Here is a 72089-nt window from a genome sequence, read left to right on the forward strand (position 1 = left end):
TACTTAGAAATACCATATGGTTGAAAAAGGCTATATCTTATAGCTTAAAAAAAGCACTCTAAAATAAAAAATAAAAAAGATCCAATATCTTTTATTAAAATAAATAAAAATGATGAAATAGCCCGATGTTAGACACATTATGTCATTTTGAAATTCATCATTTTTTTTTTCAAAGACAGTAGTGCCATTTAGGTAATATCCTGCAAAGAGGCTTTAATATGAAGTCATGAACAGAAAAGGAGGCAGTGGATAAAAGACATAAAATAAATCATAAAAATCATTAAAAGAAATCAAGATTCAATGAAACCAACAAGGTTGAATTTCATTTGTTTGAACGGAACCCTTAAAGAAAAAGCTTAAAAAACAGCTTTTGATTCAAGAGAGTGATTACAAGAGTTGTAATACATGCAGACACCCAGTTAAAGGAGTGTCACACATGATGTTATTGTGGCAATTAATAACAGTTGATTTTCAATAGAGGATGTGATCAATATGGGAGGGAAAAGGGAAAGGTTAGTTAGTTATCAGTGTAAAAAGAATGTTCTAAGTCACAATTTAATTAGTTTGATATTAATTTCTGTACCAAATTAATGAAGAAAAAGAAAGTCACTCCATTTATTAGCATTAAACTTAATTTATTACAAGGGAATGAAATCAGCAAATGAAACCGAAACTATTTCCACCACTTTTCCCACCAGGCATACATATATATACGAATCTTTTCACCCCATCTAATTACCTCCATCAAAAAGATATATTTTCCGACAACTCTAGACATATTTACTATTCACAAACATAGATCATGGCCAGTTTCTGCAAGGTCTCTATCATGGCATTCTTTCTATTAGCTAGTGGGGCTTTCCTGTCATCACCAGCACTGGCATTCGAAGCCAATGAACAAGACTTTAGCCTCGCATCAGAACCTTCTTCCAGCAGTGACCAAGACATTATTCCACCAGCATTACGCCATTATTTGTTTCAATGCCTCAAGAATCTGGGTGAAGAATGCCGGCCATTGTTCTTTGATAGAATATTCATAGGTGAAAAAAATGAGATCCCTACTAGTTGTTGCCAAAACCTGGTGCAGATGGGAGATAAATGCCACACTGCAATTACCAATGCTGTAATCTCGAGACCTGAGTTCAGTGGCAATGCAACCTTATTTCGTACGAGATCTGACGAGACTTGGACGACCTGTAGCCAACTCGTAGAGGCTATCTCTCCAAGCCCATCTGCTTAAGATTATATTTTAATATTTTGTTTACATGGATGTAAGAACATATTTATGAATGAATAACATGGATGGTAGGTATGTGTACTTGTTAGTATAATCATATCAACAGTTTCTCTCTTTTGTTTTGAAATGATTCTTATTGCATGGTTTCTGTTTCTTATGCCTTTGACATGGTAAGGCTTTGAATTAGACTATTAATGGAGCATTAGACTATTAAAAGAGTAAACAAGTTGAGGAGTAGGTTGGATTTTCAAAATGCATGGAGCATAAAGGTAGAGATAGAACTCACCAAAAAACATTTATTTGGTTATGAGGTTAGGGAGTTGAGAGAGGAGAGGGTGCAATTAATCTTTGTGTTTGAATTAATATGCAATAAGGTTATGAGGAAGGAGATAGTACTGCAATTTATAGAGGCACGCCATCTTTCTTATATGATACAGTGGAGGTCAATCTTGACCATTTCTTTCTCTCAAAACTATAATATGTTCGAAGCTAAATCCTTACCATTAAAACATAACAATTAATACTAATTTTTCAAAATTCCAAGGTTCTGATTTGAAATTTATATAAAATTTCCAACTACAAAGTGAGAAGATAGAACCCAAAATTTGTTTACCCACTTCACAAATTGGTTGATGGCCACCCGATTTCAACTCATTGATGTTAGTTTTAAATTAAAACTACTTTCAATATATCATATGTGACTTACGGACATTCTAAAAATTAACAACTTGTATGTCATGTTCCATTATAACTGATAATCATGAAATAAATTAAATTAGGTCATTTTATAAGTATTTATTACAACAAGAATCATATTAATAAATACCCACTAGTTATACCCAATAATAGTAAATGGGTGTTGTATATATAGTTTTATTTTTCTTTTTTTAACAATATATCATGGCACCTTTGGGGTGATCTCGTAGTTCCTATGGGTGGAGGCGATGGGGTCGGTACATGGATTTTCCTTCCTTTTGTCGCATTTTGCTTAAAGGGTTACAATGCCGAGAATAGAACTCTCCCTCGGTCAATGATTTTCAAAGTTGCCAACTGGTTTTTCCCCTGCAACTTTGATAGTAATGAGAGATAGTGACAGCAATGATAAGAGTAATTGACACCATGGTGGTGGGTTGGATGATCTTTCTACACAGAATTCACCTTTTTAAAAAGCATGTTGGATTGAGAAAATAAAATCTGTATGTTTTTTAATTTTTAGTTCTTCTATTTAAACAATGCTAAATTCAAAATAATAAAAATCCATATATAAGATATAGCCTTTTTCAACAACATGAAATTTCTAAATACCCATGAGCAAGCATATAAACAACCTAAATTGCCCTTGATTATATTGAAATCCAAAAAAGATTCAAAGAGAAAAGAGAGAAAAGAAAAGAAAATCTAGGATTTCTCATTATGAATTGTCTTTCAAATAAGTACAACACCATTAGGATTTAAATAGACCTAATAAAATTTAAAAAAAAAAAGAATAATTCTAATATAGCAACTAAATTAGAAAAAGAAATAGTAATTAAATAAATCTAAATGGTAACTAAATAAAACTACTAAATAAATAACTCGAACATCCTCTTGCAAACTTACGATGCGGCTGCAAGAAGTATTGAGAGTTTGCCAATCGAAAATCAAAAGTGCGAAAGTGGGTGTAACTTGGTAAACAACTTTGCAATCATACTGTTGAGAAAATCCCTTATCAACCAATTGAGCTTTGTACCACTTAATTGAAGTACCAAATACCAAGTATCAGTCTTATGAAAAATAGAAAGTTCCTCAACCATAGCCTAGAAGACACTAAGAAGAACAAGGGGAAGGAGAATCCACAATCTTAGAAGGTGTTGAAGTAGTTGTAGCCTAGAAGACACTAAGAAGAACGTGGGGAAGGAGAATCCACAACCATAGCCTACCAAGTATCATTGTTGTAGCCATTCTTGACCTTGGGTATGTATGGAATGAGGTTAGGGAGTTGAGAGAGGAGAGGGTGCAATTAATCTTTGTGTTTGAATTAATATGCAATGAAGTTATGAGGAAGGAGATAGTACTGCAATTTATAGAGGCACGCCATCTGATTACTACTCAAAAAGTACTCTTTTATAGCTTGAAACTAACTGTTTTAAACACTTTTGAGTAGTAGTTAATACCTTTTAACTCAATTGGCACATTAAGGAACCTAACAAGGGTTACTAATCAGTTTTTGGCAAATTTTGGTGTTTTTGGTAGCTTTTTTATCATTGAAACAAGCCAAGAATGAGGGAGAATTTTGTGAAATCCATGGCAATGCAAGTTAAAGCTCAAATAAATGAAGAATCCATGCTTTAGAGCACTTCATAGCCCTTTGCCAAGCCAATAAGAGATGCAAGGAAGAAAACCAGAGGAAAAAATCCAACAACCAGCATTTTCGCATGGTTGTGCGAAATTTCACACACCATACGAAACCACTTGAGGCAGCAAAAGGATTTCGCACACCATGCAAAATTTCGCAAAGAAACAAAATTGACTCTACTTCAAGTGATCGATCACACGTTCATGCATAGCACTCAAGTTCATAGAGGAAAAGACAAAAGGATGCCTTGAATTCCACTTTCACCTTTTCCTCTTTCTCATCTTTCATGTACATTCGATATGAATATGAAAACAATGGCAAGTTTCAAACCAAATGTGGCAAAAATTAGCTGCTATGTTAAAGTCATCCGCAATGATTAACATATCTATGATGAGATAATAGACTTGCACCATACAGACAAGGAGAGGTGGTCATACAGTCACCCCATCCACTCTTTTACCTTTATTTTTTTTAATTTATTAATGTTTTCTCCATTATTAGGGAAGACAATAGGATCGGTTATTCGGGTATCCGCCCCACTCCACCTCTAATAAGAAAGGTTTACGATAAAGATAAACGGATTTAGGACATATTTGGGAAGTTTTTAAAATCTAAGATGGTGTTTGTGGCGGCTTTGGATATGAATTTGTCTCATCCCATTCCGTCTCACTTATATATAATTTTGAATAAAAAAATATTTTAGTTCATTTTTTTTTCATTTTTCAACTTTTTAAACATAAATAAAATATTACTTTTATAAAAATATATTATAATATTTGTAATATTTTTATCCATAAATTTTATTTATTTTTAGTAAAAATTAAAATTTTAAAAATTAAAAAAATTAAAAATAATGAAAAATTTTAAATTAAGTGAGGTGGATATGAGAATTTCCAACACTCGTCCCATTCGGTCTCGCTCGGTTTAAATTTTTTTTTTTTTTTTTTTTTTGGGATCTAGATGGAAATAGTTATAAATAAACAAGACATGTTAGAATCACGGTAACTCGAACCTGTCTCATTGTCATCCCTAATTATATTGAAGGTATTTGATTTATCATTTCAATTTTTATATAATAAATATGATTATACGAATGCTTTTTAATAAATAAAGAGGAAAAAATATTGTTGAAATAAACCAAATAAAATGGCTAATGAACCCTAGAACTCTCTAAGAATTGAAGTTACATGGCTCAAAGCCTTGCCACACCTGGTTGTTCAATTATTCAATCAAGATTTGGAGTGGGCTCTCTTGGTTTTGCCATAGAAAAAGAACCAGCAAGAAAATTATTATGATGGAAAATGGTTGCTTTATATTGAGATATAATCAAATATATACATATTCTTGTTGGGCAAACAACCACAAACCACAAAACCCTAATTTTAATTTCTAAAAAATCAATATATATTTTTTAAAATGTTATTAGGTTGAGCAATATTTGGGTTTCAATGCACTTTAATAATTATGAAAAAGAAAACAATTGAAATAAAAGTATAAAAAAAATGTTGGAAAAAATAGGGTGCAATTTACAACTTTTGTACAATTGATTTTCCATTGCATAACTTCTAAATTTGAAAATATTAAAAATAAATTTACTTATTACTAACGTGATTTAGGTAGAACACGGAGAACAAATTGAAACATAAAAATATTTTGAAAGAATGATGTTTAATAGTAAATTGTATTAATAAAGAATGTAAATATATAGGAGTATTTCAAGTTAGAGAGAAAGAGAAAATTTGATAATAGACCGACAAATCTACTATTACGAAAATATACACAAATGTGCTTTTCTAAAAACATATAAGGTCAAGTCCTAAATTAAGGCTGAATTGATCATAGGAAGAGAAAAGGAAAAGAGTGATAGTTTTGGAATTTGTCAATGTTGATATTGAGCTTCGAACGGTCATCTCTCGACATGTTTAAAACTAACAAATTTCTTACTTGAATCATTATTTTTCTTATTGGTTTCTTCATCAACCTTCCTCTAGCTAAGACATGGAGTAAGGTGAATGCCTAGCTCGAACTTGAATGCAAAGAAGGATTGTTGTGGCAATTGTTTAGTTAAAAACATCGGCTATTTACAAATAAGAAGGTAGGTAGTGTGTGATGATTGAGCCAACAATAACCTTTCCCCTTACATAATAATCAAACCCGATATGCCTTTTGTGGGCATGAAAAACTAGATTCCAATACATGTGCAAAACACTTAAATTATCAATTGGTAAATAAACAAGGAGCTACTTTGTGTGATAAGAACATCATTTACATAGATTAACAAAACAAAAAAAAAAAAGATTCGAAAATGTTTTTGTAGATGAACAAGAGAAGTTAGTTTTGTTGCAATGAAACCCAATGCTAAATAAGGATTGAGATCATTTTTCAAACCAAGCATGTGGTGCTTGCTTCAAATCATAAAGAGATTTCTTAAGAAGGTACACATGTTTAAATATTAGGGATGAACAAAGCTTGGAGAATGCTCTAAATATATTTGTTAGGATAAAACCCTTTAAAGCATAACATTATGAAACAAATTTGAAATTCATTATTTATTTAATGATATTTCAATTTCATTTTTATTTATCCTTTTTTATGCAATATTATATCTTATGAGTATTTTGGCTTAACATCTCTAGCATTATACATGATTTAGGTGTATTAGGAGTTACACAAAATATCCAAATTATTTTCTCCTTGCAAGTAAATAATTTATTGACAACCGATTCAATAACTTAGACAGTTAGACAATCCATTTGAGACTTTAGTACACTACCTCACATGGTAAGTGCACTAGTATGAACAGTTACACATTAGATAATACCTATAGTGAATTATGACGTAAGACTATTAAATAGTCATGATTTCACCAAATAGTTATACTATATTAATTTTTTAATCTTAAGAAAATATTGAATTGGAGTGAAAGTTTGCAATGGTTTTAAACTACAATTGAGATCTTAATGTGATCGTATGTTTTCTATAAATTGGATTACTATTAATGGATGTTGATAATAATAGATATTTTTAATAGAAACACCATGATATTTCATAAATTTTAAAACAGTATGTCCCCTTAGACAATCTTAAGAAAATATGTTAAAAGTAAACTATGATCATAATAATTACTTAAGTGGTGAATTAAACAAGTGAATTTGTTTTTTAAATAGACAATTCAATCCAAAAATTTTAAAATTGATTAAAAAAAAAAATCATGTTTTTGTATTTAATTTTAAACAATTATTTTTCAACAATATTTTTTTTTTTAAAATCTATAAATAAACCCCCTCCACGAATGCATATAGACCACTCAAGCACCCACGCTCACGTACTACGGCGGAAAGGGCCACTGTTCTCCTCCCAAAGAGGCAAAAGGAGTTGGTAATGCAAACGTGGGAGACTCAGCTTTTCACCTTCCCCACCCCCGCACTCACCGTTGGCTACAAAATTGAATAATTGATACATGGCCACGTGGAATACGGAGGATCACTTCCCACCATCATCTTCTACCTCCACTGCACAACATAAAACCATCTACTATCTACATGGAAACCACCACCATTTTCCTTGTGTATTCATAGCCTCACATGATATCTTTTATAAAATAATGCACAGGATCACTTAACTGCTTTTAATAAAATCATATTAAACAACGGATTTATTCTTAGACTTTTAATTAAAAATATGAATATGGTAGGCCTGTTTATCAATTGTTTTTTAAAACAATTTTAAAAAATAGTCTTAAAAAACAATTTTTTAAAACTGTTATATGATATTTTATAAAACAAAAATTTGTTTAAAAACTTAAAATATTTTTAACCTATTCTTAATATTTTTAAAAATAAATTTTATGTCTACAACTTTATTTTTTAATCATTATATATGTTTGTATAATCATTTTTTGAAACAACACTAAAAAAAGAACATAAAACAATTAAAATATATTATTTGAAAACATCATGTTTTATGTTTTTAAGAACATAAAACAGAAGACAATTTTTTGTTGTCAAATGTATTTTCCAATTTTTTTGTTTTGGAAAACAAAAAACTATTCTGGAAAATAGTTATCAAACAAACCCATAATTTTTCAAAATAATAACAATAATACAAGGAGCTTTGCAATTCATTATTTTCAATTTTTAAAAAATGCAAGGTGCACCTATATCATACTATTCTTATAATAATCACCATTTGTCTTAGTTATAAGCTTAATTAAAATGTGTTTGATAGTAATTTTAGGAAGTATTTCTATCATTTGTAGCAAACTTTTATCTTTCGAGTATTAAAAATACTAAAAACGCTCAAATGAGTTGCTCAAAGCATCCATTTCAAATACATCTTTCACCTATTCTAAATAGTTTGTTCAACAAAATTGTTATCTAAAAAAAGTAAAGATGAATAATATAATATTTGTAAGAGAAATTTCTAACACTCATAGTTGGTTGGACACCACTTTAAAAAAACACTCATTGTATTTTTAAAGAACAATTTTAATATAAATAATATCAAGGCATTGGAGCTAAAAATGTACAGAAATTGGTCATTCATGAACCCCATAAGCCACAAGGGATGGTCTTTATACGAGCATACATATATTCCCAAATCCACAAAGAGAATAAGTTTCTACCCATAAGGAGCAACTCATGTGTAGATGCGTGTGTCCATGTATGTATAAAGTGCAGATGCCCACATATGCCCAATCAAAAGGCCCCAAAGTGACATATGCCCACATGAGCCCAACCAAAGGGCAAAGCATGCAGAATGAACACAATGGATTTGCAGCTTTTGTAGACGAGGCTAGTAACCCTTTAAAGGAAAGGGAATTAAACAAGAATATTGTTCTGCACGTAGTACCTCGTCATCATCCACTTGCTATATACCAATTCGTATCATCTTCCGCGGGGTACAAGGCGTGGCGGAGGAAGCAACCATTTTGAAGCTTCAATGTAGTTGAGGGTGACGAAAGGTCTCACCCCATCATCGTCTAGCATCTTCGCGAATTTTGCTCGTTTGGATGTGTTTGCTCCTGGCCCCATACACTTGTATTCTCCATAGAAAACCAATCTGCATATTGAAGGCCAATTTTTGCCTTTGTTTTTAGTCGAATTTTCTCTCTTTATCGTGCATGTTATGATATATGTCTATTGGGGGATATAGTCGATAAGAAAACGATAATGAAAGAGAAGAAAGAGAGCTTACGTGTCGCGTTCAGGGTGGAAGTTATCGGACCAGCCTAAAGGGTGGACAACAGAGCTCATGTTGGTGTATGAAAACACCACCCTCGGTCTACTCATCCATGCCCGCCCTAAGTAAGTGTTGCTGCCACTACCCGACACCCTGCAGTGGACGAAAGAGTATCCATTGTCCTCTGATTCAAGTTTCCTCGCCTGCGCTGTGATCACTGAAAATTCGCCACTAGCTCCCTTGGCATGTAGCTCAGTGCTCTGCTTCAAAAAAATCATTAATTTACTAGTGAAAAAAAAAATGCTTGAAATTGATAGTTTCCAGAAGTACTTACCAAATAGAGAGACTTGCCACTTCCAAATATGAAGTCCACAGTGCCTTCAATGTAGCATCCATGGAAAAAATGCCTGCCTCTATCATCACATAGGGTGTCCTGAAAACCGACCAGCTTGCAGTTATAAAACGCGGCCTTATCACCCGACACCCTCACCGCCACCGCCTGCCCTCCGTTCCTTCTCCCTTCCGGCCTCGGGGACGAGTTCTGAAATTATAAACCATCATAAACTTCACATTTTTGGCTAAGAAATTACAAATGTGTCACAATCACCATTCTAATAATTAGTTCACTCACAATGACTATTATGTTAACCGCCATGAAGTAATCTGATTCCATTATTAGCGTGGCACTGTCCACTGTCCCGAACTTGGCGGCCGTCCCATCAAATGACAGCATCGGCATGTCGTCCGGCGATCCATAGAATGTTATAAATGGCTTACTCTTATCAATCTTGATTTTCTCTTCATATACTCCGCCTCCAATCCATATAATTACGCGTTGAGTGTTACCAGCTGGAACACTATCGACCGCCGCCATCACCTTATTGAAGTTTCCTCCACCACCTTTACTTACCTTGATGATTTTTACCCTCTCCTCCGCCTTCACTAGGACCGGATCAAGAGTCGTCCGCCGGAGGTTATGGCTCTGGATGGCATCGTTGAACCATGAAGCTAGTTGAATTGCATCGTCAGGGATTTGGGGATCATCCGCAAGCACAGTCGATGGGAGGACGAGGAAGAAGAACACCATAGCGGCTGCGGCTGGAAAAGCAGTGTGTGTCATTTTCGTAGCCATTCTTGAGTTCAATATGCAAGGAGGATAGGGAGAAGAGAAAGCAATTTATAAAGTCACGCCATCCTTGTATGATGTAGTGGAGATATGGTACCCTTGAAACTGAATCTTAACCATTAATATTGGTTTTCAAATATTCAAGGGTTCTGATTTTAAAATTAAGTTGAATTTCAAACCAGAAAAGCGAAGGCAAGAGTAAGATTGATGGTTAGTGACAGAAATCTGTTTGTCCACTTGGAAAATTGGAAGCCACAGAATTTGTTAATCCATTGGCAGCCACTCAATTTCAACTTTTGGATGTTTTAAAACCACTTTCACTCTCCCAATTTGATTATCGGAAAGTGTGGAAAAAAAAAAAGGTAAGAAAAATAATTTTTTTTATTTCGATTTAAAAAAATATAAAAAAAATTAAATATAATTAAAATTTATCAAAAATTTATATATTTTTAAATTATTTAATCTTTATATAATATAATGAAATAAGAAAAATGAGTTTAAAAAAACATGTAAAAATAATTTATTGAGTTTAAACCTATTTTTTATTTTTCTTCACTTTTTTTTTTCTTCTATTTTTCCTCTCTATTTTCTTTATCTCGTATTTTTCGAGAACGAAACATAGTCTAAAGGAAGTTTAGGGAGAAAAAAAAAATTGAATAAATGAATGCAAGGGATTGATCTAATACTATATTAGAGTTCAAGGAGTGACAAGTGATGCATAGAAAAATTCAATTGAATACAAGAAAAAAATTAAAAAAAAAAAAAAAAAAAAAAACCTCAATATACACAAGTTTATACAATGGGCTACTTTTGGATATTTAAAAATAAATAAATAAAATCGTTTGGTATTAACAAGCTACTTGCACTTTCCATGAGAATGGATATTAGAAATTAAATCACATCAGCCTATAAGTATTATTATTATTATTCAATTTTTTGTCATTTTAAAATTTAAAAATAAAGAATTTATTTTTAAGACAATACAAAGTAGATTTAAAATCTCGATAATAATTTAAAAAAGAAAAAGGCATGGTTTGAATGAAATGACCAATCATCTTCAAAGTCACTACATTTTGATTGTAATAGGATAGTAATGAAAGATATTGTTAATCATTGTAGTGAGAGTGATGATAATGATGAGAGGAATTGACACCGTGGTAGTGGGTTGGTAGAGATGGTGCACTAGTGGATGAGAAGGGGAGGAAGAAAGAAAAAGTTGTGGATTTGTTGCATGATCCGATGTATCCAAGTGATCTCCTTTGTCATGTTGGATTGAGAAAATAAATAAATAAATGAAAGGTAAATTTTACTCATTTTTTCTTATTTTTATACTAAAAACACTTGATCATCTTTATCAAATTCTTTCCTTATTTTGAATTAAATAGAAAATCATTGAAAATAACAAATGAAAGGAACATAAAATATATGGGAGGAAATTTTAAATTAATAGTGGTTAGGTGAGATATCTCATATCGAATAGGAGAAAAAGTTATTGACGTCATGTATATATGAGCTTCTCTTAACTTTGTAAACACGTTTTAAAGTCGTGAAGACTCTTTGGACCTATAATTAGGAGCACATTATTACAAATGGTATCAGAATTGATCTCCAACCTTGATGTGAAAGTTTGTTTGACCTCATAAAGAATAATTGTTTCTTTGGCCTTGTAATCCCTGTCTAGGTCATTATCAAAGTCGATCATTTACCTCAATGTGAAAGTCTATTTGACCTCACAAGGATTATATCTATCTATTTGGTCTCGTAATCCTAGTGTGAGAGTTTGCCTAGCCCCACAAGAGATGTCTTTTTATTTAACTCCATAATCTCATGGGACACAACAAAGACGTGTTTGCACAAGAGGTGTAATTGTGATATCCCATATTGAATATACAATAGGAAAAATTACTAACACTATACATGTGTGAGTTTCCCTTAACCTATTAGACGTGTTTCAAAGTCATAACAACCCCTTTGAATGTAGGTCAAATCTCATGGGAGATAAATGAAATTAACTCTTAAAAAATATGTATATATAAAAAAAATCATAATAATAAAAGATATTAGAGTATTCTTTGTTTTCTTTAATTTAGAATGTTTAAAATTCAATTTTAGTCCGTTTAGCTAATTTAATTATTACCTATCAGGATATTATGGTAATTTACTATGTATTCTCTCATATATTGTGGAGTAGCAAGAATAACAAAGGCGCTTCAATAAGAATATTACAAATGATATTACCAGCATTAGTCATACTACACTACATATGAGTTTCTAGAGAATATTTGCCAACCATATTATGTTATACAATGCTCATGTAGTGTCTCAACCATAGTCTACCTAATATTAAACTTCATAATATCCTTTAGAGGCCTTTGCAGCTTAGAATGGCAATTTCACAGGTAAATCGGGTCACCCACCCCACCCCACCCCGCCCCACCCCTATTGGGACAGGCATGGGAATATACTATTCGGGTATAGAACGGGTTTGGGGAGTATATAAAAATCCGAATCAGATTTGAGGCGGGGATGGGTTTTGCAGTTACCGTCTCGCTCCCATATATAAATTACCAATTTACACTTATAACATTACAAAATACCCAAAAAGTCTTCCATAAATATAATCGTTTCTTCCTAAATTTCTAGGGGTTCTTTTCGCTCATAAGATAGTAAGAGAGCTCTCGTTTTCTCATTTCGTCTCATTTTCTCATTTCTTCTCATTTTCTCATTTCTTCCTAAATTGTTTCTTCCCATTTCACCCTAAAAGCACACCTTTTGCTCTAAAAACTAGAATACCAAATTCGTAGACAACAAATTATTAGGGTTTCTATGGATTCCTCCCTTCCAGGTAAGAAAACCCTAAGTTTTGAGGCTTTGTTAGAAATATGTCTTGTTTTTCATATTTTTTAGGTTGTTTATTTGTAGATATGTGCATTTTGTTCTCGTATGTGCATTTTCAGTTTTGTTGCACAACAAATGCTTGATTAAATGTGGATGAGGAGACAACACAAAATGGGTGTCTTCAGAGTGTGAATCATTTAGAAAGGGGTTCCTTGTAGCTTAAATATGAGAACTCATATAGTGTTTATTGAAATTCTAGAGACTCATGTTATGTTTAATAGGCTCTATTTGTTGTCAAAGATATAATTCCCTAGAAAAAAATAATAATATAGATGAGTGGCTTCAAGCAATGGCATTCATAGAATAATATTTTTTTCAACCTAGTCAAATAGTTGAAATATACCCGCCCTTCTCCGCTCTGACCCTTCTCATCCCGAAAACACATTTGGGACGAGGATGTGTTTATCAGCTCTTTTGTAAATGGGTATGAGGGACACCAATTCATCCCACCCCAAGTTTGGGATGGGGATGGGAAAAAATTATATAACTAGGACGGGAATGGGGTAGGGGTGGCCCGTCCCATACCCACCCCATTGCCATCCCTATTTGCAACCAACCACTATGACATTGATCAATCCATACTTTGTGGCTTGAGGGCGTATGATGTCTTTGTTGGCCTATTGTCCTTTCTGTATTGATGAATGGACTGAATACTATGACAATGATGGTCCACTGAGGACTAGTGTTGCAGACTAGTGTTGCAATGTAGATGCTCCTGGAAGTATCTTCCCAAAATCTCTTTAAGGGAATGACACTAAACCAATGACCAATGTTCTTAACTGTTTTTTAAAACAATTTTGAAAAACAATTTTTTTTTATAATATTTTAAAAAATGTTCTCTAATATTTTATATAAAAAAATCTATTAGAAATATAAAATATTTTTAACTTATTTAAAAAAAAATTATATAGTTCTTTATTTCTAATCATTCTAAATATTGGTATAATTATTGTTTAAAACAACCCTAAAAAAACAAGGGAAAATTAAAAATAATTAAAAAATGTTTCCTTAAACATCATGCTTTTTTTTCTTAAAAATAAAATACAGAAAATAGTTTTCTCATTTCCAAACATATTTTCCTATTTTTCTATTCTATAGAACAAAAAACTATTATTGAAAACCGTTGTCAAACAAGTCCTTAATATTCATAACTTGTTGCCTAATAATTGTTTAGAGTTGGATGCTCCATTTTCACTCAATTTGTTGATTTTAACTTAGGAGAGAAGAGTACTTAATTACTAGGATATTCATCCATTGATGAAATCATAGCTAATCTAACTGTCTTACTCTTGCATGCAAGTTAAAAAGGCTACCGCAATTGGGAATGAAAATGGAATTTATGTTGTGTTGTTTTTATTGGGTCCCTTTTTCATTGCTTTGAAGCCTTAATATGTATACTTGGTCGAGCTTCCCATTTCCTTATTGTTAGGGTGCAACAATGCGGCTCTTAAGCTTAAGGATGGATCACTCAAATGATGGCTCTTAGAATAAGCCTACGAGATGTGATGTCGAATGTCATAAAAGGTTTGACTTACCCTCATTGAGCATCAAATGGTTTTCAGATGAAATGGTCAAAACCTAAACTAACTATTAATATTTGAGTCAATGATCATGGGTTCGAGTTACGGGAACATCATGTTGGGGAAAGGATTTTCCATTTTAACTTACAAAATCACCCTTATTATTTTGCCTTTTCATATCCCATAAACCATTGGTTTATTTTTCAAAGAGTACTAGCCTAAATCATTAGATGAGTGGTTTCACAACGGATCAAAGTTTACTAGTCATACTAGCACACTTTTTTTCACTCATTTCACAACGAATCAAAGTTTACTAGTCATACTAGCACACTTTTTTTTCTACTTATATGGATTTGTAAATATTTACTATGTATATTTTCCTTGAAAATTATCTACACTGCTTTGTAACTTCTTGGCAAATTGTTAGCTAGTAATTAGTGTTAGCTCGCTATTTTTTATTTTTCCTATACTGGTCTTTTCATGAATGCCTTTATACTCACTCTGAGAAGTGTAGGAGCTTAAGGTGGTTTCTTTAGTTATGGTTGTAGTCTTACTTCCCATATTTGGGTCCTATTCTACCACCACCTTTACCTTCCATTAAAGTACATAGAGAAGTCCTTCTCTAGTAGTCTCCCAAATTCTTGTTGTTCTTAACTTGTTTCCACTTTCTTTACTCTTCTATTAAATAAATTACCTAAATCATGGCCCCTTTTTATTTTATGAAATTTGGTTTGAAGTGGCTCTATAAGATCTTATCCTCTAAGTATGTCAACTAGATCACATCCTACTTAGCTTTTTTCTAAGCTTATAGTCTCCTGGCAAGATACTCACCCATATTGCACTTCACCCTTGGTTTATTCTCATAGCTTGTTAAATCTTTATTACAACATGCATTATTCTCCCAATGTTTAGTTACTTCATCCTCAAACTCACACATTGCTATTGGTAATGTGCAAGAGAGTAAGAAGACTTCATTGGGTCATGTTGAGAAAAAAATTTAAATTCTTGTATCTTTTTTACCACCATACCCTAATAAAAAAAGATAATATATATATCAAGCTAGAATCACCTAGATGAAAGAGGTTCGTAATGGATATCATAATAAATGCATTTTAAAGCCATGAGACCCCATTGAGCTCAGACCATATAATTTCTATAAGGCTGGAAGCAAGGCATTACAAATGGTCACTACAAGGAAAAAATGAGACAATGATAGGGAAAATAAGTCATCTTTGTTAATGATGACTATTCTAAAAAGAGTCATCTTTCTGGAAATCATCAATTGGGGGGTCATTTGTTGACTATTACTTCAAGTCATTTTTTCTTAATGATGTCCATTATTTCCAGTCATTTTTTGTTAATAATGCCTATTTTTAATCGTCATTATTTCATTTGTTGACTGTTTATTTTGGTCATCTTTTCTTAATAATGTCTATTTCTTCCTACATCTACTCTTAATAATGTCTATTTTGACTTCTCATTATTATTCATTGATGACTATTTTCATGCTCACCTAATTTTTTTTTTCTTAATCATTATAATTATACAATGAGTATTTTGAAAATGGTTATTTGTACTTGTGTTTTATGCATTTTCTAATAACTATGAAAAATTATGATAAAAAAGTTAATATTAAATATTAAAAAAAAAAAAACATATTATAACCTATTGCAATGTTGTTGGAGACCTGTTACAATGCTATTGTGAATTTGTTTCATTTCAACTATGGTAGATCACTCCTATTTTTAATTCAACTAAATATAATATGATAATGAGAGGAAAAAACAATTATTGAACATTGAAAAACTTTAAAACCAACAAAACATATATATATACGAGTAATTAATAATAAATTTACAAAATATGTCATCCCTGGTTTGCAGTTATTGTATTTTGAATATGTACAAAACATATCCATATATAACAAAAGGATTGATTTATAAACAAAATTAAAAAATCTCTTGTAGCCCGTGATTTTGCTTGATAAACAATCTACTCTGTACAGCATATGAAACCTGTGAGTTTCAATGACACCAAGAATTTTCTAGGTTATTCTTTTCATTTTCAAGGAACTAGTGAAATTTAAAACAATAATAAAGGAAAATAACATTGTCAATGTTATAAAAGTAAGAAATTAATAGGAAACTCACCAAGTTTTTTGCAATGAGGACAAAACTTTCATTACAGTTTTCAATATGTTATATATAACAATTTCAATTGTTCAACACAACTTTATCATTTCTATTCACAAATCTATATAATAAATTTTGCACTATTTTAAATATAACTAATGCAAACCAATTACCCTCCATGGTTGCACCCTTAGCCCTAAGCATATATTGAATTCAAGTAAGACAAGTACAATCATTTAACAAAGAGAAAATGGAAAATGAAAATCTAAAAGGTGTTCATACATCAAATCAAGTTATCAAAAAATAGATAATATAAATGTAACAAATTAAAGAGCTTAATCAATATACCTCCTAAAGGTGTACCATTATTTAGTATTAATTCAATTACAAATTATACCCATTGAGATCTTGTTTGATCAATCTCTCCTTGAGAATATGTTTGACGACCTTTAAACTATCAAAATTTAAAACACAAATTGTCATTTCAATTATTTAATACGAATTAGAAAATTAAAAATCATAATTTTCATTAATCACAAACCTTTGATATGATAAGGGTTGGATCATCAATAATTTCCTTCATGTACCTCATGACAAAATATCCACATTCTACAACACTTTCTTGTCTTGGACACTAGCATAAGTATAATAATATGTCATTTAAATTAATATCATGCATTTACTTAATCATGAATGTGTTAAAAAAATAATCTAACTTACTAGCACAAGTTTCCAATCAATTTCCCTCTTAGTTGGTTTTTTCCTTTGAAGTGCATAGAATCTAAGTCCCCTATATTAAAAAAAAAAAATATTAATACTACTAGAATTTTGTAAATTGTATTTATGTATAGAAAAAAAATTAACTTAGTAATAATCTCCTTGAGATCTTCACAATATGGTTCTTGCATTAGTGGGTCTAGGTAGTATGAAGTCATTGTTTTGGGTTCAACAACTACCAAGACCCAATGAAACCTTTAACATTACAAACATAGAAGTTAAGACCAATAAGAAAAATATATTATCATCATAATCCCCACAACATTGATATATTGAAGAACTTACTCTAGATGTCACACCCCAAAACCCTCTCCAAGGGCATGACAATCATTTCACACCTCAAGCCCAAAGTCTTACAGTGGAAATGACACAAACATTTGTATTGTAACTGGAAATTTACCATTTATCAATTACCAAATTCATGTTCAAAGTAGTAGGACAAAATTCTAAAATCTCCAAGTATCAACTTTTTATAAAAAAAAAACTAATACATCAACGAAGTGTTGTTATCCAAATAACTCCAAACTCAAAATAATTCAAACAAAAATTAAGTTTTAACATCTAAACAATGTCCAAAATAAAGAGAGTTTAAACAAATGTCCTAATAGAGCCAAATTTCCCTCCTAACATTCACTCCTCGCCTGAACTGAGGTTACCTGAAAGATTATCAATAAAGGGGGATGAGCTTAAAGCCCAATAAGGAACTTTAATACAGTTTCATGGATCAAATATTTTCGATCATGCTTGCAAATAGAAGATAAAACATATACTTAATTTCATAAAAACTTTTGAGTTCAAAATGCTAATACATTCAAACTTTTCAACAAAACTTTCTCATATCCATTTCAAAACAATTTCTCATCAAAACCAAATCGAATACATTCCAAATATTTTTACTCTGGTTATCGTAGGACAAATGGTGCCCAATTAGGTGGGACTTCACAATTGAGTAACTAGTTAAAATTTGTTCCATTAAAGGTGAACAAAACCAAATGTCAACAATTATAACTCATTGACTAGGGTCATAAGGTCAACTATTATAACCCTCATATAATATCAACTATAATAACCCGTTGACTAGGGCCAAAGATGTCAACAATTATAACTCGTTGACTAAGGTCATACAATCCAAAGTTAAACATTTTATTTCATTAATTCAGACTTACAAAACAAAACATCGTATCTCCTCAATTTTTCATTTTTCATAAACAAAGAAAATGCTCAAATATATTTTCCATACAAAACATATATTTGGTCCATGCGTAAAGATAAGAATAATATTTTTACACATTTCAAAATACAATCTAAAACGAAAATTATTTACTTTTATAAAAATCTGCATTAATTTCCCTTACCTTGAATAAGCACTCAAAAACTTGAAGTATTTAGCTTGACGAATTTACTCATCACCAAACATAATATCATACACAATTATCTAAAGGTAAAAATTTGACAATCCTAAAAATATTTTATTTAGTATTAAGGATCCTAATTAATTTCTCATGCTAATATTATTACCACCCAATATTATTTTCCAACTTCTTAAACAATAATAATATAATTTAATGAATTTCCAAATTTTTTATAAACTCATATTTCTTCCAAATCTTATTCTAACCATTTATTTCTTTTGTATACTTAAGCTAAATTAAAACTTTTATTAAAAACAATTTCTATTATTATTACTATATTTTTCAATACCCAGGAACACCCAAACAATCTTACTGTACGTCAGTCACAAGCATCCAAATCACACTATTCTTACTACTATTATAATTATTATTATTAATATTAATATCATTACTATCATTATTCTTATTAATCCCAACTATTATTATTATTATTTTTATTATTATTACGTCACTCACAAGCATCCAAATCACACCATTTATTTATTTACTCATTTAATTTTTAAAATTTCTTTGTACAGATCTATTAATCTAAAAAAAAATCATCAATAAAACAACCTATATTCATAATTTCAATATTTTGATCTTAAAGTAAATTAAATAAACTAACCCTAATTAAAGTGTTCAAAACTAACTAATGAATATAATATATTAATCTAGGGTAAGAATCTTACTTGGAGAAATTTGAACTTCAAACTCTAAACCTCCAAACCTTTAGCCCTACGTTCTCCAATTCTCTAGTTTTTGGTTAATAGAGTTTTCTGAATAAAGAAGACAAGAGAAAAATCTAATTTATACCTAGGATTATTAATTTTAAAAGGATTTTTTTACCTTTAATGAGTTTAATTAATTAATTAATAATTTACTATTTTGCACCTAAAGTTTATTTTGGGGTGTTACACTAGATTATATGAGACAAAAATATAATTAGCTTGCTTTGATCTTATCAATATGTCTGCAATAAGTCGTGTTCTATTTTCATTTTGGTATGATTTTGATACAGCTTTGGAGACTATTGTAGGATTAGCAAAAGCAATGCATTCTCTCATCCCTAAAGCTACCAATTGTCTATACAAGCTCCTAATGAAACACAACATAATATATATGAGGAAAAAATATAGGAATTTTCCAATAAATAAAAGAAAGTGAATGTAAAAGCCTCTCACCACATATAGAATGAGATGCAATTTGCAGACAATTCTCAAAATAATATCATACTCTCTATGTCTTCTCTCATTATGAAAGTCCTAAACCCTATACCAAAAAGCTCTATGGGAAAGTGTACCTCAATTGTATTAAGTGAAACCAACAAAGCAAAATTTTTTATATCTTATGGATTTTTGAGATATGATTTCATGAAACTTTTACAACTCTCTTCTTTTTCTTCTCTTTCATTGAGTCCTACAAAATAATGGAGCAAGATAAAAATAACACTAGTTAAAAAATAATAAATAAATAAATAAATAAATACATATATATTTATTTATTGCACATGGTATGTATGTATGTATGTATGTATGTATGTATGTATGTATGTATCTACATATTGTTTATAGAAGGACATGAGAAAATACATACTTGGCTAAATATCACGAGATGAGTTGGTCATTGCACATGGTAGCCAATTGTCTCTCTAAGAATATTCATTTGTCCAGGAATTGGGAAAGAAAGTGGGGCATCAGGTTGGCAAGGATAATTCAAAGCCACCACATGATTAAAATCTCCATCTTCAATAAGTGTCCCAATAGCAATAATGTTCTTCTTTGTACCTACTACTAAATTTCATTTTTGTGACTAGGAAAGTAAAAAAAACAAAAAAAACAAAAAAAAAAAAACAAATCATTAAGATAATATACACAAGCTTGTTCATAAAGAAAATGCATGTATACTCAACAATAGTAATGAATACCATAGCAGGTGGTTTCTTTTGTGGTGATGTCACCTCAACAACAACATTTTCAACTTGTTTTCCCATGACCTTTGTGATCATATTTAATACACATCGAATGTTGGAGCTGCCAATATTAGTAGGGGTGTGAGAGGGTGTTGTTGGGGCCTTCCCTCTATTTTAGGCCCCATTATGGTTTCCTTTTCTTTCAACTCATTTATCTCATTGTTAGTGAGGCTTGTTGGATAATGAAAATAGCTTCGATGTGTTGCACGTTGCCCTCTAGCCCTAACTTGACCAAAATGTTCAAGTATTCCTAATGCTTGTGTAAGGACATCATTTGGACCATAGTATTTTTATCCCCTTTTTCAAGCAGTATTGCAATAACTCATCCTATATCATAAAAATATAAATTGTCATTCTTATAAAACAATATTAATATCAACATATGGTAGATTAAATAACATGTTATGGAGCAAAATAAAAATAAAATAATAAATAATAAATAATTAATTAAAAAATAAAAACCAATTACTTGAAATTGAACCAAATTAGTCATCTAAGTAATTAAGAAAGTGTCATTGCTTACTATTCTATCAACTACAGGTCGAGTGACGTCATCATATTGTCCATTTTTCTCTCGAGCCTTCTTCCATAATATGTTCTTGTCAATACGATCTTTGGACCCATTTTCCTTCATCTATTACACATTAGCAAATTGGATTCATTAGACAAAACTATTTTTTAAGACTATCACCAAACCCTAACAAACATTTAATATAAAAATATAATGTTGTCATCCACTTACCAGTTCATGTTCCATTCGAGCATACCCATTTCTACTAATTCGATGATTATATATGTTTTTTGCTCGTTTTGCTTTTTTAATACTTCCTACAAGTAGTAAATTACTAATTATTATAGCTGAAAGAATTAATGGGAGTAATTAAATGAACTTATCATGATTCCTCAAACTCTTTAGATAGTCTACTAGCCATAAACTCTTACCAAATTGTTGTCTCAATGAGACTATATATAATAGGTGGTTATTTCAAAAGCTCTAGTCGATTTCGAAAATGAAGAATGTACTTTGTGGTTAATATTTTCTTGAAAGTCTTAAACTTTGTCCTTAAGGATATCATAAAGTTCTTCTTACTTCATAGATCCACAATGAAAACACTCTAGAAGGTGAAATAAATTTATTAATACATTTAAGTTGTACAAAATGAATAAAGTAGGAAAAATATCAATTTGATGTGTGAATAATACATACCTAAATGCAGTCCCACAATTTATCTTTTAATTCATTAGGCACATCTTTCCATGTTTTATGATTGATTGGAACCATTGTACATGCCAAAACACCGAAGTAGTTTGTTAGATCTGTAGAATACTTCCCAATAGGTGCACATTGGGCATTGTATTTGATAGGAGACTTGACTCATTTGCTTCTATTCTTTGTTATTTCAGGTTTAGTAGTCATCCCCTTTTGTTTGATCATGTCTTCATTTCCTTTGTCAAGAGTCATATTTGTATACTGACTATTGCATATATATATATACACTTTATTTATCAAAGGCCTCATAGTTTTTAATTTCCAATTATGAGAAATTAATTTGCAACACAAACACAAAGAAAGAAACAACAAATTATTTTATTATTGGTTATAACAACGTTTGCAACAAAATGTAAATAATTCATATATCAAGTAGAGAATATATATAAAATTTGACCACATAAGCCATCATTATAACCAGTTTCAAATAGGTTCAAAATGATGATTTAGTTTCTATCCAAATTCCCTCACAATCTGTTTGCATGCATTTTGCATCGGAGTAATCCATTTCATCAAATGTTTCAACATTTGGTAATGCATTGATAAAAGGATGGTGCTCCATACAATCATTTGTTAGGTTATCAACACTTTCTTTTTCCACAAAATCCTTTTGAGGTGGTGATAGAAAAATTGACCATATGGGATCAAGTTGGTATTGCACATAGAACACTTACTTAGCTTGAGAAGCTAAAATAAAAGGATCTAATTTGTGGCTTGACTTGTTGAATTCAACCAATGTGAACCCAAACTCATCTATTTTGATACCACTCTTGTTTTCTACCCAATCACACTTGAAAATTGGAATCTTGAACATATTATAATCAATATCCCGAATCTCAGTGATGAATCTATAGAAACATAATTGGCCGAAAATAGGGTTCTTATACTTAGCACTTGCAATTTGCATAGTTGTTGCTATAATACTAACTCCACTATTTTGAGTGACTTATATAGCATCACGCTCTTTTGAGTGATATCAACACCCATTAATGACATAGCCAGGATATTTAATCACTCGTTGATTAGGTCCATGAGCTATCCACCTAAGAGCTTGTGATATAGGTTCATGGTTGCTAATAGCTTCTGCAACCTATATGAATTAGTGAATGTTAATCATTTTACACATTGCTAATGATTTATGTAAAGAAAATTTAAATATGGTCAAATTTTCAAATACCCTTTTTCGAAGCCAAGAGATAAATGTACGCATGTGTTCATCTTGCAACCACTTTTATCTTTTAGATTGACAAGGAAATTTTAACTTCAACCATTGTTCATGTTTCCTATCAAGTAATGAATAAAGAAACTGCTTAATATCCCTAATTAATGGAAGTAAATTAAGTAGACATAAAAGATAGGTCGTGCTTACTCAATATAAGGTTGGATGATAGTTGTATTTTCTAGCACATACTGATGAGCTTGCAACAACAATTTAGGGTCAACAGTGGCCACATAACCTCTAGGTAAAGGCTTCCCACCTTTGCATTCATCATTCCTAGCATTAGGAATTTTGATTGCATCCTAATAGGTACTCTGTGCAAAACTCTAAGGCTTCCTCTATAATATAGCATTCAACAATACATCCCTCTGGGTGATTACTATTTTGTACATAACCCTTTAATACCTTCATAAACCTTTCAAAATGGTACATCCATCTAAGAGAAACTAGTCCACAAAGTCTCACCTCTCTTGTTAGATGCACTATTAAATGAAGCATGATGTCAAAAAACGAAAGTGGAAAATATTTTTCAAGTAAGCATAATGTCACCACCAACTCATTTTGTATTCTATCCAATTTAGACACATTGACCACTTTGCTGCATAGGGCATTGAAAAAGAAACATAGTCTACATAGAGTGTGTCTCACATGCTTTAGTAGAATAGATCGTGATGCTACTAGTAAAACTTGTTGCATGAGTGCATGATAATCATGGGACTTAAGACCATAAAGCTTCAACTTTTCCATTAACACAAGATTTCTGAAGTTTGAGGAGTACCCTTTAGGGACTTTCAAGTCGGTGAAAGTTTGACACACTACTTTTTTCTCCATTCTAGAAAGTGTATAGCATGCAGGTGGGAGGTAAGTCCGCTTCAAGTCAAATTTTGATGCCAATTCAGACCTTATGCCCATCTATATAAGATCCAACCTCGAGTTAATTCCATCCTTTGTTTTTCTTGGAATGTTAAGCAAAGTACCAATGATGCTTTCACACATTTTTCTCAATATGCATAACATCCAAGTTGTGACGAACATGCACATGTTTCAATATTCCAGATCAAAGAATATAGACTTCTTTTTCCAACAATTTGTAGTATTCACATCAGAAGCACAAGCTTTAATCTTTTTTTTTTCCCATGAATTACAAATGGAATCAACCCTTTCTAGTATTTCCTCTCTAGTCAATGGTTATGGAGGTAACCTAAACTCTTGTCGACCATCAAATGCCTTCTTTTGTTTCCTATAAGGATGGTTACATGGAAGAAATCGTCTATGACCCATATATGAGCTTTTCTTCTCATGCTTCAATCTACAAGAATATGTCTCTTCTCCACAAATCAGGCAAGCATAATATCCCTTAACAGTGCAACCAGAAAAGTTCCCATATGCAGGAAAATCATTGATTGTTCATAGTCGAATTGCCTTTAATATGAACAACTCTCATTGATGTGCATCATATACTTCAACTCCTACCTCCTAAAGAGTTTTAAGATCTTCCACTAATGGTGCCAAGTAAACATTTATGTCATTATCGGGTTGTCGTGGACCTGATATCAACAATGATAACATCATAAATTTCCTTTTCATACATAACCAAAGTGGAAGGTTATATGTAATCATTATAATTGGCCAACAACTACAACGACTACTAAGGAAGCTGTGAGGATCTATACCATCTGTCGAAATAGCAAGTCTATGGTTTCTAGTCTCAGAAGCAAACTTAGGCCACAAATGGTCAACTAGCGTCCATGAAGGAGAGTTGAACAAGTGATGTAAATTCCCATCAAATTCTCTTTCTTGGGCATGCCAAGTGAGATTTTTTGTTATTTGTGATGATTGAAACATTCTCTTAAAACTCGAGATAGGTGGAAAATACCACAAGACTTTTGCAGGGACACTTATTCTCCTCTTGTTTCTTTTTTTATTTACCTTCCACATTGATGTTCCACAAGTAAGACATGATGATCCATTTTTATGCTCATTTCTATAAAGGATACAATCATTAAGTCATGCATGTATTTTCTCATATTCCATTCCCAATGCATTTAAGGTTTTTTTTTTTTTTTGCCCTCATACATAGACAAAGGTATTTCATTGTTTATTAGAAGCATATCGCCTAGCATTTGAAGCAACTCTGAAAAACTTTTGTCAAACCACCCATATCTTGCTTTCAAGTTATACAATTTTACCAATGCAAATAACTTCGTTTACTTTAAGCAACCAGGATATAAAGGTTTTAAAGCATCTTCAAGTAGTCTTCCAAATGATTGGGGATCCTTCACATAGTCATTTTGTACATCATGGACCATCTGAATAGTATTGTCTTAATCATCACAATTAAGTTGATCAGAATGATATTCCTTCACAGTTGTTGCTTCCTTACTAGGAACTACCTCTCCATGCCAATACCATATGCGGTAACTTTGATCAATTCCATTGAAATATAAGTATTCTCTAATCACTTGAGGGGTATGGTTCATTAAGTTCCCACATTGTAGACATGGACATCTAATATAGTTCAAATCTCTAACATTTAGAGTTATAAATTGAATGAAGGTTTTCAACCCCTTCTTCATACTCCCATGATCTTCTATCCTTAGACATCCAAGACTGATCCATTTCTATGTTGAATCAACTAAATTCCTATATAACACAAGTTGCATAATTTATTAATTCTTAATTCTTAAACAAAACAAAAATGCAATAGCATCAAAATTGTACCTATGTTATATCACATGCAACCAACTATGTATATATTTTCAATCTTAAGCAATATATATTACTTCATTCAACATAAATTAAATAAATGCATAAATTGATTTAGTAGCATGAAATGAAATTAATATCAAAAGTATGTATGGAAATAATATCATAAGTAGTGTTGATGAAGTTTCATAAACCATTATAATCCATTATGCAATATAAATATTACAACAAAGTAGGAAGACAAGGAATTTAGGAAATTTAACATTATACAACTAAATCTAAATTACCCTATGTTATTGTACTATTCACTAAAACAAAGTTGTAGCAAAAAATTAATGTACCTACTATTCACTAAAACAAAGTTGTAGCAGTAAATTAATGTACTTTACTATTGAATATTTTATTGTACTATTCATGCATATGAATTCCGTGAAAATGTTTGCTTTCACAATGTATGTGTTTCTATCCAATTTAAGAATTATATGTTTTTTTATATATTTCACAAAGATGCACAAATAAAAATTGTCATGAAAATTCACTAACATTTTCCTATTATTCTACAAGTACAAAGTTTAGACAAAAACAAGCTAATCCGTGGTAAAAGTGACTCTAGAGAGTAAGACATATGGTTAAAAATGAAAATATTATTAGGTTAAAGAACCTTGCAATTGTGTAAATCACCAAATCTATAAAAAGTAAAATTAAGATGTTAACTTTGAAGATATTAGCTACACTGCATAATTAAAATTAGCCATAGCCATTTGACATACCTTCACTGAAATACAATCAACTAGAATTTTGTATAAATAAAATTTTATAAAAAAAATTATTGATCAAAAAGAAAGAAAAAGAATTACAATTTATACCAAGATTTAACATTCAAATAATAATTAAAATATAATATAGGGTCATAGAAAGAAAATTGTTGCTTTATTAGGAGCATAATACCTTTTCCACTTCACTAACTTTACTTGCTTTAGCAACCCAATGTTTCAATGCCTCATTTTGTTAGATCTGCAGAAACAATAATGAGAAAAATTTATTCTATAACCTAATATTAGCATAACCAATAATTTTATGAAGTTAAAAAGTATAAAAGTTGTGCACCAAATATATATTTGATACAAACTTAATGTCATTGATAATATTGAGACAAGAAGCATGAAAATAAACATAAAAATAGAGAACATTAATAATGCCTTAATGAAAGGTAAACTTCCGATCTAAAATAGTAGCTATTACAAAAATTGAGGTTTTTGAATATTAACAAGGTGGGCAATTAATAAAGTTATCCTAAACTAAGTTTAAAGAATTTTAATATCACTTGAACAACTCCCTAATTTGGGATTCTAATTACCTAAGGACAAACCTGACAACAACCATAGGTCAATTCAATGGGATTTAGTTACATAAGTTAGCTCTGTAGGTAGATTGATGTATGTCTACATAGTTCCTTTGGTAGTCACCAGATGTGCCACCCAATGGCTATCCATGAGTTTGGACATCAAGGTGATTCCTAGTTTGTGTACTCAAGTTTTTGACCGGGATGAAAAATGGGTGTATATGGTAAGAATATGCTAGACCCAAGATGAGCATTAGGCTAGAGAGAGTTTTTATTCTTCTCAAGAGCAGCTTATGCAACCAGTTTTGACACCCATTTACTAAATTGACAGTATGCTACTCTTTAAAACTCCAAATTGCACATTATAATTGTTTTCAAATTCAAGTAATTATTAAGATTTTAAATTAATGAGATATTTTCATATAATATGTTCTTCCTATATGTAGTATATATGTACTAATATATATATATATATATATATCATACATGGCATATGTCATGCAAGATGTAAGCTAGTTATAAGAGGTATTATTTTAAAATTATTTTTAATTTTCTATCAAAATAAAAATAAATAAATAATAGTTGTGAAACAAAGTGAAAATCTGCAGTGATATATTGAAACTAAAGTGAAAATCTGGGAACAAAGAAGAATAAAAAATATTCCTCTATTATCTCAATAAAATATAAAATAAATAGAGAAGAACATATTATTCCTCATTTTTCCTAGCAACCGAAAACCTAAACTAGAATTCTAGAAAGCTCATAAAAACTGGACCTACATTTTCTCAACAACCAAGAATGGAAACTAATCAATAAAAATTTGAAGAAAAAAAAAACAGTGAAAATTTAGATCAAGAAAGAAGCGTAAATGATCACCAATTTTTTTCAACAAAATCTTGCCTGAGTCAAGGGATATGATAACTGGTGTGAAGAATGTTTTAGCATTAACAAACTAGAGTTTGGTCTCACCACGTTTGAGAGAACGACTTCAAGAAATTAAATAAAACATTTTAATTGATTTTTCTTTTCTTGTTTTTATAAAAGGATAATTATAAGATAACTGTTAAAATGAGTAATCTTTATTTGATAAAAATGTCTATTTAAAAGAGTTATCTTCCCTTCATAAAATAGATATTTAATTATTTATCCTATTAATCAAAGATTATGGTAGTGGTAAGAGCACGTCTTGGGGGAAATAAAAAAATTTCATATAAAATCTTTTATATATATTTTAAAAAAGGACAAGATGGCCTTTTAAAAAAGTTATCTTCACTTGATAAAGATGACTATTTAAAGGAGTTATCTTTTCCTTCCTAAAATAGATATTTAATTTTAAAATCATTATTCATCCTATTAATTAAAAATTATGACAGTTTTTTTTAAAAAAAAAAAAAAAAAGTCATCAAAACAACAGTCATTATCTCATCTTTTTGTAATAGTGGGTATCAAAGTTGATCCCTAATCCCAGTATAGGAGTTTATTTGGCTTCGCAATCTTGTGGGACATGATGAGGATGTCATGTCTTATGGGAGTTAATTCTAATATCTCACATCGAATAGGAGCAAAAGTAATGAGAAATCCTGGATTATTTCATTCTCGTCCCTAGACTAATTAAGGTGCATGTTATTCTCCCTAGACCTCCATATCCTAGCAATAGAAGCATACATGAATATCTAAAACTTTTAGGATTTAATGTTTAGTACTATACTTGAGATATGGATGTTCCTAGATCATATTCTATCGATGTAGAGTTGCTGAAGAACGTAGTAGATAATGTAAAACTCGTAGGCCTAACGATCTTCCATCACAATGACATTTCCTTGAATCCAAGTATAGAAATGGTGGAAATCTTTAAGGATGGTGGTTATAGTTCTCTTTCTTCTTCTAAAATGAACAAAAAGCAAAACTACTAAGATTGAAACCCTAACCCCTAAGGGGGGGTTTATAAGCTTCAAATGGGCTTAAGTGTCCATTTTGGCTTTGAGTCATTTAAACTAGTTCACTTGGTTCCTAATTGATTAACTAATCCTATAGCACTCCAATTAATCAGTTGGCTCAATCTAAAGAAACCATTCACAAGCTCTTATGTCACCTTGCCTATTTACCAAAACACCACAAGTGAATAAAGAACCCAAACATCCCTCATAAACCATATCATCAAAGAATATGTGTTTGAGCAATGGCCAGTAAGACCCATAGGTAAATACTAACTCTTATAATCCAATTTTGAAGTTAACTCAACATCTCATTATAGAGTTAACTGCACTTCAATATCCTATGCATTTTAGGACAAGACATAAGTGCTCAAGACAAAGAGCATCTGTCAAGTTCCATTTAATAAACTACTAAAATTATATATATATTTTTTCAACACATGCACTTCCTTAAAATCACCCAATGGGACACACTATCTCAATCTCTATGAGATCTCATGGTCCCTTTATTGAGGATACTTATCGTCACCAGCTTCTATCAATAGTGAACCAATCCATTGGGAATATACGACCACCTTAGAGTTTCACCCATAGGTCAGAGCCATTGTAAACTTTGGCACAAGTTTAGTATTCTCTCAAGTTTGAGAGACTATACAATATAACAACTTAGTAAGTTCATGACTATTTGATAACCAAACATCATGACTCACCATAAGTCCTATCCAATGTGTAATCATACAACCTAGTGTACTCACCGAGGAAAACTCATCCTGGTGACCAAGACCATTCATCCCTCTAATTAGGAAGTAGTGCACTACAACCTCAAATGGATTACCTAAGTCCATGAATCAACAATGAACATATCATCTACTTACAAGAAACCCATAACTTGGATCTTTTGTGCAACTTCTAATGCATCCAAGTCATGCACAATGCAAAAGATATTAGATGAGAATTTTCATAAAGTGTAATGCATGAAATAGATAGATAGAATGGGTAACTACAATCTTTATTAATAAATAATAAATCTAACAAATGTTACATCATGTCATGCTTTTAAGGACTCTATCATAACAAAAAGTTCTAGTGTTATATATGTATGAACTTCTTTTAACCATATAGACATGTTTTAAACCTATGAGGTTCATTAGGCTCAATGCAAACAATATATATACTATTGGGAGTGGATCACTATAAATGGTACCAAATCCGATCCAAAACCCTTACGTGAAGTTTATTTGGCCCCATAAAGGGAGTTTGTCTATTTGGTCCCTGATGCGACTCATGGTAGCTTAGCTTTAAAGGCGTATCAACAAAATTTATACCTTAAATACTATTACTAAAGTAGCCAAGCTACTATAGCATAGTGGTTCTAGGATCGTTCACTGGGAAGGGTTTTCTCAAACACTAGTGATATTCAAATTAGGAAAATAGGTGATTTTCTTATGGATGTTAGCTTTAAAAGAAGATGAAAATGTTTTAAAGAGATTTAAACTAACTTAAGCTAACATTAAAGACTAAAATGAAAGGGTGTAAAAACAAGTTTCTCAAAGATAGGATAGTTATGCTCTGGCTCTTATGCAAATTGGAAATCTCAGGATAAGCTCCTCGCGTTGGGGTTGCAACTATGGTGATGCTTGCTTCCCGAACCGGTATGGATTTAGCAAATCAAGTTTTAATCCTTTAAAATGGCAAAACAGATGGTAGTGAATTTCATCAATGGTTATTCACTTAGACTTCCTTTGAATGGCTCGTAAGAGATAACTAATGGTCTAAAGCCAAAAGCTTACCAAATATTGGCAACTCAAAGTCATTCCAGGTGATAAACTCATCTTTCAATGGCCATTGAAATTGGTTTTAATGGATTAATACAAAACTTGGAATTGAAAACCTCACCTTCCAATAGCTCGTAGGAGATAACTAATGAATAGAAATCCAAAAGCTTATCAAGTATTGGCCGTTGGAAGTTGTCCAAAGGAAATAAAAACCAAACTTTGCATTAATGAACCATTAATGAAAAACAACTACCTTACCTTCCGGGTGCGAGAATTTCCATGGGATTGCATCCAAGCCATCACATAACATCCATACTTTGAGAAACTTAAAGGTTTTAGCCAACCATCCTCTGAGGAAAAGTCCTCAGAGGCTGTTTGGCTTCTAAGAAAATAGAAATGGGGAAGAACCGGAGAAGAGAGAAAAAAGAGCTTTATATATTCCTAAGTTAATGTACAGAGGATCGATCCCCCAATCCTCTCTATTCCAATCTCCCCTTTTTGGAGGTGTTGTGCACCTCTATATATAGCAAAATTACAAGATAAAGCCTTATGATGGCTGAATACAAGGTTACAAAAGGAATTTACATGAGAAAATATCAAGCTAAAAATATCTGGGAAGTCGGTGGTGCGTGCGTGGAGAAACAGAGGAAATTTGGCACTTTCGCAAGGTGAATTTCTCCTTGCGAAAATTTCGCAATGTTGCGAAATGGCAAAATTTCGCATCGTGAGGAAAATCCCCTTGCGAAATTTCGCAAGGAGAAATTCACCTTGCGAAATTTTCGCAAGGTTTGATGCAGTTGTCTTCCGAAGGCCATATCTTCCTCATTTCAGCTCCAAATTGTACACGGTTTGAAGCATTGGATTCTTGACTTCCTGAGCTTTGAAATAGTATATAGCATGTAGAAAATGGACTTCGGGAAGTGCCCCAAAAGTGCAAAAGAAGACTGCAGCTGCTGTCCTCTGTTTTCCTCTTCTCCATTGTTCTTGTTTGTGCTCGTGTTTCCACTTGAAATTCAAGCCTGTAAACTTCCAAAATCCTTGCTTTAATTTGTCCAAGTAGCTCCTCCATCATTTGGCATGCTTGAATTGATTCATAAGCTGATAAAAACATGTAAACTTGCCACAAAATGGTTAAAACCAATTACTAAGGACCTTAATGATTTAATTGGGTTAAATGAATATGATTACTACACAAAGGTGCTTAAAACCATTATAATTAGGTCTAAAAAATAGCACTTTTTGGTAGTAATCAGTCCCACAATGGATATTTGTCTATTTGGCTTTGCAATCCTATGAAACACAACAAACATTGTATCCACATGGGGGTGATTATGAAACCCCGCATCAAATAGGAAAAAAGGTTTATAACGTTATATATGTATAAGCTCTTTTTAACCATGTAAATGCATTTTAAAGCAATGAGGGCCTTTTTGACCTAAAGCAAATGATATCTACACAATTGGGAGTGAGTCTTTAGAAATTATATCAAAGCTAATCCTCGACCCTAGTATTGAAGTTTGTTTGGCCTTGTAAAGTGTGGCTATCTGCTTCACCCCACAATACCAAGGGACACAACAAGGACATTGTGTTTGCATATGAGGTAATTATGATATCCCACATTGAATAAGGGAAAAAATTATGATGTCCTACATTGGATAGGAGAAAAAAAATTTAACCCTTTATATGTATGAACTCCTCTTAACCATATAGAAATGTTTTAAAAATGTGAGGACCCATTAAACTCAGAGCAAACAATATTTACATGATTGAGAGTGGTTCATTACAAAGGCTATTAGAGTTGATCCCTAACCCTAATATGGGAATTTATTTGGCCCCATAAGGGATGTCTTTTATTTAGCCTTACAATCCTATCGAATACAATAAGGACATGGTGTTTTCATGAGAAGTGATTCTAATATCTCATATTGGATAGGGGAAAAAGTTCTCAATGCTATATATGTATGAACTTTTTTTTAACCATGTAGACACATTTTAAAGTCATAAGAGCTTTTTGGGTCTAGAGCAAATAATAACTATATAGTTAGGAGTGGATCTTTACAATTGGTATCAAGATAAAGTCAACCCTCTCAACCTATCATCAGAAGGTGAGCTTCCTTACTCACATCGGCTAGGTGGATCTTTGTGGGAGCTAGTTAGCGACTAGACAATGTTATCAGATATACCTCAAAGAACCACAGGGAATGGAAGGGAAGCCACCCGGTAACAAAAATGACACCTAGATATAGCAATTAATGAGTCAGATCACTAAGCGTGAGTCCCTTATTGTAGATTGTCTCACTCGTGTGCAGGTAGTCAATGATGACCAGAGAAGTATACGTATATTAGGGATAATTTATCAAGTGACGAAAAGGCTCGGTTAGCTGCTCTCCATCGAACGTTGATATGTTTGCTTGGAAGATAATTGATATGCCTAGAGTTGATCCAGATATGATGTGTCATAATTTAAGGGTGCGTGTAAGTGCTAAACCTGTCAAGCATAAAGTAAGGAAGTTCCATCCCGAGCACCGAGCAGTAAACTAGGAAAAGGTAACCAGTTTGCTTGAAGCTAAGTTCACCGCAAAAATTTTTATCCAGACTGGTTGTCAAATGTGGTATTAGTTCGAAAGAAATGAGGAAAGTCACGACTCTGCATAGACTTTACAAATTTAAATGGCACCTACTCAAAGGATAGTTTTCCACTACCACATATCAACCAAATAATGGACGCCGCTACTGGACATTTATTATTATCCTTCATGGACACTTTTTTAGGGTATAACCAAATTCCCATGTTGACCCTTGACTTTGAAAAAACTGCATTTATTACACCATAAGGAACCTACTGCTACAATGTCTTGCCTTTTGGGATCAAGAATGCTAGGGCAACCTACCAACACATGATGATGAAGGTGTTTTAGCCTGTTTTGGGAGAAAAAATAAAGGTTTATATAGATGACATTCTAGTTAAGAGTTGTGAAAGGCACTAGCATGACACGGACTTGGAAATAGCTTTCGGGCTGTTGAGACATTTCGAAATAAAGCTCAACCTAGCAAAGTGCACCTTTGGTGTTTCAGCCGAAAAATTTATGGATTCCTGGTTTAAAAAAAAAAATGAATAAAGCTACATCATATGTAGATTCATGCCATACAGGACTTGTCATCTCCTCAAAACAAGAAAGAAGTCCAGCATCTCATCGAGAGACTAGTCGTCCTATGACGCTTTGTCGCCTGTTCAATAGATATTCTACAGCCATTTTTTGAAGTTTTACGACAAGCCAAAAAGTTCAAATGGACAAAGGACTGTAAGGTTACATTTGTTGCAATAAAAAATTACCTAGTCACCCAACCAATTCTAAGCAACCCCTAACCAGGGAAATCCCTGTATATGTATTTGGTTGTATCAAAGATGGTTGTTAGCGTTGTCCTATTAAGAATCAACTCTAAAGGAAAACAACTCCAAGCGTATTACGTTAGCAAAACAATGGTACCAGCAGAGTTGCGGTTCAACCTCATAGAAAAAGTGGCCTTAGCGTTTTGCACAAAAACGAAAAAGTTGTGGCCATATTTCCAAGCCCGTGAGATTAATGTTTTGACAAACCTCCCTCTTAGGTCCACTCTACATAAACTAGACCTATCAAGGTGAATGGTAAAATGGGTCGTCGAGTTGAGTGAATTAGGGCTTCGGTATTTGCCACGTCTTTCATTGAAAAGGCAAGTCCTCGTCGATTTCATTATAGAATGGCCTAAAAAACCTGTGGAAGAATCCTCTGACATGGAGGAATGGTGGATCCTACGCATAGATAGAGTATCTAGATCCTTAGGAGCAAGAGTCGGTTTAGTCTTACAAGCATCTACTGAGAAGATCATTGAGCAAGCTATATGGCTTGGTTTTAGCGCCTTGAACAATGAGGCTGAATATGAGGCTCTATCTTTAGGGATAGAATTAGTGTTGGTGTTATCAACAAGACGCTTAGAAGTTGGAAGTGATTCACAATTGGTCGTAAGCCAAATTCAAGGACAATATGAAGCAAGGGATGCGAGGATGATTAAGTACCTTGAAAAGGTGAAGCAAGAACTCCAACAGTTCGAGGAATAGGGTGGTATATGTCACAAGGGATCAGAATTCTTGAGCAGATGCCCTAGCAGGGTTGGTAACGTTAATAGCCATAAAATATACCATAACCCTACCAATTTATTTTCAATTAAAGCCAACTATTTTGGATGCAGAATAGGTATTAAGCACAGGGGTCCAACAGAAGAGTTGAATAGACCTAATCTGGGATTACTTGTTGAACGAAAACCTATCTTAAAATGAGCATCAGTCCCACCGCCTTTGGGTAACATTTGTAAGGTATTTAATTGTTGGTAGACAATTGTATCAAAGATCTTTTAACGGGCCATACTTGAAGTGTTTAAGCCCAGATGAAGCATAGTATGTTCTGGAAAAGTTGCATGCAGGGGTTTGCGGAAATCATCCAGGCGATCGAATCCTCACCCATTGAGCCTAAGCTCAGGGATTTTACTGGCCCATCATGCAGAAAGATGCAATCAAGTTGGTGCGAAAATGTGACATTTGCCAAATGCATGCAAATGTGCCTCAACTGCCTTCAAAAATGCTAACACCCATAGTCAACCCGTGGCCTTTCGCATAGTGGGGGCTCGATAAAGTAGGGTCTCTTCCCACAGCACCTGCATAAAAAATTCCATCTTTATAGCAACATATTATTTCAGTAAATGGATGGAGGCAGAGTCTTACGCACAATTAAAGATAAAGATGTGACTAAGTTTTTATGGAAAAATCTTGTATGTCGTTTTAGGGTTCCTAAAGTCATCATTTTAGATAACTGACCGTAGTTTGATAGCGTTGAATATCGCAAGTTCTACACTAATTTTAGAATAAAGAACCTCTACTTCTCCCCTCAATAACCGTAGGTGAATGGATAGGCTGAAGCTACTAATAAAGCACTGCTAGAAGCATTGAAAAAGTGTCTGATCGAATAGGGCAAAAGGCCACTAGGTAGAAGAGCTTCTAAGAACTTTATGGGTCAGTCGAACTACTAGAAAGCATCCTACAGGCGAAACACCATTTTCATTGGCGTTTGGGATGGAGGCAGTAATTCCAACCGAGGTTGGATTGCCAACTTTGAGGGATGAACCATGGGAATGATAATGTGTTAGAGGCAAGCCTGGACTGGGCCGACAAAGTAAGGGAAGCGGCTATGATACGAATAGAGACATATCAGTGACAAGTTATGGCATATTATAACCAGCGTGCGAGGCCTCACACACTGAAGTCAAGGGGTATGGTTTTTAAGAAGGGCATTTGAGAACACAATAGAACCCAACGCCCATAAGTTGCAGCCAAATTGGGAAGGACCCTACATTGTGAGCAAAGCAAGTCAGGGAGGTACGTATTATTTGAAAAAAAAATGGATGGAGAGCTAGTCCCACATCCATGGAATGTTTTGCATTTAAAAAAGTATTATCCTTAATAAAATTTCTCTTATAGGCAATTTATTCAATTCCAAGATGACAAAATAAAAATGTGCAATTATGGAAGGAAATGGTGCATATCACTCCCTCCAAAGCACAAAGAAAAGTCAAAAAGATGGAATTACCCCAAAAAAATTATAGCCAATCAAAGCAAGAATGCAAGAAAATTCATTAAAACAAGAGATATCCCAACAAAGCAAAAACATGTGCCCAAGTAACACATTACAAAGCAGGAAGATAAGCTCAAAATGGTTATAGTTAATTACATATCTCACTACTCAATAGGAGAAAGTTGGAATCCAAAAAGCAGTAAGTTATTATCTAATAAAAAAATGGGGGAAGGGGGGAGGGAGTGGGGCCTAAGAAGCTGGTTGTGCTTGTTCAACTCCGGCTCCGATTTTGTCCCCACCTCCTTCAAAGGTAGAAGTGGTATCTTGGGGGCAAAAGTTGTCTGGATTATCAGACGCTAGAGGAGCCAGGAGCGAAACAAGTCACTTCTGAGGGAATTAGGAAAAGCTTTAGGGGCGTTTCTCTTAGTCACTGCTTCAACATTCCCTTTTTTAAGAACCTTTTTATAAAAGCCTTCCTAGCCAGGAGCCTCATCGTCAGTGATAAAATCCTCATCGGTATCAAAGTCTTTTACAATTTTATGTTTCTGCCCACACCTTTGGTAGGCATAGTCATACATGTGTTTGACCTATTCGATGTAATACGTCATTAACCTGGCATGTTGATTTTTTAATGTCATCCTCAACTCCTCTAACAGACTCTAAAGGTGAGTAATCTCTTCTGCATTTTTCTACAACAAGGCCAAATCCCATATGCTCCTTTTTTAGATTGTCTTACTCAGCTTGGAGAGTGTGCAGGGTAGATTCAAGGGATTTGTTTTCACCCTACGTGTTTCGGACCTGTACCTGCATGCTAGCCAGAGCCTCCTGTTTTTTTACAGACTCAACAGCATAAAGTATTGACCAATTTGTTGTTTTGAGTTTAGCAGATAAGAATCGCAGCCAACGGTTGAGGTCCCCAATCACTATGACCCTTTGTCGAATTTTAGACGTTAGAATATCAAATGAAGGAGATAGTAAATAGGAAAGAAGAAAGTCTTACTATTTTGGAAATCTACTCATTTAAACCTCGGATAGCAGCAATTGGTTGTACTACTCGCATCAGGCACCCATTGGCAAGTTGGCAATAAAGTCCAGTTTTGGTCGGCTAGGGACTTTGACCTCAATTTTCTTTGTTGGGGGGAAAAGAAGTCCCACGCTGGGCAGGGGATGATTAAGCCCAATGAACGTTGGGTACTGATGTAAAATATCTCCTACCTTTTCAAGTGTAGGAGAAGAAAGATTGGGACTCCCTCTTGGATGAAGGCCGAGAACCACTACTTTGTTCTTAGTAGTTTGATCTTGAAGTGTTGAGGTTGTCCCTCTAACAGTAGTTGGAACAGTCTATGTACTTAGAAGGCAAACTTCTGGATGAGAATGTGGGGATGAAGTTAACTTTTCATGCTCCTTTTGGCCTTCCTTTCTCTAACTAGGGCAAATATATTTGGATCTTCACCCCCGATTTCTTTCATGTTTGAGGTAAGAAAAACGGTTGGATGTGGGGGACTAATGAAAAAAACGTGAAAAATCTTGCAATCTAGGTCGTTAGTCTCAAGGTCCTAAGTACGTCTAATGTCTGGGCTAGCTGATGTACACTTGTCTTTCTCAGGCAAAGATTCTGAATAGATTTCAGTAGGAGTAGTAATCTGGCTACGCAGGAAGTCTTTTAGGATAAAGTGAACCCCGAGAATCAAGTCGCCCGGGGTGATACGGGCAATACTTGTGGGATAAAAGCCCCCAGCGCAGAGATCGAGCTCATTAAATTCTTCTCAATGAGAAGAATCGAGTGGTCACAGTGAGTGGCATCAATTTGTAACAACCTATTAAGGCGCTCCTATAAGGATTTCTTGACCCATTCCACTAGCTGGCCACATTTCTCCTTGTCTAGACACAAAGGATTTGAGTTAAAAATACAAGAAAGATTTTGATAGATATAAGGAAAGTGTAAGACATTAATTGTGGGCTTACTAGGAAGGTCCAAGGTGTGGTTCAGGCCAAATAAGGTGATAGGTTTAGCCAAGGAAGTCTCTCAATTCCCTCATACAATGACATGACCACTAACCCATCCTTTGCTAAAGTCGGGCAACCTAGTGATTAATTGGAGAGGGTGATGGTAGGCAGGAAGAAAGAATTTTTTCTTATTTGGTCAATTTTAATTGTGTAAATGAACAACACTTCAAGAAAAGAAAGTTTCAAATTGTAAAGTAAATTAAGCATACAACAAACCATGAGAATTTGAATGGTGCATATCACTCCCTCCAAAGCACAAAGAAAAGTCAAAAAGATGGAATTACCCCAAAAAAAACTATAGCCAATCAAAGCAAGAATGCAAGAAAATTCATTAAAACAAGAGATATCCCAACAAAACAAAAACATGTGCCCAAGTAACACATTACAAAGCAGGAAGATAAGCTCAAAATGGTTATAGTTAATTACATATCTCACTCCTGAATAGGAGAAAGTTGAAATCCAAAAAGCAGTAGGTTATTATCTAATAAAAAAATGGGGGAAGGGGGGAGGGAGGGGGGCCTAAGAAGCTGGTTGTGCTTGTTCAACTCCGGCTCCGATTTTGTCCACACCTCCTTCAAAGGTAGAAGTGGTATCTTGGGGGCAAAAGTTGTCTGGATTATCAGACGCTAGAGGAGCCAGGACCGAAACAAGTTACTTATGAGGGAATTAGGAAAAGCTTTAGGGGTGTTTCTCTTAGTCGCTACTTCAACATTCCCTTTTTTAAGAACCTTTTTATAAAAGCTTTAGGGGCTAGTCGACATAGACTTATCTTTCTCAGGCAAAGATTTCAAATAGATTTCAGTAGGAGTAGCAGTCTGGCAACGCAGGAAGTCTTTTAGGATAAAGTGAACCCCGGGAATCAAGTCACCTGGGGCAATATGGGCAATACTTGTGGGATAAAAGGCCCCGGTGCAGAGATCAAGCTCCTTAAATTCTTCTCAGTGAGAAGGATCGAGTGGTCACAATGAGTGGCATCAATTTTGGAACAACCTGTTAAGGCGCTCCCATAAGGATTTCTCGACCCATTCCACTAGCTGGCCACATTTCTCCTTGTTTAGGCACAAAGGATTTGAGTTAAAAATACAAGAAAGATTTTGATAGATATAAGGGAAGTGTAAAACATTAATTATGAGCTTACTAGGAAGGTCTAAGGTGTAGTTAAGGTCAAATGAGGTGCTAGGTTTAGCCAAGAGAGTCTCTCAATAAGGTGGACCACGACGTCTCCTAGGTGGACATACATCTAATTGTGTAACATGTGTAAGGGTATGATGCATGGTAGTCTCTATGAGAAGACGTGTAGGTGATGGTAAAGTGGTAGATGGTGAGGTGATCTCAGGTATAGTGATATCTGATATGGTAGCATCTTGAAAAGGTGATATAGGAGATGGAAGAATGACATCTACTGTAATGGTAGCTAGTGCAATAACATCTGGTATAGTGGGCTCGAGCAGAGGAGATATAAGTGATGATGGTGAGGTGACATGTGGTGTAGTGGTCTCCTCGAGAGAAGGTAGAGGTGATGGTAGACTAGTAGATAGTGGGGTAGTCTCTGGTATAGTGACATCAGGTATAGTGGCCTCTGTGGTAGGAAATACAGGTGATGGTAGAGTGGTATCTGATACGACATGCCCTAAGGGAGAAGGTCTAGGTGAAGGTGATGGTAGGGGTGAAGGGGGAGTGTGGAAGCCTCAGGTGCAAATAGGGTAGATGATGTGGATGGTGCTAACATGGTCTCAGGTGGATGCATAGATCGTCGAGGCTGTCGACCAGCTCGCCCATCATCTCGTCTACTACCTCTCCCTAGGCCGCGAATAGGCTGCATCTTAACTGTAGTGGCTGACATAGGTGGGCTCATGGATGGGTATGATGATATAGGCAATTGACGGAGTGAATGTATGCGATGCTCCTCTCCAATAACATGCAAAATATCAACAGCAATCTGATGAATGTCGCCTAATGCACTTGAAGTAGGCCCAGTAGATCGACTAGCAATCTCAACCATATTAGTGATCTAAAATAAATAATAAATAAAAAAATTTAAACAAACAAAAATAATTTTTAATTAATTATAATTTAATAAACCATTTATAAATTAAAAAATCTTACGAATAATTGACTAACTGCTGTTGTACTATGATACCTCATTTGATCTCTATGGAGAGGGGGTGTGATCAAACGTCGTGTAATACGTTGGTATCACTCCATATATGGATCATGAAACTGCATAACACCCACCATAGGTGGTGCCGTTGCAATACGCTCCTCATGACTACCCCATAAGGTAATATACTGTGCATGGAATGCTCCCCAATCATACTTATGTTGTTCTCACCTATCCACGGAATGGAGGTCTAGCTCTATGTAACAAGATGGAGGTATCCCTTGTTGAAGGCCAAACTGTCGCAGCACTCGCTCTGGTCGATCCCCCTCAACAATGTCAAAGCAAATAAGAGGTGACATCGTCCGCCAAATCTCCTGGTCTGCTAGAGATATCGCCGGAAGATGGGCAACTAAGTCTCCTATGTAAGGCTCCCATAAAACCTATTAAAATCAACATTTGTCATTAATACTGAGTACAGGTTTATATGGTTAACAATAGCACATTACATCTTATATGTACCTGGTCATGGGTCTGTGCATCTAACTGGTCTCGATAAAATGTCAACACACGTGATGGGTTTTGAGCCCATGATAAAGGTACTCTCCACCTACATCCTAACGGATCAACTGGTAAACCCTCGTGTAACAATGCCTCATACTGTAATCCGTGGTCTAACTGCTCAGCTGGTAAATCATCGGCTGCATCATGCTCTAAATGCTGGGCTATTGGAAGGGCTAGTGGTCGACCAAAATTAGGGCGACCCACGTGGAGTCTCTCCCAAGACCATAACTAGAAAAAAATGCAACATTAAAATTTTACTTAAATTATAAACTTGAAGCAACTAGAAATTTTAATCTAATGTGAATAATCAATTATACCTGTAATAGTGTGACACATCCAACAATATCGGTGGCACCATCCAAACTCGCTCGACACAACTCCCTATATAGGTGTGCTAATACTGCACTGCCCCAACTATACATAGATGTCTGAGTCAAGTCTCTAAGCAGTGGGAGATAACACACATGGATGTGGGTACCCTTCTTATCTGTAAATAGCGTTGAACCTATGAGTCCTAATATGAAAGCTCGTGCATACCGCTCTAATGTGGCACCATCTAAATCAACTGGTGGATGAGAGAACTGGTGACATAGCCATCGTGTCGATATCGCTGATCCTCTAATCTCAGATGTAGGGGGAGTCACTCCTAAAAGTTCATAACATACCAGTGATCAATCTATGTCACATGTGCCAGTGATGGGAAGCCCATGAATACGAAGTCTTAATATGACAGCAACATCCTATAAAGTAATGGTCATCTCCCCAACAGGTAAGTGAAATGTGTGTGTCTCAGGACGCCATCTCTCAACTAGACTAGTGATCAATCCCCAATCTAGTGTAATGCATCCAATACGGTATACACCATAAAATCCAGATCGAATAATATAAGGTCGAAGGCGAGAATCCATCTCTCACTCCCACATAAACCTAGATATATGTTGTCGACAAGTCAAGACTGAAGCAAGCTGTAAAAATACAAATATATCTGTTAGATAATAAACTGCAAATTTTTCCATTATTTAATGAGATATTATGTGTTTTCATATACATAATTGACCAGAGTCAACTAAATGAGACCTGTGTCTATCCTGTAGAACCAAAACAGACGTATCTAATGGATCTGGATTAGAACTATGTCCTCCATACTCCATATATGTAACAAAATTGTGAAGATAAATAAACAATACTTATTGTTTTTAAAAAAAAAATTATTTCTAATGGAAAATTTTAAAAAATTTATGGAGTTTTCCCTATATTAAGTATATATCAATTTTATAAATTTAAGTATATCAATTTATTTATGACCAATAAACAAGTCATACTAGTCTAAATTAAAAATAGAGATACAAATACAATTGAGCATTTTGTTAACATTTTTAATAGAAAATTTCAAAATTTTGACAAAGTATCCCTTATAATATGGACATTATTCCAAATACAAATAACCTGATTATGCAAATAACATCAATATTTATAATCAAACCAAAGCCAACAATTGCATAAAGGTAGTATCAAAGTAGCTTACATCACAATATCCAAGAAAATTACATGCATAAATCACATAGTCTAATCAATTCTATTACTGTTTTGACAAGAACGACGATTGTGGCCACTTTGTTTGCATAACCCACATGTAATAGAAGTCTTGTCCTCTCTAACATCCATTTCATTATGCAAACGACTCGATTTAGGTCGTCCACTTGATGCACGTTTCATCGACTCAAAAGGCACAATAATTGGACCATCATAAGGAGGCCACTCATATACATTGAAAATAAGATGGAACAAGGGTGCCCAAGAATTATAGTACGATTGTGTACTGTAGTAGTGTTGAACAAGTGGTCTAAAATCAACTGAACGAAAATGACATGCTGCTAGAATACGGCTACATGGGAATCCATATATGAGTGTTTTACCACATGTGCATGCATACTCCTGTAAGTTGATGCGATATGTTCAACCACGAGTTGAGCTACTCTTAGTACCCTTATTAGTCTTCACATGGAATTGTCCTCAGATGTGATCATATAAAACAATCTCATGAGATCCCGCCTTAACCACATTTGCCTTAATCTTAGCATCGACATATGGAGTGTATTCCTCATTTGAAGCAAGTCGATTAGCACCTTGTTCCCTTCTCACAACAAAGTGACTATTTAGCCGAAAAAATGTCAATTGAACCAAAGCAGTTATGGGTAAGCTACAAGCCTCTTTAAGCACACTATTGAACACCTCCGACATGTTTGTAGTCATGATGCCATACCTTCGACCTCTGTCATGAGAGAGCGCCCATTTCTTAAAAGGGATTGCTTCCAACCATTGTTGTGCAACTGCATTAATCCTCCCAATTGTGTTCATATGTTTATTGAATTTTTCAATCTTGGTTGCTAAGGCTGCTCTGCACATCAGATTTTTCAGTATTTTATCCTTGAATCGAGTCATAAAATTACTGGCAAGATGACGCATACAAACCTTATGATATGCGTATGGCTCAGACCAACCAAGATGAACATCGCTCATTGCAGCCATAATGTATGGATGTCAATCTGATATAACACAAAGTCCCCTCCTATGAGTTACTCTGGTTCTAATACATGTCAAAAACCAGCCCCAACTATCAATATTCTCACCCTCTGTTAGGGCAAAAGCCAATGGGAATAACTGATTATTTCCATCACAACCCATAGCAATCATTAAAGTGCCTTTATACTTGCCATACAAATGTGTACCATCAATACTGAGTACAGGCTGACAATGCTTGAATCCTTCAATAGATGGATGAAATGTCCAAAAAAACTCACTGAAATATCTCTGTATTCTCCATAATACCAGGAAATGTTTTTGAAATAACAACACATCCTAGATTTGCCTGCTCTAAGGCAATGAAAAAATGTGGCAGCTCTGCATATGACTTATAAAAATCACCAAATAAGTTTGTAAGAGCTTTAAGCTTCGCTTTAGATGTCTTTTTGTATGATATTTGGTATCCGAATTTCTCCACAATACTTGCTTGAATAGCAGCCACTGACAATGTGAATTGTGCCTTAATCATTCCTTGGATATGAGCAGCAATCAAGTTGGAATCTAATTGTTGATGGTCCCGATTCAAGCAAGGATTTACACATTTGTGCGGACCATTGTATTTATTGATTGCAAATGAAGTTGTACCTTTTACAACCATAGCACGGAGTTTCCATGGACATTGAGATTGTTTGGCCTTCTTGCATCTTAAGACTAACAACTTTGTAGTTGACTCAACAACGTACTCTTGATGTGCACTAATAGAGTACAACTTCGCAGCATGTTGTAAATCTGCTTTTGAATTAAAAACTTGGCCAACCATGAACTCTCCACCCGAGTTTCCAATATTAGTGTTCTCCCATGGTGTCCAGTCACTTGAAACGGCATTACCAATGTTTTCTACATTTTCAAACTGCAATGATGGTGCCGAGTGATACTGAACAGGGGAAAACTCTATTGGGTCCTCAGGATCTGGGTTATTTGACATATCACAACCTTCCCCATCCACAGAGACATATCTCCCTTATTCACCTTCCATTACTTCGTGAAGAGCTAAGAAAGATGAAACAACATTAACATTATTGTTTTCCTCATCAATAAATTCGAACACCCCATCGCCATCATGTTGAATATCTTCGGCTCTCTCACTCTGATCATCACCTTCTTGGGATTCACATTCTTCTTCATCTTCATCTACTCTACACTCATAAGTCATTGCAATAAGGGCACTACTAGGTCCACAACCATACTCAAATTCCTCAACATTATCATTTTGTCCGAGTAATAATTGTGTGAAGTTACCCAATAATTGCCCTCTCACCCATGGTTGTATTGGCACTTGTTCAATATACAATTCAATTTCGTCCATTCCAAATGTGTTAACCAATTTCAACATTTGAGATAAACTATTATCATCCCATATTGGACAAGGTTGGAACCTATTTTCCCTTTTTAAAGGATACCAACAATTGAGGACTAATTGAAATTATTTTTTGTTCAATGCTAGTTCTCGAGTATATCATAGATAACAAGTGTTCGTAGGTTGAACTAACAGGCACATCCAAAGGCACAATTACAGCTTCATCCCCAATATACTTTACATTTGTTTCTGTCCTCAACATTTTTCCTTTATAAAAGCAAATCACAGGAACAATAGTTTCAGACATGATTTACCTACAAAAAATACAATATCAAATGGTTTAATAATTAATGAAAATAATAGCAAGAGAAATTGCATATAATCTTTTAACATGTGAATACACAAGTATATAATAAAACACTTTCTTACACATTAGGGGGAAAAATATAAATCACTTAATAATAATAAATTTTTTATTTAAATAGCTATCTATGATACAAATATAATCATAGATAAATGTTTTATAGAAGTTTAATTTAAAACTTAGATAGTGGGTTATAAATCAATAAATTTTGAGTTAAACAATTACAATAATCTTAAAATTAAATAAAATATAATCCACCAAATGTTTTTTAATAAAATATCATATATTAAAATAAAATTGAATATTATCAAGTATTAAATAATATATAATTTAATAATTATGTTATTATTCATGAATCACTTGATATTTTATTAAAAATAAAAGTAAAAAAAAATTAAAAACTCAAAATCAAATAAAAGTAAACCACCACAGAAAAATATATTAATAAAATATCAAGTACACAATTATAAAAAAAATCATTTATATATATATAAACATTATTTGAATATTAAAAATGCAAACAAATAAACATTTTATAAATATATTTAATATTAATTTTAAATATAGGGAAAAAAATCATTTATAAATTAATATTAAATTTAATTTTAATTTATAAATCTATTGAATATTAATTTTAATTTTAATAAAATTGATGCCAACATAAAAGTCGATATTTGATTAATGAAAAAATGAAATTAATAAAAAAAAATAGAACAAAATATATTAATGAAAAAAATACTCGGATTTCGAATTCACTATAAATCAATTTCGACATTAAAAAATCAATAAGATCTATAATGTATCAAGTTAGGTTGAAGACCTTAAAATTTCATCTAAACTGATATTTAATTTTACTATAAATTTAAATCCATTAAAATCTCAAATTATGAATCTTAATTCCTTTGATCAATTATTCACAACTAAACTTAATTTATCTTTAACTACCTTCTAATAGATCTTATAATGAAAATACACAAATTTTTGTTTGATCTTTTATACCGACAAATTTTAAGATATGGGGCTTTGACTAAAAAATCTCAACAATGGGTATGAACATTTGGATACAACAAAATAGAAGGAAAAACTATAGAATATTTAATTAAACATCATTAAAAAAAACAAAAATATTTTTAATGAGAACTCTGTTTTTATTTTTATTTTTTTGCTGTTATCTTTATCCTTTGTTTCTTATTCCCAAATATTTTTATAAAAATACACTACCAACAAAATCAAAATTTTAATATAATTATCTTTTAAGGTTAATTTCACTCACATCCCCCCGGGATTTGGCTAAATACATTTTATCCCCATTGATTTGAAATTTCATTAAATAGGAGGAGAGGTGATTGAAAATAATACTTATTTTTTTAATAAGAGATGAGGTGACTGAAAATAACAAATGAGAAAAATAAGGGAGATATTTGATCAAATTTTAAACCAATAAGGATTAAGTGTACTTAACCAAAACTTCTAAGAAAACGAATGAAATTAACCCATATCTTTTAAGAAAGTTGAAAATATAAATAAATTAATTAAAATCAAATGACTTGCTTTAAAGCAAAATAGGAGTATCATATAAGGATCTCATACCAACACTCGTATCATGTCATGTCCATACAAATACAATGGATGAAACTAGAAGATGCAGGTACCAAAGGAGCACCATATGCAACTTGCTTAGCTTGATTAAGACATCTGAACTTTGCATGTCCTTTACTTGGGCTGGGTGTTTTGGCCACATAAGACTAAGAGAGGGCAAAATTAACAGGGCCATGGAGTTCCAAACAAGAACACATCCAAAGGGGTAGCTGAAGTTTGAATAAATAAATAAATAAATAAATAATATATAATTTGAGTATTTAATGCAGCCATGGCACACGAAAGTGAATTTTTTAGGGTGTTGAACCACCTGGAAAGGTCTAGCTCTCTATTAAGGAAGGTTGAATTCAACCCAAATATTCATCAATAGATCCCAACTTAGAGAAAATACAGATCCATTCTTAATTTTATTTTTGGTTATTTAGGATAAATATTCTCCTGTTTTATTTTCAAGTGGTCCGAAATTTACAATAAGATTAAATATCTTTTGTAGGAAGCCTTGCAATACGATTAACTCATCTGTGGGAAGTCCTATAACTACTTAATTTCTGTTCAATTCTTTACGTGGTTACTTTACTTTGAAGCTCATGTTGTTGGATTGAGGTGTCAGGTTCTAAGGACCCGATGCAAGAAGAAGAGTCTTCCAAAATTCAAGCCTTCACAGAAATCTTTTTCATCACTAGGTTCACGAAGATGCCCAATTGTAAGAAATAAGAAATCTCCTAGCTTAAGATAAATCTAACCCTTGAAAAGTGGAGTACTCCTATTTTTTCTATTCCTATAACAAAAATCACCGCTCCTCTCATTCATTTTTAGAGTTTTTTACAGTGGTCCCCTCCATTTTTTGTATCTTTAACAAAAAAAAATTCATGCTGGCCCCCATTCCATATCCGTTTTCTTACCAAAAAACCCTATTTTCTTTCTGATAAGCTCACAATCAAAATATATATATATATATATATATCAAACACATCTTTACCAAATAGAACTCAAACACATCTATAACAATAACAACAACGTGAAAACCAAACGAATTTACAAAAAAAATTAAAATTTACGATAAACTGAAAAACTCATAAATCTTACCTGACCAATGACTTCCAAACTTTGAATTTGAGCCAAGGACGCAACGGAAATGATGAAACCCTAAAGAGACGAAACCCTAAAGGGAAGAAAGGTAATTGGGAAGGAAGAAAGGTAATTGGGAAAATGAATAAACCTAATCGGGAAAGGGGGAAAAGGTAAAGGAAAGTTAAAGCCGTAGTTGGTGACTATGACTTTGACTGTTTTTAAAAATAATTAAAGTCGTAGTCACCAACTACGATTTTAAACTTAAAGTTAAAACTATGATTGGTGACTACGGTTTTGAATGTTTTTAAAAAATAAAACTGTAGTTACCAACTACGGTTTTATGACGTGGCAATCCACGTAACACAGATATATTAAATTGAGCATTATTTTAGAAATGGGGGTACTTTATGGATTTTTTTTTTTTTTTTAAATGTATTCTTTTGGTTCAAAGCTCATAAAAAAGGGCCCATACCTGAATCATGGCTTTGGAATGCTTCATCACAGAGAGAATATAGGAGGTTAAAACGGTAAAAGTAAGAAGGAAGGACCATTAGGGAAAATAAAATAGGGATTTGTGCTTTGAAAATCTAGGTTGCAATAAATGCAACAGAGACACATCATCATTGGGGAAGTGAAAAGACCTCTGGCAGCCATTATAAGTTCATAGGAAAACATGCCCAAAAATGCAACAAAAAGGCAAGAGCAAGATTTATGCGTACTTTCAAAATTTCCTGCCAGTGACAAAAAGGCAATTTCCTATGTGCCCACTCACGTGCAGACAATGGGAAATTGGTGGCATTGTTGGCACCCACTTTCCTGGTCATGAAAGTCTACGCGAAAAATAAGGAGATGAGCCAACTAGTAGCCCTGGGTAAAGCAACGAGGGAATAGGAACTGCCATAAGAGTGGAGTGAGTGGCGCAAGGATAGAATCGAAGTGTGTGGTGTTCCCCTAGGAAAGATGGACTACCCCTGCCCATTACAATAGAACGTGAGCAATAAGGGAAGCAATTCCTGACATGGGAACACCCCCCTAGCAAAGCGGTATAGCAGTCTGCAACACCCAATCATAAAAAAAATAAAAATAAATAAAAAACAAACTAACTAACTAACTTAGGCATCAAAGAAGGTTGCCCAAAGCCACATTCAGACAAACTTTCTTGCAGAACAAAGGAAGGTTGTCGATCAAAAGAAGCAACACTCAAGAACCCAACAGAGATGTCCCTCAAAATACTCTTAACTCAGGCTTTGCAAGAGCAGTTCATGATGAGGAACTCTAGTGAACTAACTTATTGCATCTCTTTGATATAGGTAGTCCAGATGATAGGGTGACAAATGATCCAAACTTAGAGCTCTTTGGTGGAAGAGATGAACCATTGGCATGAATAGAAACCTTTTCTCCACCAAGAACCTGCACCATGCTTTCAAGTTGTTTTGCAAGGAATAAGAAATTCAAAATTGTAGCTAGAGACCAACTTATTTAACCCAACATCAATAAGCATTCCAATGAGTTGGTGCTTATTCCAGTATAAACAATCCTTGCTAATCAATAACAACAGCGAGAAAAGGATCGTGAAACTATTTCTTGAGTATTTGTGTAGAAACATCAATACGCAAAAGCTAGCATTTATAACCAGGATGAGAGTGGCACCACCCAACCACAATTTCCAACCGTCTTGTCTGTTTAATTTTTTTACTGAGCAACATGTCAATGGGATTATCCTCCCCCAATTGACCTCAAACTGAGAATGTGAAATTGGAACCTAAGGGTCAACTTACATTTAGAAGATTTCTTTTTAGGACTTCTCCTATGGTTGCCTTTTGAACTAGAGGCCCATTTTCCACATGGAAGCTTATGTCCTGTGCTTCATTCCCAAATTTGAATTTAAGAAAAATATGAAAGAGTAGCATTTTGTTACCGCCTAAGGCAATGAAATTGTAAAGTCCCTAGAGGAGTTTAGGATCGGAGTTTCCCTATCTGTAACCTTGTTGGATTTTTTTCCAAGAAATGGAGTGAAGGCATTAGCTTACTCTAAGATAGTGTAGATAAGAAAATGTAGATTTTGTGTGCATTCGCGCTTGCCCTTGTTTTGGTCTCTGCTTGTGTTATTATTAGAAAAAGTATATTTTCATATACTTATATAAAAAAAATCATAAAATAGGAACCCTTTAAAAATAATTTAAGTTTCATGCACTCCATGATCAAAATAAGTATCTAGAATGATCAAATATAGTACATATATTATTAAATGGGAGCACCTGAATGATCAAAAGTACTATCTTTATAAAAAAAAAATGCATGAAATGCTAATTATTTTTAGATAATTACTTGAAATTTATATTTTATATTTTATAAACTTGACTTCTTATTTTGTGGTTTTTTCGTATGAATGCATGAAAATACTTTTTTTTTTCATTCATGTTTTGTGGTTTTTTTCATGAGCGTATAAAAACACATTTTTCCCAATAAAAAAAAAAAGGGAATGGATAGAAAGAGAAATACAAAGCGACACCCTCACCAAGTCTAATTACCAAAAATAATTTTCAATTTATAAAACCTAATTAAATTTGAATCCCAAACTTTGACACTATGTTAAATCATGTTTAATTTAATAACTTAAAGGCTATGTTTGTTTCCCTAAAAGTATTATATGTTTTGTTCCATAAAATTTGAGAGAAATAAAATTGAAAGAAAAAGTGGAAAGAAATAAAAAAAATGAAGGAAAATAAAAAATAGATTTAAAATTAATAAATTATTTTTATATGTTTCTGCAAACTCATTTCACTTAATTTCCTTCATTATTTAAAGATTCAATAATTTTAAAATGTATAAATTTCTAACTAATTTTAATTATATTTAATTTTCTTTAAAAAAATTTATAGTAAAACCAAACATAAGAAAATCATTTTCTTTTGCATTTTTTTTTCTTTTCTTGATACTTTCGAGAACCAAACATAACCTTAAGGAAAGAGAAAAAAAATATTAAGAAAAATAATTTTCTCATATTTGGTTTTAACATAGAAAATATAAAAGAAAAAAATAAATTAAATGAGTTTAAAGTAGCATATAAAATAATTTATTGATTTTAAGTCTATTTTTAATTCTCTTTCACTTTTTTTTTTCCTTCTACTTTTTCTCTCTATTTTCTTTCCCTTGCTTTTTTCACCTCACATTTTCTAAGAATCAAACATAACCTAAAACTTTTGGATTTACTAATACTAGGTATATGTGATATGAACATGTCTACATATTGCACATTGCATATACAACGAATTTGCAACTTTTGTAAGGAAGAGGATACCGGATACACATACTCTCCCCTAAAAGGAAAGTAAATTAAACAAAATTAATGTTGTTTTTGGATGGAGAAATTAAGCTGATGATCATCATCATCACATCCACCAGTTAATCATACACCAATCTGTATAATGTGCTTCATTGGAGTGCTAGGTTTGGCGGAGGAAGCAACCATGATGAAGCCCCAATGTAGTTGAGACTGATGTAGGGCTTGGCTCCGTTAAAATCCAGCTTCTTCGTGAATTTAGCTCGTCTCGACATGTTTGCTCCTGGTCCCAAGCAGTTGTATTCTCCAAAGAAAACCATTCTGCCAAGTCATCGTAGCTTCATCACTCATATGTATCAACCTCAAGAATGTGACCTTTTTTTTAATACTTGTCCATCTTACCTTTTATCTAGATGGGTTTGAAATTTAAATAAATAGTTTAAGAATGAGTTTGGGGGTTTTTAAAAAAAAACTAGGATGGGTTCAAGTATTGTCTTATCATATCCCATTCTTATTATACAATTTAATACCTTTTAATAAAATAAATTATATAAATTATAATATTTTAATTATTTATAAAATGTATTTATTTTAATATGATTTTAAATAATTTAAAAAAAAAATTCAAATCAAGTAATGCGATGGAGCAGGTATGGGGATTAGGTATGCACATTACCCCGATCTCATTTAATTCTTATAATAGGATAGGAATGAGAATTATTTTGAATTAACAGATGGGATGGACGAGTAGAACTCTTCCGGAATCCCAATGGTTTAAAGTAGGGAATAGTTTCTAAATAACGAAGTAAAACTGATTAGGAAAGAGTTTGCGAGTAGAACTCTTCCGGAATCCCAATGGTTTAAAGTAGGGAATGGTTTCTAAATAACGAAGTAAAACTGATTAGGAAAGAGTTTGAGCTTACGAGTCGCGATCAGGGTGGAGGTTATTGGACCAGCCAAGAGGGTTCACAACAGAGCTCATGTAGGTGTGGGAAAACACCACCTTGGGTCTATCCATCCATGCCCGCCCTAAGAATGTGGTGCTCCCAGTACCAGATATCGTGCAGTGGACGAATGAGTATCCTGTGTCCTCTGATTCCAAGTTCCTTGCGTGCGCCGTTATCACTGTAAGCATCTCCCCGTCTCCCATGGCATGTACCTCTGTGCTCTGATCCCCCAAGAAAAGAAAGAAAAGAAAAGAAATCTCAATCAGACTTTTATTCTACAAAACTTTTTTTCGGAAACGCTATGAAACCCACCAAAAAAATGGACTTGCCGCTCCCAAATATGAAGTCGACAGTGCCTTCAATGTAGCACTTCTTGAAAAAATGTCTGTTCCTATCATCACATAGGGTGTCCTGAAAACCGATCAGCTTGCTGTTATAAAACGCGGCCTTATCACCTGAAATCCTCAGCGCCACCGCCTGCGCTCCCTTCCGTTTCCCGTCCGGCTTCGGGGACGAGTTCTGAAATTGATTACAACACCGTCATCATAAACTTCACCACATTACTATCTGTCATGACTCATGATCACCATACTAATAGATAATTAGGTCACTCACAATGACAATTATGTTCACCATCATAAAGTAATGAGATTCGACTATCAGGCTGGCGCTGTCCACCGTCCCGTACTTGGCCGCCGTCCCGTCGAATGACAGCATGGGCATGTTGTCGGGTGATCCGTAGAATGTGACGAAGGGCTTAGTCCTATCAATCTTGATTTTTTCTTCATATACTCCGCCTCCAATCCATATAATTACGCGCCGAGTGTTACCCGCCGGAACACTGTTGACGGCATCCGTCACCGTCTTGAAGTCTCCTCCACCACTTTTACTCACCTTGATGATTTTTACGTTGTCCTCCGCCTTCACCAGCTCTGGATCAAGCGTCGCCCTCCGGAGCTTATAGTTCTTGATGGTTCTGCCGAACCATGCAGTTAGTTGAGTTTTATCGTTCGGGATTTGTAAGTCATCGGCGAGTATAATAGGCGGGAGGAGGAGAAGGACGAGCGCAACCACGGCGGTGGCCGGAAAAGTGATTTGGTTTGTTCTGGTAGCCATTCCTTAATTCGATGGTGATCGTTACCATATTTTTTAGATGGTGCAATATATGTACAGTGGAGGTTACCATATTTTGATCTCAGCAAGTTTGATATTTTTAAAATTAGATCGTGATCGTTAAAATTATTTTTTAGATATTTGACGGTTCGGATTTTAAGGCATGATGGATTCAACCCTTTGAAATTTTCTTCAGGTGAAGGGATAGAGCATTTTTTTTTCCCTTAGCATGTGGAGAGTGGACCTGGCACCACAAATTTCTTCATCGTCTTGGAAAATTAATAGCTATTTAATTTCAATTTTTGAATATTTTAAAAATAATTTCAATTTTCTTATAAATTAAAAAAATTTAAAAATAAATAAATTCACATACTTATTTAATAATATTAAACCTTTTGATTTCAAATTTAGTTAATTAGCACTCTTATAAATTTATTTTATTTATCAAATTTATTTTTTAGAAAAATTTTAAATAAAAATAGTTTAAATAGGAGTGTTTAAGGATTTTCTAAAAACTAAATTTTATTTTTAAAAAATAAAATTTATTTATAAAATATATTTATAAAGATACTAAGTCATGAAATTTCAAAATGGATTTGTTTTTTTTTTTCATTTTGTTAATGTTAATGGTTTGTAAGAACATAAAAAATATTAATTTATGTTAAATGGAGATTAAAAAGTGATCTAGGAGAATAAAAAAGAGGAGAAAATAACTCAACGAGTATATATAAATAAAAATAAAATTTTTAAACAAATAAAAGAATAAAAAAACTAATTTTAAAATACATAAATTTTTATCTAATTTTAATTATATTTTATATTCTTCAGTATTTTTCATAATAAAACCAAATATAATAAATAAAATAAAATAAAAAACTATTTTCATTAACATATTTTTTTTTCTTTCCTTATCACTTTCCGAGAACCAAACATAATTTTAGTATTTTCTATCTTTTCTTCTCTTTTTTCCCCTCTTTTTTTCTATAGCATCTAAATATAAAATTATTCTCTTCGACATATTTTTCCCTTTCCCTATTACTTTCTCACAACCAAACATGCCCTTAAGAGGTTCATGGTTTACAAACTTGGATACGTATGGTGGGCTGCACTGCTCAGTAATCTAGAAAAACATCACCTTCTACAGTGAACCCCTTGATGCCACAATCAACTGAAATCGTTCGTTGCAGGACAGCGTACCAGCATACAAGACCAGAATAAACGCTGCAAGCCATGAGAAACCAATCAATGCTTGCATAAGAACAAATAACAGTAAGGAAAGACTGAAAGAAATTTCACATGTTGTTGAGTTCTTTGTCTTTCAAGTTTTAAATGCTGCCTTTTTTTATCACTTCTAAATACTGTTATTTTTCCTTTCTATTTTCTTTTCCTTACATGTCCCTCAAATTCTCGGAAACCAAATGTACCCTTAAAGACAAGGAACTAGGGAAAAGAGTACTTACTTTCCTGAAACAGGTTTTCGTCAATAGCATTAAGCTTCTGGGGTAATATGCCGTCCTATTTCACATCATCCATCCGGACTATCACCTTCATCTAGCCCAGACCTTTGTACAATCTGCTTCTTTTCAAATCTGGCATGTCTGTCCTTGCTTTCCACTTCTTTAAGATGGTTCATCAATTCATGAATGATCCTGTATTCATGGAGGAGCCAGCAATATTTGTTGGAACATGGTAGATGCCAGTCACCCATTTGAAGGCAGCATCAAGTCTCTGTTAGGCATTTCCTCAAGGGACTGCCCAGTTACACACAGCAAAAAAGAAAGAGAAAATTAAACCGGCTTGTACATGTAAATTCATATCATTCACAATGTTTTTTTCCAAATCATAATATATTATAGGAAAAGACAACAACATTTCAACCATGCTCTCTAATATATTTTGGTTTCTGGAAAACAGAAAATTAAATCGATAAAAAGAAAAAAAGATTAGTTTAATTGGCCAAAAGTAAGGGTAAAACTCAATTAGATTGGGTCTGGTTGATGGTTAACTCAAGCTCACACCATACATCGATTTTTTTGTCGAAGCCCAACCCAACCTGAAGTTTCAACTCAAACCGCCCAAACCAAGCCTATTATTCAAAAATGAGCCCTGATCAGGTTAGTAAATATATGTTCGGGTTGGTCGGATTGAAAAGAATTACATAAAGTTAACATCCATTTCAATAAATATTTAGTAATCAGCCTATATTTAATAAAAACCACATTTGTTTAATAAGAAATCTAAAAACTCTACAAATCAGCATGCCAATATGCACATTTATAACATCCATTACTCGGTCAATCCCATGACTACAACCCTATGTTAGAATTAGTAAAACGAACCAAAAGCTCTAATAAAAATAATTCCAACCCACAACCTAAGTCCAATCCAAATTTGTTTCGGTTGACATTTTTTTACCTAAGCCCAACCTAAATTGCAAATTAAGTTGTCTAAGCCCATAAAATTATCAGGTTGGGCAGGGTTGAACTGTCCAAGTTTTAGCCCTAGCCAGAAGAGTGCACCAGTACAAAACAAAATCAAAATGAAACCATTTACATAAGGAAAGAAAAATGAAATATGTTTACCCACATATGCAAAGCTCTTAAGCAGCTCTCAGGCCTCTTGAATGTCTATTTAAATCATTGCCTGTTTCTTCATAGCCTGGGGACTAAACCTCTCATTGTTGTCATCACTGTTAGGGTCCATGGGCTCATTGTACATGTTGAGCCTCAGGTTTCTAGCAATGGACTCACAACCATGTGCTCCTCTTCCTCTTCAACATCATGTCTTTTATGTCCAAGCTTGCCCTTTCTCTCCCTGCTTTCCCACAATACTCCAACCAGAAGCTCTTGGACTGTCTGCCCAGTCAGCAAAAGAAATAACTTCCTGGAAAAGAAAATTGTGGTGTTTAGGAGGTGGAAACAACGTGGTTAAGATGGGACTAGACCATGAGGGTTTGAGCATCAGATGAGCCCAATGCTCAACAAAGATATAAACTAATTTTAATCAGCTTCGAAATAGAAAATAGAAAATAAAAATAGAAGGGATACTGAAAATGATAGCTGGGACTCAACAATGCATCAAGCATACATACCATACATGGAGCATTTAAGAGTATAATCTCCAATGAAGTATTTGGCGAGCTGCAGGCTACAATAAAGTAGAGCATACCACCACAACAGAGGCTTGCTTTCCCATAGCACTAGTTTTTGTCCTTGCTTTTCACCCAACTATTATTTAACCTTTTTCTTGTACAGTTTGTTTAAAATCCTCTGAGCATCAGCCTTCTTTCCTGGTTTTGCAAGGGTAAAACTGATACAAGCAAGGGTATTTTCACATGGTATAAACCCTTTCTCATTCATCTCTTCAAATAATCTTTTTGCTTCAGCCTGGTATGATCGTTTTAATGACTTGTTCAGCTCTGGCTGCTTAGATAGTTTGTACCATCCACAGATTAGAATGTCATAAGTCGAAGAATTAGGTGGGATCCCTCTCACTTGCATCTCTTGCATGAGTTCTTTAGCCTGACTCATCTTTTTCCCTTTGGCAAAACAACTGATAAGCACATTATAGGTTCTAGTTTTGGGAACAAAGCCTTTGGTAATCATTTCACAGTAAAGTTTTACACATTCCTTCATATTTCCAATCTTACCATGGCCAGAAACTAAAATATCATAAGTAGTAGCATTAGGGACCAAGCCCCTTTCCTTCATTTGATTAACTAGTCCAGCCGCCTCTTTAATCAACCGAGCAGCTGAGAGGCCCCCCAAAAGGATATTGTACGTTTCAACATTTGGAGAAACTCCTTCGGTCAACATTTGAGAATGCACGGCAAAAGCTTTCTTCAAATGGCTGCTTATGCAATATCCATGTATAAGGGCATTATAAGTAATAATATCTGCTAAAATGCCTTTTCCCATCATATCTTTGAATACTAAAGTGGCTCTCCTGATCATTCCTAACCTACAAAAGGTACTAATAAGAGTGTTATAAGTTGACAGATCGAGTTTAAGCCCCATCCCTACAAGTTGATCATGCATATGCAAAATCACATCAGCCCTTCTACTCTTTGAAGATGCATCAAGGACAGCTTTGTGAGTAATTGGAGTAGGGTGAAACCCCATAACCAACATATCATTCAACAAATCCATTGTTTTCTCAATCTCGCCAGCTGCGCAAAGCCTTTGCACTAGAATGTTACAAGTGATTGAATTGGGCTTCAACCCATAGCTCTTCATCTCATTCAAGAGTTTTAAAGCATTCCCCAAGTTTTCCTCTTTGCAGTATGCATTGATCATGGTGTTGAATGTAGCAGAGTCTGGAGCCAAACCCAACTGTCTCATTCCAGTATGAAATGATTCTGATTCATACTTTCCAAGCTTAAACAGACCATTTATTAAGACATTATAGGCAACAACATCAAAACCAGAACTTTTCTCTGTCATTTCTTGGGCAATGTTAAAAGCATCCGACTCTTTTCCCGCTTTGAAGAAGCCATCCATCATAGAAGTGTAGTTAACACGATCAGGTAACAAGCCCCTTGACATCATATCCTTAAATAACTCATCAGCTTCCTCCATCCTTCCACTTCTCTTTAAGTTATTCACAAAAGAATCAATTACAAAATTGTTCTCCTCCAATCCTCTTGACTTCATTTCCTTAAATAGATCAAGGGCAATTCCTCGTTGATCCGCTTTGAAATATCCATCTATTAATGTGCCATAAACAAAAACATTTGGCAAAATATTTCTCTGCACCATCTTTCTCATGACATCCATGGCTTCATTAAGCAGCCCCTTCTTGGTGTACCCATCAACTATAGAAGAATAAACAATGACATTTGGAAAAATGTGCTTCTCCTCCATTTCTTGCAACAGTAACTCCCCCTTATTCACATCTCCCAACTTGCAATGCCCATCAATCAAGGCAGAATATGTAACACAATTCGGAACTAGACTCTCCTCCAAAAGCACCTGAAACATATCCTCAGCATTATTGGCCATCCCAGCCTTAAAAAGCCCATCCATCAATGCAGTATACACAACCACATCAAACCCAATTCCCCGAACAACCATTCGACCTTGAAACACAAATGCTTCGGCCACATTCCCCTCCTTAAAGAGCGAATCAATGAGAGTTGCGTATGAAAAATGATTCGGGACCACACCCACCTCTTCCATCTCCCTAAAAACCGATTTCGCCTCCTCGATCTTCCCACTCTTGCAAAGCCCGTTCATAATACAAGTATAAGTAACCACGTCAGGCACCAAACCTTTGACAGTCATTTCATCATACATATAGAGTGCATCTTCAAGACACTGACTCTTACAATAAGCATCAATCAGTGTAGTGTAAGTAATAACGTTAGGTTCCAAATTCACCAACGAAATCTCACCCATGAGTTTCTTGGCAGTGAATAAATCGCCAATTTTGCAGAACCCGTTCATCAGAGTGTTGTATGTCACGATGTCTGGAGCTGGGCCCTCAGTCTTCATTCCCTCCAGAAGCTCCACCGCACGGCTTATCTCTCCATTTCTGCAATACCCATCAATCAAAACGTTGAAATGCTCAACACTGCGGCGAATCTCGGGGTGCTGGTATGTGTTCAAGTGTCTTGTCATCGTTTTGGGCAGGAATTGTTGGAGTATTGGTGCTGGGAAGAGGAATTGGGATGCTTGGGAGGTGGGAAAACGTCGGAAAGTGGAGAGACGGAGTTTTCTGAGGAGCTGGATCCATGGAAATGGTGATGATTGTTGTGTGATTTTCCTCAAGAACAGAAAAATCATTTTGTTTCAGAGCCGCATGTAGAAGGAAGCATCTATCGATATATTTGATTCACTTTGGACCTTTGTCATGTTGGGTCTTTTGGGGTTAGATTGAGCCCACAATGTATGAGGGTTTGATTTCTATTTCTGGGCTAGACTTATATTTAGTGCACGTTCGGAGCATTTTCCGAAACAGTTCTACGTTTAAAACAAAAGTCTTTTGAGAACTTAAAAAGGTTTTCAAATTTATTTTTTATATTTTTAAATATTTTTTATAAATAAGTTTGTATGTGATGCTTTATTTTCAATTATTCTTCGTATTTGTCCTATTATTTCTTAAAATAACTTCAAAAAATAAATGAAAATAATTAAAACAACTAAAATATATTCTTAAAAAATACTTTATATTTTGCTTGAAATGTGTTTTTGAAAATAGTTTTTCAATATTATTTCTAATATTTTGCTTGGAACTTTAAATATTCTTAACCTACTTTCTATGTTTTTAGATATGTTTACAAAAAACTTTTATTTGTAAAACTTCATTTTTAACCATTTTCTATATTTGCATAATTAATTTTAAAAGAGTTATGAGAAAATAAGTGGAAAAAATTAAAAATTATTAAAAATTATTATCTAAAAAACCCTTGTTTTATGTTTCTCAAGAACAAAAAACCGTTTTTCATTTTCTAATTACTAAGCATATTTTCTTTTTCTTTTTTCTCTGAAAAATAAAAAACTATTTTAAAAACAGTTGTCAAATTGGACCTTATTTTTTATATTAAGAATAGAAAATTATTTTCTATTTTCTTGTAGCAAAACATGTTTGGATGATTTTTTTTTTGTTCCAAAAAGCAATTTTTTAGGCTCTTAAAAATGCATGATAAAATCTAGGCTCTTAGATGGAAGGTACTAAAAAATGGATCAAAATGTACATGCAGTGCAATTTAATTAGTCATGTTTTTTCAATACATATAGATTTAGTACTTTATTCAAACTCTTATTTAGGCCGAGGTTGGATTTGGAATAAGTGATCAAATCGACTTAAATTGTTAAACACATTCATCAAAACTCTCTCTACATCCACCCTTTTCTTCTTACAAAAAGTAAATTATAAATTTGAAATGATAAAAACTACCATCTTCTTTAGCCTTTTAACCTCGCTTGTCAAACCCTAAGCCTATAATTTGAACAAGAAATATTTTACCTTATAATTTATGTGATAATTAATAGCATAGATTTTCATTTTTTGTTTTTTGTTTTGTTTTTTTTAGTCAATGTGGGTAAGATTGGAAAATGTAGGACAATTAATCATTTTTGAAAATAGTTTTAAAAAACAATTATTGAGATGAGTTTTTTAAAATTGTTTTCTAATATTTTGTATAACAAAAGTCTATTTCAAAATATGAAATATTTCTAACTTATTTCCTTTATTTTTAAATGTTAAAAAATAAATTTTATACATAGTATTTTATTTTTAATTATTCTTCATATTTATATAATTATTTTTTTACACAATCCTAAAAATAATCGAAAACAACTTAAAGATATTTTTTGAAAATATCATATTTTTTATTTTTAAGACAAAAAACTACTTTTTATTTTCTAATTCTCAAACATGTTTTCCTATTAACTATTTTTGAAAACAATTTTCAAACGATGCCATAGATTTTGATTTTAATAAAACTCCTTGGTGTCTTTTATTTATTTGGTCAATATCCACAAATAGTAACCTGGAGAGAGAGAGAAAAATAAAACTCCTTGGTGTCTTTTGTTTATTTGGTGAGATACACAAATAGTAACCTAGAGAGAGAGAGATTCATGGTAATTGGTATTCGAAATTGAGAGAGAGAGAGTAATAAAACTCCTTGGTGTCTTTGGTTTATTTGGTCAAAGATCCACAAATAGTAACCTAGAGAGAGAGAGATTCATGGCAATTAGTATTCGAAATTGATCTCAATCTATACGGCATTAGGGTCTTGGTGTTGTATGGAGTATGGCATTAGAAATTGATCTCATTCTATACGGCATTAGGGTTTTAGTGTTGTACGGAGTAACGTGACTATGTGGTTATGATTCATGATTTTGATACGCTTTATAATAACTAACAGTGTTTGATGTTGAAATGAAAATGTTCTCAATGAAGAAAAAATTTAGGGTGTGAATGGGATGGTGTAACTTGAGAACGTGGATATGGTCGATGATTTTGATATGTGCATGTTATAATAGTAAATAGTGTTTGATGTTGAAGGGAAAATGTTTTCAATGAAGAAAAAGGTTAGGGTGTGATAGTGTATTGAAAGGTGAGAGTTTTGGGTCAAAATGACCCATTATTTAAAAAAAAATTGTAACATTTAACCACTTTTTAAAATTTATGTTCAAATTGACCTCTTTGGTGTCACGTAGGCGTCATGTCATTAAAAAAATTTTTTTCGTCATTTTAATTAAAGCTGCAGTTGTGGCTTCTTTTTCTAACAAAGCCGTAGCTACTAATTGAAACTTCATTTTTGAATTAAAGTCGTAGTTGCCAATTGAGATTTTAATTTTTTTTAAAAATTTAAAATTTAATTAAAAATTATTAAATTACAATTTATGATTGAAATTTAAAAGATATGCTTAAATAATAAATTATTTATATTAAATTTAAAAATCTAGTATTATGTCAATAAATATAAATTGATAAATAGAAGATATTATAAATGAATATTTTATTTATTAATAAATTAATAATCTTAAAATAATAAATTTATATAACATATAAATAATATATAAAATTGTATAATTTATTAATTTAAGATATTTAATTTGTTGTTTTTTAAGATATTAATTCATTTGTATTATGATAAATTTATCTTTTATATATTAAAAAATAAATTAATATCTTAAAAAATAACAAATTAAATATCTTAAATTAATAAATTATACAATTTTATATATTATTTATATGTTATATAAGTTTATTATTTTAAGATTATTAATTTATTAATAAATAAAATATTCATTTATAATATCTTCTATTTATCAATTTATGTTTGTTAAAGTAATATTAGATTTTTAAATTTAAATATAAATAATTTATTATTTAAGTATATTTTTTAAATTTCAATCATAAATTGTAATTTAATAATTTTTAATTTAAAAAAAATTACTAAAACCTCAGTTGGTAACTGTGGTTTTAGTTCAAAAATGAAGCCGCAGTTACGAATTGCAGATTTAACTAAAATGACGAAAAAAAATATTTTGACAGTTTTCATCATTATATATATAAAATTTATTTTTATTATTTTTTTGGAAGGGTTTTGTGTTTGAAAAAATTTAAAAATTGAAAAGATGTGAACTAAAAGCTAAGGTAGGCCAGTTTGATAATTGTTTTGTGGGGGAATAGTTTTCTCGGATTGCTCGGATTGGCTTAATAGATTAATTTGCTCACATCAGCCCTCTATTTTTCAATTTTGCTCGGATTGGCTTAATAGATTAAAAATTGGTGGGTTATTGTGGGGGAATAGTTTTGACTGGTAGGTACAAGAATTTGGGATGAAAAAAAAAAAAAAAAAAAAAAAAAAAAAAAAAAACAAGATGAGATAGATGGATGGGAAAGAAAAATGACCAACTTAGCTAGTGGGTTATACTATAGTACCAAATCGATACTTATTAAAGAACATGATCGATTATATTGTATTAATCTTATAACTATATACCTAATTCAATTCTATTACTTTATACTTTAATTTCATTTTTGCTTACCTTGAACTCATTTATTTGTACCTAATTTATTTATTTATTTATATTTAGATCATGTTTGTGGTCCAATGATCTAGAGTTCATCACATGCATTCAACAACTAAAAATGAGAGTTTGGTGTGTATTGATTCGTTACCTACCATTTTCCCAAAGGGCCATCACAAAATTTTATAAAATGCTGAATTAGTATCTCAATTCTCAATAAGCCAACATGAAACTATTTTTTTATAAGGCCGTTTATGATAATTAAGGGTTTGTTTGACCATACTTTTTGAAACTTGTTTTTAATAATTGTTTTTTATTCTTTTTAACTTAAAAACAATCTTTTAAAATAAGTTTAAAAATATATAATCAAACAAGTCCATGTTTTCATTTTGTTTTTATAACGGGTGAAAGCAACTCTTATTTAATTTCAAAAAAATGTTCTTTATTTTACTCTATTTTTAAAAGTTGTTTCGGGAGAACAACCAAACAAATTTAAAACTTTTTAAAAACAATTTAATGCTTTTAAAAATAGAAAACTATTTTTAATACAGAAGAAGAGAGTCTAGGATTCTCTATGTTATTTTAAAAATAAAATAAAATTATTTTCTTTGGAAAACAGGTTGTACTTAAAGCAACTTACCGAGTTTTTGGTTTGATTTGGTTTGAAGTACATTATAAAATGGAGAAATTTAATTTTTCTTTTCTTTTATCTTATTTAGCTTACTATGAAAAGCTCAAATGACACCAAAATTAATAAAAAGTATTTAAAAAAATTATATACATGAGAAAGGAGGATAATTAAAATTGAAGAAGAAGAATTTTATTAAAATTTAAATCCATTATTTATTTATTTATTTTTATGTTTTCTTTCATCTTTTTCCCTTTATTTTCTCCTCCTATGTTTTTTTCTTAAACTATTCAAAATCTAAACCATTTGCTAAACCAAATTGCAAATATGTGTTTTAGAAAACATGAACATAATATTTAAAAATTAATAAAAAAAAAACCACATACTAATTTGCAACAAGTTTAGCCCATGATGTATTAAATCATTTTTAGCATCAACAAGTCACTCTTAGCAAAAGCTTTATTTTTGGTATATATAATACCAATTTTTTCATCCATGCCCTAATTTTTTTTTTCCCACCAAAATCTTCATATTAATAAAAGCTAAATGGATTCACTCATATTTATATCTCTTTAATTTAGTTGATGTTCACTCATTCAATGATGTAGATATCATTGAGTCTAAAGGGACCCACGATTTTAAAACATTATCACGGAGTATATCTATCTCTTTAATTTCGTTGATCTGTGCACTCGTTCACCCATTCAATGATGTAGATATGATTTACTCAATTGATCTGCACTCATTCACATATTCAATGATGTAGATATGATTTACTTTGAGTTTAAATGGATACTCATGGTTTTAAAACATTACGTCACAAGGTTAAACAAACTCTCGGGTTATAATATATTTTATAACAACTCGTATCAAATCATATAAATATTATTTGTTTTGGATTAAAATTAATAGTAATCATATTTATATAGTTTCAAAAACTTTTTTCGGTCCGTCAAAATATTGTAATTAATCTCCGCATCTCTAAATTGGCTCAGTCTAAATTTCATTATCTATCTACTTCATCTCCCGTGTTTGTTACTTCCATGTCACTAGGTGTGATTGAAACATGGTGGTGGGTGCCAAAGAAATATCCTAGACTTTTCCACAGTTGTAGAAAATTAAAACAAAGAACAAAGAACTAGAAGAAGTCAGAAATGAAATATTAAAGAATCCGTAATCAAAGAAATAAAATATATCATCAATCATCATCATCATCATCATCATCATAAACCTCATCTCATCTTCTCGTCAAAGCCTGTCTGCAACTTCTTTTGCCTTAGATTTCAGCCTTTACATTAATTTGATAAGTGCTTCCAACTTTGCCTTTTTTATCTTCCCAAATGTCGATGCTGGTCAACTGCCCAAACTGCCGCACTCAGCTGCAACCTCCGCCGGCCGCCCGCTACATCCGCTGCACCATCTGTCTGGCCGTCACCCAAGTCGATCAAACTTACTTTCTCTCTCCACCTCCGCCGCCCTACTCCTCCGCTTACCACCACCAGTATCACGTTCCGGTGCCTCCGGTACCGTCTCCGTACGGACAGATGCCAGCGGGGCAGCCGGTAGGGGTTCACGGCAAGAAGCGGGCGCTGGTCTGCGGCGTGTTGTACCGGAACACGGGACGTGACCTGAAGGGGTCTGTAAATGACGCCATGTGTATGAAGTTTTTGCTGAGGAATCGGTTCAATTTTCCGGAGTCTTCCATTCTCATGCTGACTGGTAATTTCGTGCTTTTTGTTTTGATTTTGGATTACTTTGTTGATCTGTTTGGTTGTTCTGAAAATGTGGGAAATGATAGGAAAGGAAAGAGAGATGACTTTTGTGATTTGGTAGTTTTAATTGGTTTACAAGCGAAATCAGGGAAGGAAAGACATGAGGTTGAATTTGGTGATCTGGAAAAGGGTGGAAGAGAGAGAAAATAGAAAAGAAAATCATAATTTTAAGAAATATTTTATTACAAGGCCCAAATAATCATCAAATTGTGAATTTAACCCTTTTGTTTTTTCTTGAGAAGTAATTTATATTTGACATAAATACCCTTTATCATTTTAAGAATTTACAATAAATTTTCAAAGAAATTTATTTTTACAAAAAAATAATAAGGGTATTTTTATCAAAATAAGATTAAAAAATTATAAATGGTTAAATTTTAAATTTTGGGTTTTCATTTACTGTTTTAATCAAATAACCCTAATTTTAATATGGTTGACTTTGTTACCGAAAAAGTTAGCTAGAAGAAGAAAGAAAAAAGAGAAGAAAGTAATTGGATACTACTTTTAAAATATTTTGTGTAGAATAAAAAATAGTTTCTAAATTTAGAAAAATTATATCTAATTTTTTTTATTGAATGCTGCTATTCACTTATCCAAGATGTATAAGGTTCAAGGAACCAAAAGAAAAAAAGGAAAAATAAATGAATATAATTAAAATTAATTGAAAATTTATGTATTTTTAATTAATTATTTTTTATATAAAAAGAGTGAAAATATGTGAAATAACTTTAAAATATTATATAAAATAATTTACTTATCACTATCAAATAAGGGTTTGGTTGTGCCCTTAGATGATGACATTCTCGGGGCTTTCTTTTTTTATTTTATCAAAGAATTAGTGATAAAGAGGATGAATTACAAGAGAATGATATAAAATTTGCTTGAGAGTGGTTCTAGTTAAAACTAAATAAATAAATAAAATAATAAATAAATAAATTAGGGTTATTTGATTAAAAGGGTCTTTAAAACCCCAATTTTTGAAATTTAATATTTCACTCTTTTTTGGCCTCATTTGAACAAAAATGTCATTATTTTCTTATAAAAATAACCTTTTTATTTTAAAACTTACATATAAATATTTGAAATAACAAAGGGTATTAATGTTAAAAATAGGTTACTTTTCAAGAAAAAATATAGGAAATATTAGATTGATAATTTGGGAATTATTTCATCCATTTTAACTAAATATTTCAAAAAAATTATTTATAACATTTTGAAATTCAATTTCTTAGTCAATTTGCAGAAGAAGAAAATGATCCTGATAGGAAGCCAACTAGAGAGAACATGAGAAGGGCATTGTATTGGCTTGTACAAGGCTGTCAACCTGGAGACTCCTTAGTGTTCCATTTTTCTGGTCATGGTTCACAACTGAGAAACTACACTGGAGATGAGCTTGATGGATATGATGAGACCCTTTGTCCCATGGACTATCAAACTCAGGGAATGATTTTGGATGATGAAATCAATGCAACAATTGTTAGGCCTCTTCCCCCTGGAGTCAAGCTTCATGCAATCGTTGATGCATGCCATAGTGGTACTGTGTTAGATCTACCATTCCTTTGTAGAATGAACAGGTTAGTCCATCGGTTTTCGTATTTTTCAAACTATGTTTTCGTATCTTGTTTGGAATAACTTCTTATTTTTTATTTTTAAAGGAGAATATCGATATTATAAAAGATTTATTAAACATGAAAAAACTCCTTACATAAGTCAAAATAAAGTTTCAAAATATCGACATGAGCTTATGGTTTCTTAAAAGTCAAACCAAACAAGACCTTCTTTGAGAATGTTATGTGATAAATCGAGAGTGTATAAAAAAATGAAAAACCATAGGCTTTGTCCATAGAAATTAAGATCTCGTTTGGAAACACTGTTTATTTTTGTTTTAAAACATAAAATAGTAATAATTTGTATATAAAAAGTAGAAACTCTCATATAAAAAGTATATACTAATCTTTATGTCCTTAAAAATTACATTAATTTTTTTTAAAATTTCAGGTAATACAAATTAATTTCTTTAAATAGTAATGTAAACTTTTAAGAGTTTTTATATCTTATATATATACACACACACAAATTACTATTATTTTTTATTTTTAAAAATAGGAAATAGAAATGCATCAAAATGGATACTATCATTTTTTCCTTGTCCATTCCACCTTGCTTATGGATATTTCCTTTGTGGACATAGAAGCGGACACTATGTATGGGAAGACCATCGCCCTCAATCAGGTGTATGGAAAGGGACAAGTGGTGGGGAGGTCATTTCTTTTAGTGGTTGTGATGATCATCAAATCTCCATTGATACACGAGTAAGCAATATAAATTCTAATATTCTTATCTTAATTTCTTTTAATTCAACTTGACTATCAAAGATATTTCTCTAACTCACAATGAAAACCAAACTTTAAAGCTAATGCTTTGTGATATATAGGCTCTATCAAAGATCGCTTTGACAGGTGCAATGACCTTTTCTTTCATTCAAGCAATAGAGCATGGATATGCAACCACATATGGGACCATGTTAAATTCAATGCGGTCGACCATCTATAACAATGATCTTGGGGGTAATTATGTGACATCTTTTCCTACCATGCATCCGATCAATGATAGGTTAAAGCAGGTATGTTTCTCTTTATTAGCTACCATATATATATATATATATATATATATATATTAAGCATACATTGAAAGTGACATGCAATATAATCATAGTCTTTCAACATGTGTTTTATCTAAAGGAGTTCAATGCAACAATTATATGTGACAATGTATCCAACCTCAATAAAGGAAAGTGGGATGCAATTTTCTTTTTTTTCTCTTAGCCAAGAAGCCAAGTAATGATCCTAGTAGAATCAGCCACCCAAAGTGTTATTTTTATCATCCACACAACTTGCCTAATTAGCATTTGTATAAAATTGAATATGAATGCAAATATCATTTGGATGTCAAAATGTAAATTCATTATTTCTAACCATATATTGAATTACTCATATGACTACCACCAAGTATCACCACCCTCTAGGATTAGCTCAGTATTTAGTATAAATACATACACTAAAGAATAGATAGATTAGGTCGACTAGTAGTAAGATATAAAGAAGACTATTATCATGCTCTTATAGATAGATTGAACTATCTTCTTCCTAACTATAATTATCTTTTATCAACTCAACACTTGTTTTGATTGGAGTCTTTCCGTGTTTAGCATATTTTAATCTATTTTTTTTTCAAAAATTCCTTGGCATACTTAGCTTTTGATAGAAAAATCTTATCCTTAAGCTATTTGACTTAAGTTCCTATAAAGTATGCTAACCATCCCACAATCAAATGCTACATCTCCTTTGAAAATTCCAAGGCAACATTTTTAAAAGTTAAACCAAACACAATGCCATCTTCATAGACTTACGCTACCATAAAGACATCCTTAACTCATGTATGAAGTAGAGTTCTATTAGTCCCCCTATCTTAAAACTTTTTTAGAGATTAGATAAGTCAATAAAATGTAATGCCAAGCTCTATGTATTTGTTTGAACCCATAATGATTTTCTTTAACCTATATTCATGGTTAGGGTATTTAGGATCAAGATACATCTTAGGTTGTTCTCCTCATTCAAAAGCTTATTCTAACATATACAGTCTTGACATCCATTTTCTATAACTTAAATTTTAAATAACCAATAGCTAGAAGAACTTGGATTGAGTTTAATCTTATAATGGGAACAAAGGTATTGAGAAATCAAAACCATATATATATATATATATATATATATATATATATATATATATGTGTGTGTGTGTGTGTGTGTGCGCGTGCGCACGTGCTTGTTCTATAAGTCTTGTCTTGTTTCTCAGAGTAACACCATTTTTATTGCTATTATCTTTGAATATCCATTTTACCACCTATGATGTTCACTTTTTGAGGTCTTAATTGTGTGTGCTTGTTCTATAAGTCTTGTCTTGTTTCTCAGAGTAACACCATTTTCATTGTTATTATCTTTGAATATCCATTTTACCACCTATGATGTTCACTTCTTGAGGTCTTAATATAAGGTACCATGGATGATGCCTTTTAAATTGATTTAATTTTTCACAAAGAACTATCACCCAAGACTTGTCTGATAAGGCCTCATCTACATGTAATTACATGTGTGTTTTGATTTTAATCTATTCTCAGGCTTCTTTGGTCAATCTTTCAAGACATTTTTTCATTGCAGAATACTTTCCCAAAACACATAATAAAGCAGGCACCAAACTAATGCATAGCCATAATCAAGGATTTTATGGTCATCTATAGTCTTGACTTCCGATTATACACTAATATTTCAACTAAACTCTATAGTTTAATTATGTTGATAAATCACAAACATATCCTATTAAAAATTATTGTGATTATAGCCTAAAATCGAGGAACATTAAGATGGTCCAAATATTTATTGGAATAGAGCCCTTAAAAACATGACATGATATAACGAATTTCAAATTCATTAATAAATTTATTTATTTATGACATTTCTAACTCCCTTTACTATATATCATTTTTGCAATAATTGGGTATTCTGAGCATTCACTCCCCTAACACTTGAATTATACATTATTTGAGCGTATTTGGAGTTGCATAAAAGATACAAGTCATAGGTTTATTACAAAAAATGATAAGTTATTCATAATCAATTCATAGATTTATGTAATCCAATAAAAGTTGTAGTATACTACCTTCTAATTGGGGGAATGACTTATCTTGGTCATTGGAATGGTTTTCCCACGGTAAGTGCATAATATGTATGATTACACATTGGATAAGACTTACAATACTAAATCATGACATTAACCCATCAAATAGTAATGATTCACCTAACTAGTATTCTACATGAACTTTTAACCTTGAGAGAACATTGAACTTGTGTTGAAGAAAATAAAAAGCTTTGAACTAAGAATGAGATCTTAAGGTGGTCATATATTTCTTATGAATTTGGTCACTATTGATAAAGGCTAGTGGCGATAGATATTCTCCATAAATGCATCAAGATATCTTATGGGATTAAGACAATGTGTCCCTTTGGGTGATCTTAAGAACATGCAACTAGGAACACTATGGTTATAGTAATTCCTTAAGTGGAATTTAACATATACTTTTTGTGAGCAAGCTTATGTTAGTTAATCACATAATAAAAAGATTTGTAACTCAAGGATTGGAGAGGTAATCCTATGAAATTGATAGCATACACCTCATTAGATTACGGACAATAGTTCATAAGGGGGTTTACATGTAGTAGATAGTAGGTCACAAACTTGAGCTTTGCCTCATTATAAGATCATAGGATATTGGAGTGCAATTGACTCTATTTAATGAATTATTGAGTCAACTTCAAAATTGGATTATGAGGAAGCTAATATTTTCCTGTGAGTTCCAATGGTCCCTATTTGAACTCTTGATTCATGGTGGCAAATTCATTTAGGGGTGTTTTTGGTTTATAATTCATAAGTATGCATAAAGGCATTTTGGTAAAAAGGCAAAGTTTCATTGGATCTTATTAATGGTCTTTTTGGATTAAGTTAATTAATTAATAAAATATAATAGGACTAATTAATTAATTAGGACTTAAGTGGGTTGGATCAAGCTCAAGTTAAGCTCAAGTCACTTAAGCCCACAAGGAAGCCTATATAAACCCAATTAGAGCTTCAATTTTAGTATTTTGTCTTCTAGATTCTAAAGAACAAACCTTAGCCATCCCTTCTAGAGAGAAAGAAAATACCACCATTCTCTTATGCCAAGGTCCATGAAAGGAGAAATTGGTCAAAAAATCATTAGGTCTATGAGATTTACAACACCTATGGACTATCTTTATCGGATTGGATTCAATTTTGGAACATTTAGATCACAAATATGAGTTTCAATCTCTAAATCTCTATCATATTATAGTTTTTATTATCATATGTTTTCACTATGTTAGGTCTAAAGAGCCTTAGAAATAGTATTCATGTACCCTACAAGATATAAGGCCATGGAATGGAGTAATTCAGGCTTCCTAGCAATATCCATAAGTTTGTTCCTTCATGTGAATGATCAATCTAAGGATCTAGGAGAACTGTCTAACTTGATCAACCATCTATGATCAACTAGTCTATCGATTTCTTTCTTATTTGTATCAAAGTAACAATGTTCTTTCCTTATGCTTAATTTAGTCATTTCTACATCTTTCCAAGTTTGACACTTTGATCTTGAGCCTTCTTTGTACTTTTTCAAGACCTTTAACCAATCATCTTATCTTTGAATTTCTAAGTAAATTTTTTCCTTCTTTTTGAACTTGCATGATGCGTACTTACTTTTTCTTCTCTTTTTGTTGTATTCTTTACTAAGTAAATATGGTAGTACACAAGTTAGGACTTGGCACATATCTAAGTTCAAAGTTTATGATTATTACTTAAAGTATCTTAAAAAATTCATCTTTTATGCATTTAAAAATATTGTCTTAAGTGCTAATTAGAAGCTTAATCACTGATGTATAGTATTTTTCTCTAATTATGTATCACATGCCTCATGTTTGAATTTTCCTCTATTGTTTGTTGTAGGAACCACAATTAACTTCCAACATACCAATTGATGTGTATATGAAGCCTTTCTCCCTCTAATAGGTGGAACACAATTCTCCATCCATAACTTATGTCGTTTTCCCTTTAAACGAGCACAATTCCCAAACATGTGGTTTGTAATTCGTTTCTAGTGTTCATATTATTACACAATTATTGTGCACAACCATATTCACAATTTTTTATAATGTAAACTATTGTTTTATTGTCTTTCCCATAAATAATCATGGGAGATAATTTACATGACTTTGGAATTCAATTTCCTGGAA

The 72089-nt window shown here is 32.7% G+C and overlaps 5 protein-coding genes across 6 annotated transcripts in view; 1 reads left to right on the top strand and 4 right to left on the bottom strand.

Moving 5' to 3' along the window:
* Positions 1-8127: 8127 nt before the first annotated feature.
* LOC117934130 (putative pectinesterase 63) lies at positions 8128-9855 on the bottom strand. The gene is made up of 4 exons (XM_034855762.1): positions 9385-9855; positions 9088-9294; positions 8769-9013; positions 8128-8633 (listed from the first exon to the last, which is right to left on the bottom strand). Exons 1-4 carry the CDS (start codon positions 9838-9840, stop codon positions 8459-8461), a joined length of 1083 nt encoding a protein of 360 aa, XP_034711653.1. The 5' UTR covers positions 9841-9855; the 3' UTR covers positions 8128-8458.
* Positions 9856-43884: 34029 nt separating this feature from the next.
* LOC117933171 lies at positions 43885-44823 on the bottom strand. The gene is made up of 2 exons (XM_034854565.1): positions 44640-44823; positions 43885-44579 (listed from the first exon to the last, which is right to left on the bottom strand). Exons 1-2 carry the CDS (start codon positions 44821-44823, stop codon positions 43885-43887), a joined length of 879 nt encoding a protein of 292 aa, XP_034710456.1.
* Positions 44824-51394: 6571 nt separating this feature from the next.
* Positions 51395-53352, bottom strand: LOC117934170 (putative pectinesterase 63). The gene is made up of 4 exons (XM_034855804.1): positions 52847-53352; positions 52544-52750; positions 52208-52452; positions 51395-51605 (listed from the first exon to the last, which is right to left on the bottom strand). The coding sequence occupies exons 1-4, from the start codon at positions 53345-53347 to the stop codon at positions 51437-51439; spliced, it is 1122 nt and encodes a 373-aa protein (XP_034711695.1). The 5' UTR covers positions 53348-53352; the 3' UTR covers positions 51395-51436.
* A 1039-nt stretch (positions 53353-54391) lies between these two features.
* Positions 54392-59234, bottom strand: LOC117932993 (pentatricopeptide repeat-containing protein At5g14770, mitochondrial-like). Of its 2 annotated transcripts, none has more exons than XM_034854339.1 (4): positions 56436-59234; positions 55931-56227; positions 54805-55095; positions 54392-54565 (listed from the first exon to the last, which is right to left on the bottom strand). In XM_034854339.1, exon 1 carries the CDS (start codon positions 59125-59127, stop codon positions 56575-56577), a length of 2553 nt encoding a protein of 850 aa, XP_034710230.1. In that variant the 5' UTR covers positions 59128-59234; the 3' UTR covers positions 54392-54565; positions 54805-55095; positions 55931-56227; positions 56436-56574. The 2 variants fall into 2 exon arrangements, with proteins under 2 accessions (XP_034710230.1, XP_034710231.1); XM_034854340.1 differs by having other exon boundaries at positions 55927-56227.
* Positions 59235-64710: 5476 nt separating this feature from the next.
* The window catches only part of LOC117933079 (metacaspase-1-like), a 7406-nt gene continuing 27 nt past the window's right edge, over positions 64711-72089 (top strand). The window contains exons 1-5 of the mRNA XM_034854444.1: positions 64711-65176; positions 66473-66803; positions 67421-67541; positions 67664-67852; positions 71803-72089. The exon at positions 71803-72089 is cut by the window's right edge and continues 27 nt beyond it. Of these exons, the coding sequence (XP_034710335.1) occupies positions 64798-65176; positions 66473-66803; positions 67421-67541; positions 67664-67852; positions 71803-71862 (1080 nt within the window). The 5' untranslated portion in view covers positions 64711-64797 and the 3' untranslated portion in view covers positions 71863-72089. The remainder of the gene's footprint in view (positions 65177-66472; positions 66804-67420; positions 67542-67663; positions 67853-71802) is intronic.

This window comes from Vitis riparia, chromosome 16 (assembly GCF_004353265.1).
Source record: "Vitis riparia cultivar Riparia Gloire de Montpellier isolate 1030 chromosome 16, EGFV_Vit.rip_1.0, whole genome shotgun sequence".
In the NCBI taxonomy this organism is placed as follows: Eukaryota; Viridiplantae; Streptophyta; class Magnoliopsida; order Vitales; family Vitaceae; genus Vitis; species Vitis riparia.

What these genes read in the sequence shown, in the direction of transcription:
- LOC117934170 (XM_034855804.1), bottom strand. Translation starts at nt 53,347, where the DNA reads ATGGCTACCAGAACAAACCAAATCACTTTTCCGGCCACCGCCGTGGTT. An exon ending in GCGGCAAGTCCATTTTTTTG is followed by an intron (nt 52,453 to 52,543) that starts GTGGGTTTCATA and finishes TTGGGGGATCAG; the next exon opens with AGCACAGAGGTACATGCCAT. An exon ending in CTCCACCCTGATCGCGACTC is followed by an intron (nt 51,606 to 52,207) that starts GTAAGCTCAAAC and finishes ATGACTTGGCAG; the next exon opens with AATGGTTTTCTTTGGAGAAT.
- LOC117933171 (XM_034854565.1), bottom strand. Translation starts at nt 44,823, where the DNA reads ATGACTTATGAGTGTAGAGTAGATGAAGATGAAGAAGAATGTGAATCC. An exon ending in TCTTCACGAAGTAATGGAAG is followed by an intron (nt 44,580 to 44,639) that starts GTGAATAAGGGA and finishes CAAATAACCCAG; the next exon opens with ATCCTGAGGACCCAATAGAG.
- LOC117934130 (XM_034855762.1), bottom strand. Translation starts at nt 9,840, where the DNA reads ATGGTGTTCTTCTTCCTCGTCCTCCCATCGACTGTGCTTGCGGATGAT. An exon ending in CGGTTAACATAATAGTCATT is followed by an intron (nt 9,295 to 9,384) that starts GTGAGTGAACTA and finishes TTATAATTTCAG; the next exon opens with AACTCGTCCCCGAGGCCGGA. An exon ending in TTCCACCCTGAACGCGACAC is followed by an intron (nt 8,634 to 8,768) that starts GTAAGCTCTCTT and finishes TTCAATATGCAG; the next exon opens with ATTGGTTTTCTATGGAGAAT.
- LOC117932993 (XM_034854339.1), bottom strand. Translation starts at nt 59,127, where the DNA reads ATGATTTTTCTGTTCTTGAGGAAAATCACACAACAATCATCACCATTT.